Genomic DNA, 71,333 nt, shown 5'->3' with positions numbered 1-71,333 from the left:
CGGGGTAACCAATTCTTAGAGATCGCCAAGGATTCCATCAGGAGGATGCCTTTTATGTGCAAACCAGTGAATCCAGAGACCATACCCACTACTACATATTGGGGTTGGCCAAAAAGTTCATTGCGGTTTCTCTATAAATTGCTATAGAAAGGGACATCCCTGGTGGTCCAGTGGTTAAGATTACCAGCTTCCACTGCAAATGGTGTGGGTTCGATCCCTGGTCAGAGAACTAGGATCCTGCCTGCTGTGTGGTGCAGCCAAGCATAAATGAACTTTAAAAAAGAAGCTATAGAGAAACCTGGACAAACTTTTTGGCCAATCCAATATTTTATCTAATTTTCACACACCAAACCAATACTTCCCTGCCTTGGGTCAGCTAACCTGGCAACTAAAAACCACCCCTATAGTCACGGTTGTTGTTCGTCGTTGAGTTGCCAAGTCCGACCCTTTCGACCCCATGGACTGCAGCATGCCAGGCTCCTCTGTCCTTCACCATCTCTCAGAGCTTGCTCAAACTCATGTCCATTGAATCGGTGATGCCATCCAACCATCTCATCCTTTGTAGTCCGCTTCTCCTCCTGCCTTCAATTTTTCCCAGCGTCAGAGTCTTTTCAAATGAGTTGGTTCTTCACATCAGGTGACCAAAGTATTGGAATTTCAGCTTCAGCATCAGTCCTTTCAGTGAATATTCAGGACTGATCTCCTTTAGGATAGACTAGTTGGATCTCCTTGCAGGCCAAGAGACTCTCTTCTCCAACACCACAGTTCAAAAGCATCAATTCTTTGGCACTCAGCTTTCTTTATAGTCCAACTCTCACATCCATACATGACTACTGGAAACTCTAGTAAAGGCTCTTAAACTCCCCACATCCTTGCTTCTGCCTTCTAACCACCCAGATGTCTTTCTCATGTGCCCATGAGTGGTGTAGGATGCCTCCTTCCCTTGAAACGTGTTAAGTCATCAATTCTTTTTTCAATGACTTTAGACTCTCTGAATCATCCCTCGGTCACCTCTATATCTGTGAGTATAATCATTGAGATAGAGACATTGGTCAGGGAGGGGCATCCAGAGATCTTCAAGGTAATGGTAAAATTCTGTTTCTTAAATGGACTGGTGGGCTCAACGACATCATCATTGTTCTTCAAACTGTACATACATGCCTTTGTAATTATGGTATAGTCCACTATAAAAATGAAGAAAATCCATAAGCATTTTATTTACTACAAAAGTAGCGTATCATTGTACCAACATTAATTTCTCTTTTTTAAAACATTTTTAAAAAGTATTTACTTATTGGCTACACGAGGTCTTAGCTGCAGCATGACAGCTCTTATTTGCAGCACTTGGGATCCAGTTCCCTGACCAGGGATTGAACCTGGGCCCCCTGCATTAGGAGAACGGAGTCTTAGCCACTGGGCCACCAGGGGAGTTCCCAACATTAATTTCTTAGTTTTGTTGTTTTCTTTTTAATTTTTTTGGCTGCACACATGGCATGTGGGATCTTAGTTTCCCAACTAGGGATCAAACCTGCACCCCCTGCAGTGGAAGCACAGAGTCTTAACCACTGGACAGCGAGGGAGTTTTGATAAAGTACTATGATGATGTAAGATGGTAACATTAGGGGAACCTTGGTGAAGGATATGTTAAAATTCTTCATATTGTCTTTGCCACTCTCCTGCAAACCAAAAATTATTTCAAAACAAGAAAAAGGTTTTAAAAAGTACTGCAGAAGCCAAACTGTGCAGGATCCTCCTTGGAGGCCACTCTGGAGTGTTTGGATTCTGTCCTCTGAACAATGGGGCGTCACTGGAGGGTTTTCAAAAGGTGGGGCGAAGCCCAATCACGTGAAAAGACAACACACAGCTTCTCATTAAAAGATTTTTAAAAAACCAAAAACACAGCTTCTTAAGAATTCCAAAATTGTCATAGATGTGGAGGCCATCTTCCCTGTGGCCAGATGCAGATGGCCATGACTGACCCTGGGCCGTGAGGTCCTTGCGACAGTGGACACGTGGGGGGTGGGGGGTGCGCTGGAGAGAACACAGCATCCATTGATGAACAGTGGTGGGAGGGAGTGTCATAGGAGGGTCCTGGGGGAGACGGGAGGAAATGAGAAGGACAGAGGCTGCAGGGCTTGGTGGGGGATTGGCAGGGAGGCCTGTGAACAGAGAGGGCTGCGGAGACCCCACCTTCAAGCTTCCCATGTCCCTCAGCCAAGCTCTCAGCCTCCTCCTCACACCACCCTTCAGCTCCATCAATAGGCCTCCTCCTTCCCCTCCTGTCCTCCCGTCCCCCACACTTATGCATATTCCCCGCCTCTTCGACCCATCCCTTCTTCCTCGAAGCTCCCAGAAAAGGCCCAGCTCACCACCTGGGGTCTGCCCTCTTCCTTGAATTTTTTTTTAGTCTTCTCAGCTCACAAAATACTTCCTCATAAAGATTAGATAAAACTTCCCTTTGATCCCAGGCCTCCCTCCAGCTATCATCCTCTACGCCTTCCTCAGCCAAACCTCCTCAAAGGCCCGATTGTCTCCTTGGCCCAGACTCCCACTTCCTGCCCGCAGGCCACCCCTCCCCACTCAGCCCCAGGAACCTTTCCTCCTCTGTGTGAGACCCCACAGCTTTGACCTCATCCTCGAGTCCTGCGAGTCTCTCTCCCTCACACACCTCACCTCCTAAGGTAGCATATGCTTATTTGTTTATCGTCTGTCTCTCTCAATAGGTTTCATAAGGTGATGTTATGAGCTGAACAGTGTTAAAAGTGTTAGTTGCTCAGCTGTGTTCGACTCTTTGTGACCCCATGGACTGTAGCCCACCAGGCTCCTCTGTCCATGGGAGTTTCCAGACAAGAATACTGGAGTGGGTTGCCATTTCCTTCTCCAGGGCATCTTCCTGACCCAGGGATCAAACTTGAATCTCCTGTGTTTTTATGTAGAGTCCTTCCCTCAATGGTCATGAACCAGCTCAAATGACCAATGGGTCCAGGCTCTCTGCAGCCCCTCATTATGCTACCAACCCCCTCCCAGCCACCCTCATCTCAGACCGCATCTCAGAGCCTCTCTGAAGCTCCAGATCGTCATCCCCTTGGACAGGGGCATCCCACAGGAACCCCAGGCTTGCCTGTGCATCCTGGTCCAAGGATGCCTCTAAGAGATGGCCCTGTCTCCCACCTGTAACCTGATGCCCTCCTGGATGGCTCATTTCTCTGCCAACAATAGCAACCAGTCCAGCCTTGTGGATGTTGCTTCTGGAGAGTAAGTTTAGCATTTTTTTTTTCTCCTCCTCCTCATCACTACCACCCCGGACTCCCGGCCACCATCTCCTCCCACCTGGACCACCATAGCAGCTTCCTCACTGGTTTTCCTTGCTGTCTGCTCTGTTGTCTAAATGGTAGCCAGGAGGACTTTTAAAATCTACACTAGGGACTTCCCTGGTGGTCCAGTGGTTGAGAAGTTGCCTGCCAATGAAGGAGACATAGGTTCGATCCCTGTTTGGGCAAGATACCACAAGCTGTGGGGTAACTTAGCCGGTGCCCCACAACTACTGAGCCTGCAGTCTAAACTCCACACGCGCTCTGGAGCCCACGTGCTGCTCCCCCATACTGACTCTATATGCCTGGAACCCATGCTCTGCAACGAGAAGTCAACTGAATGAGAAGTCTGCACACCACAACTGGAGAGTAGCCCTCGCTCTTGGAAACTAGAGAAAGCCAGCATGCAGCAGTGAAGACTCAACACAGCCAAAAAAAAAAAAAAAACCACCTACATTTAAGCTCCTTCCTTTATTTAAATCTTTTGCTGATTTACACTTTTACATTATAAAAGAAAAACAAAATTCTTAGCATGCTTCATAAGTTCCTCCTTGATTTGGTTCCTGCCAGGCTTTCTCCATCTCACTTGAGCCTCAGGACCTTTGCACTTGCTATTCCCTCTTCCCAGAGCACATTCCACGCAGATTCTTTATGACTCACTGCCTTGCTTCTTTTAAATCTCCACTAATGACTGTTTTTCTTTAAGAGGACTTCTAATCTGCCCCTCATGAACTAGGCACCCTCAGCCTCTCACCTTGCTTTCTATTCCTTCTCAGCATTTATCGCCTCATGCATGTTATGTGCTTGTTTGCTTACCAGTTTGTGTTTTTCTCTCCTTCCTACTAGAATGTGAGGCCCAGGAAGGCAGGGATTTCATCTGCTTTGTTATCTACACCCAAACCCAGCACCTGAAAAAGGTCCAGCATACAGTAAGCACTCAACAGATAAAACCAGTGAGTGAAATTTCTAATTCCTCCTGCCTCAGATTTCGGGCTTCAGCAACACTGAGCTATTTTTGGCTGCCCATACACATCACTGGAGAAGGAAATGGCAACCCGCTCCAGTATTCTCGTCGGGAGAACTCCGGGGACAGAAGAGCCTGGCAGGCTACAGTCCATGGGGTCACAAAGAGTCGGATGCGACTGAGCGACTAACGCTACTACACATCATGCTGTTTATCACCTCCAAGCCTTTGCTCAAGCTGATCTACCTTCCTGGAGGGCCCTTCCTCCGCTAACGGTGATATTCCATAGACTCTTCCTTGAAGAGTCTGCTTGGGTTATCACCTCTTTCAGGCAGCCTTTCCTGATTACTGCTCCACTGCCTGGTTAAGTAGCCTTTGCAGGGCTCCTGCAGTACTTTGGATGTCTCAGAGGTCAGATTTATCACTGTGCTTTTGAAGGACCTATTTATTGCTCATTTGCTTATTGTGAGCATCTTGTTAGCAAACCTTTCTGGTAAATCCTTAACATATAGCCTGATAGAGTCAGTGCTGAGTGAATGCTTTCATGACTGAATGAATGAATGAGTTGGCTTGGGTCTAGCCATAAAAATTGCTCTGAGTTGGCTTGGGTCTAGCCATAAAAATTGCTCTGTGACTCCGAGCAAGACCACAGCTCTCTCTGGACCCCAGTTTTTCTCAGTCTGTGTAACCAGGTGTCTTACAACCAGCTGTGTTTATGAAAATATACAATTTCCAGGCCCAGCCTTGGAGGTTCTGATTCCAGAGAAGAAGAGAGTGTCTGGATATAATGCACCCCTTTGGGTCATTCTGATGTGCCGACAGCTGGACACCATGGCTAGGCCCCCTGCTCACTGTGCAGACCTGAGATTCTGCCTTGAAGAGAAACCAGAAGGGGAAAGTAGCACTTGATGGCCCTTGGAGGACAGTCCTGGGGGATCCCCTGGGGCTGGGGGGTGGAGTGCATGCAGGAAGAAAGCGACCTTCCGCCCCACCGACTTCCCCATCCCCTGTCAGGGCTGCAGACTGAAGGGGGGGCAGCGGGGACAAGCACAGCTGCACAGGACAATTTGGCCCTTTCATTAGGAGCTTAGTTCTTGGCTCGCTGGTGGGGAAAGGCCGCAGTGTGACCCCAGCCCCATGGCCCCAGCTCCATCTGCCCAGTTTTTTCTTGCTGCTCAGGCCTTTTCACCCCAAGGAGTCCCTGGGTGTCCTTGGGTGGCCTAAGGGCCTTGCAGTGGGGCCACAGAGGAGAAGGGGCCATTCTCAGGAGAAAAGAGGGAGAAGGAGCTAGAATTTGGGGGACAGAAACATTTTAGTGCTGAGAATTCCAGGGATGAAGATCAATCAGGCTAAAGCTGCGGCTGTTGAGGGCATACATGACTTGGGGAAGCCCATTTCCTACTTTTTTGCAACTCTGCCATTCCAAGGTGATGTGGAAGAAATTCCACCAACCCTTCGAGCCCCACTTACCTCCTCTATGAAATGAGTGTTCTATGGTAGCAGCTCTGATAATACTGTAAACAGACCTTTTAGGAGCTTCCCATTTCTAGCACTCTGAAATTTAAGGGTAGATCCCTGGGCTAACAGTCAGGAGAGTAGGTTTGAATCCTGATTCTGCCATAGACACGCTGTGTGGCCTTGGGGAAAACTATTGGACTCTCCGGGCATCTTTGCAAAGTAAGTGGGAGTAAAGTGCAGTATGTCTAAGATAGTTTGTAACTTAACTTCATTACCTTATCCTTGTACATATCGAGAGCATTTACTACCAAGAGGGTTTATCACTGTTGATGTTGACCTTGATCAATCAGCTGAGGTAGTGTTTTCCAGGTTTCTCCATATAAATTTACTTTTTTTTTCCTTTCCATACTGAGCTCTTTGAAACAAAATCCCTATGTGCAGCCCACACTTTGGTGAGAAAGTAAAAGTTAGTCATTCAGTCGTGTCCAGCCCTTTGCGACCCCGTAGACTGTAGCCCATGAGGCTCCTCTGTCCATGGAATTTTCCGGGCAAGAATACTGAAGTGAGTTGCCATTTCCTTCTCCAGGGACACTTTAGTGAGAAACTATGCTCTATCTCCTTGAAGGTGACGTATCTACATAAATTATTTGGAATTATTCTGCAAGAATATTTATCTGTTCTCTCCCACTTATTTATTTATATAAATATAATGCTTTATTTTCTTGCTCAAATTATTCCAGCTTTGGTCTTTAAAAGCTCTTTCAGTTGGATCCTGTGTCCCTTTGACATGCTGCCATCATTGTGGATTTTTATTTTAGTGCTTCCTTACTTGCTTGGGCTTCCCTAGTGGCTCAGTTGGTAAAGAATCTGCCTGAAATTCAGAAGACCCAGGTTCGATCCCCAGGTCGGGAAGATCCCATGGGGAAGGAAATGGCAACCCAATCCAGTACTGTTGCCTGGAGAATTCCATGGACAGAGGAGCGGGACAGACTGCAGTCTATGGACTTGCCAAGAGTTGGACATGACTGTGCGAATAACTTTCCCTTTCACTTACTTGCTGGCACTGCAACATGATCCAGGCTTATCTTGTGTATTCCTATCCTGGTCCTGGAAGAATCATTTCTCCAAAGAGCCCTGGTTCTTTTATTGGAGAATGGCATTAGAAACCAAGATGTGGATATGAGGTGTGCTCATTGCTACTGGGGTGTTTTTGCTTCAAACCCTCTCAGCTGATGGAGCAAGGAAATACATGTGTATAGGCTAACTTCTATGTATACACATATCCATAAAGATTTCTATCTGTATCTATCAATCTACCAGCTATCTATATCTGTATCTATATTAAGCTACGTATGAGTTCATACTGTCTCCAGCCCTAAACTATTACCATCTGGATCATTCTAGTCCCTTGCTGGTCTGTAACTTCTCATTCCAATAGTGAGAAACCTGCACCATTCTCCTTTTGATGATCGAATTGTCTGAACTCTGACTAGTTGAATTCCCTTTAAGTTGGCTCCTTTCACTTGACTTCACCATTTTTTGAGGGCTTTCTTGCTTCCCGACATGAGATATTTCACGTTCACCTTGCACTTTCTCTGAACAATCCAGGAATCAGCCATTTCTCTAGGGATGTGAGTCTCTTTTACTGGGGAATGGTATTTAGGGACCAAGATCTGGGTACTAGATGTGCTAATTGCTATGGGATTGTTATGGTTCCTTAGCCTACTCAACGGGCAGAGCTAGAGAATATATGTGTGTGTATGTGCGTGAAGCATGAGCTCACACTGATGTCTCCGACTGAACTCATAGCCACAGATCCTTCTTCTGTGCTATGTTTTTAATTTTCATTTCCATAGTGAGAACCCAGGTTCCCAAGTCATTAATATATCTATTCATTTCTTCAATCAGACAACAGAAATAGTAGTTTCAGAATTACAGCACCAATACCCTTGCCAAGTATGGTTAATTTAAGTCCGAGACTTCTTTGTGGTTCTCTTTATTCTTAGAATATATCCTATTAAGAGGCTAGGAGTCAGAGTCCTGTGGTCAAACTTGCTTAAATTAATTGTTTTCCTTGTGTGGTTATATTATAAACTTGACATGCAATTAAGCTCATTTTCGCCCCTTTTGTTTTCAAGTTTAGGATTTAGGTTTTCATCTTTTATTTTATTTTTGAAAATGTAAAATGTTTACATGGTTAAAAAGTCAAAACTGTATAAAAATATACTCAGAGAAATATTACTCCCATCTTTTTCTTCTCTACTGCATTACCGCCAGTTCCTTATGAGAAACTGTTTTTAATAGGTTTCTGATTTATCCTTCCTTGGTTTCTTTTGCATAATCAAATAAATAACTATATGTAGAATAAATAATTTAATTTTTTTTTTACATGAAAGGTAGCATACTATGCACAATCCTCTACATTTTGTTTAACAATGTGTGTTTTAAATCACTCCATACAGGTTCATCGAGTTCTTCCTCCTAGCTTTTACGGCAGCATAATAATCATTGCGTGTCTGTGTGTGTGTGCCCAGCTGTGTCTGACTCTTTGCGACCCCGTGGACTGTAGCCCATCAGGATCCTCTGTCCATGGAATTTTCTAGGCAAGAATACTGAAGCAGGTTGCCATTTCCTACTCTAGGGCATCTTCCTGAACCCAGATTGAACCCTGGGTTCTTATTCATTGGCAAGTGGATTCATTACCACTGTGCCATCTGGGAGGCCCCAAACATTTGTTATATAGAAACAAAGTTCATTTTGTTATTACAAATAACAATGAAAAATCTTGTATGGAGATTTTTAAGTATTTGTGTAATTATGTCTTTACTATAAACCCTAGAAGAATCCTGAGTCAGAGGGTGCAGCCTATGTCATTCTTCTAGATATTACTGAATTCCCACCAATGATGTGTAAGAGTGCCTGTGGGCTCCAAGGCTATCAGCATGTGTCGTCACGCTTTTGAACTTTCGCCTAATTGATGGATGAGAAATGGCACTTCAGGGCAGTCTGATCTGCATTAAAACTTAGTTCCATCTGTATATACATTTCCTCAGCAGTGCTGGGCCATTTCAAACCACCTGGGTAGACTGGACTTCAGGGTTGTCCCAACCTCATGTTTGGTTGGCGGCTGTGGCTCCCATCACGCCCAGGGGCCAGTGGGATCTCCACAGAGAATCGCAGCTCCTCACCCCCCATCTCTGGTTCCCCAAGGCCACTGACCCTCCTCCCCTCGGCCCCACACTGGGCAAGGCAGCGACTGCTTCCTCCACACAAAGAAGACTCTGAGTGAGGAGGATGACTTGGCCTCTGAGAAATGCTGAAGTCTTGACCTCCTCCACAGCTCAGAGCGCCAGCTGGGGCTGAGGAATGATGAAGCCAGGACCTCAGGGTGCGAAGGACTGGGCCGGGACTGCTCTTTGAGGACACTGGATTGGAGACACAGGGCACCTAATCTCCCTAGAATGCCTGACACAGCCTCTTACTTACCTCTTAGACCTAAAGCTCTTCACTCCATCCTCTCCTACCTGACCGCCTATGGACATGCCTAAAACTTAGAGGTGACAATCTGCGTGCTAAGTCGCTTCAGTCATGTCCAACTCTTTGCGACGCTATGGACTGTAGCCCGCCAGTCTTCTCTGTCCATGGAATTCTCTAGGCAAAATACAGGAGTGGATTGCCATGCCCTCCTCCAGGGGATCTTCGCGAGCCAGGGATCAAACCCAGGTCTCCTGCGTTGGCAGGCGGGTTCTGGTTCTTTACCACTAGCTTCACCTGGGAAGCCCAGAGGTGACCTTGGTACTCCTGTAGTACAAGCTTCTTTGGTTTTCTAGTTCAGATCTGATCTCTACTCGATTTCTGAATGAAATCTCCCTCTCTACCTATGGATGTCAAGGTGGAAGCTACAATGTCTTTTATGACCTAGTCTCAAAAGTCACACATATAACTTCGTCTACATTTGATTCCTTCCAGGTGAGTCTAGATCCAGCACACACTGAAGGGGGCTCCACTTTGGGAAGGGAGGAGTGTTAAGAAATTTGTGGGCATGTTTTAGAATCACCATGCTATCCATCCACCTAGCCAATGAACATTAACTGAGCACCTGTTACACACCTGGCCTTGTGAGCAACTCACAGTCTAGAACCTTGAAAAGAGTGTCATCTGGACCATGAGTGCAAACTCAGTCGTCCCCAGGGTCCAGGAAATACCATGAACAAGTGAACCAAATGGAGACTCGGGAGAGCTGGCTACCCTTGATGAAGGGAGAGGTTGCTGGCCAGCTTCAGAAGCTTATGTAAAGCCTCCTTCTTTTTAGACATTGACAACAAATTCAGGTTTGTTTTTTTTTGTTTTTTTTTTTTTAAAGAAACTTTCTGTCTGTCTGGTTTGGTCCATATGCCGCTAGTTTGCAGCCACACTGAATTTCTCAGTGTTCTTCTCAAACATTCATTTATTCATTTAACAAACTTCTGTATGCATGGGGCCCCTCTCACACATTAAAGAAATGACCTGCAATCAGCCCCTGCACACCCCATTTTCTTGGCCTGGAGTATCTTCTCAACTTTCCCCCTACATTGAACTCCTATTACTCCTTCACAACCCAGGTGCCAGTGTCCCTCCTCTGGGAAACCTCCTGGACCCCACCTCTAGTGGGTGTTACTGATTCTTTCCTGTAGGCTCCTAACATATTTTCGTCCACAGCTCCATTATAGCACTTTTCTGCTTCTTTCGCCAGACAGTGAGCTCCTGAGGGTTGAGTGGAAAGACAGGTGTTGCTGAGCAGAAGGTGGAAGATCACCTGGGGCCACTGGGCAGGGCTCCCCAGAGGAGGTGGTCCTGGGAGGATGAACAGGACTTGCAGAAAGGGGATCCCCTGGTGAGCGCAAGAGGATGAGCAAAACCACAGAGGCAGGAAGGCGTGGGTCGTGCCTGAGGCTGGCAGAGGCCCAGCTCCTTCCTCCTTGGACCTCCCTGCAGCTGGCGGGCTCTTGGCTGCCTCCCCAGATGGTGATGGGTGAGGTCTGCAGGCCCCGAGAAGCTCCAAGTAGCCGGGGAAGGGGAGACGGCTGGAACAAGAAACCCAACTCCTAGATGAGTCATCTGTGGAGTCAGTCCTACAATAACAAGAGAGGGAGGGCTGGACTAGGAGGGAAAGAGAGGGGGGCAAGGGGCTAAGGGATGGACTGAGGGAAGCAGGAAGGCCCTTAGTGTCCCCGCCTTAGGGTCTCCAACCCCAGGTTCCCCTGGGACTGTGGCTGCTGGTTTCCACTGCCCTTGGAGCTAGACTCTTCTCCAGCTCTCTGTAGCCTCCTTGCTGGTGGGTCTCCCTGCAACCCCTGCCTTCTTTTTGCTGTATCCTCCATCCTGTAGCTAGGAAAATCTTGAAAAAAAAATTTGATCACATTACTCCCTCTTAATTCCCTCCATGGCTTTTCATGGCTCTAAGGAGACAACTCCCATTCTCTGTGACCTGCAGACCTTGCCCACCTCGCCCGCCTCTGGTCACATCCCTGCCCCTTCATGCGGTCTCTAACGTGCCTCCAGTCCACTCTCCTGCCACAGGACTGTTGCATGTGCTGTTCCCGCTGACTGTAACGCTCTTCCCTGACTTCTTTCACTAGTTCATGCTTCCTCTCTTGTCAGAGCTCAGCTTAAGCCTTCAGAGCAGCCCTCCCAGACCTAGAAGCCACTGGGTTCCTTTGATGTGGATTCTTGTTTCCTTTGAACAACCGTACCTGCACATGTACCGTGCAGTCATTACTAAGATGTGATCTCTTACCATACTGTGAGCTATATAAGGGTTGGGACTGTCTGTTGTGTTCACCCTGCCACCCCAGCACACACATTGTCCCTGGAATAGAGCGGGTGATCAATCAGTGCATCTCAGAACCGCTATCCCCTGCAGGGCATGACAAAGGCACATGGGTGTTGCCTCACAGCAGTCAGAGGAGGGAGCTAAAGCAGAGGTTATCGGTTCCATTGTACAGCTGAGAAAACTGAGGTTCGGAGAAGTTGGACAAACCCTCATGACCCGGCAGGGAGGTAGTGGAAAGGCAGGAAATTGAACCCAGGGCCCTTACTCATGTATCATGGGCTCCCCTACCATGACGCAGTTTTGTTTTGTTTTGTTTTTTTTCAATAATGATTGACTGACTGACTGATTTGGCTGCTTCAGGTCTTAGTTGCAGCATGCAGGATCTTTTGTTGTGGTGCACGGGTTCTCTAGTTGTGGCTTGCAGACTTAGTTGCTCTGTGGCATATGGATCTTAGCTCCCAGACCAGGGATTGAACCTGCATCCCCTGCATTGCAGGCAGATTTTTAACCACTGGACCACCAGGAAAGTTCCCATGAAGCAGTTTTAAGAGCAGACCTGGTAGTTGTCCTAGCTGGGAAGTGTGACACTGCGTGAGTCAACCCCTCTCTGGGTGGATCTCCCTGCTGTAAATTAGGACAATTAAACAAGTGAAGTTTTAAGTCTCAGGGCCACTGAGACATTTTATTCTCAAATATTTCTTTCCCTGTCCCTGCCACCAGATTGTGGGCATCCTAGGAGAAGGTGGGACAGTGTCTGGGGTGCCTGTGGAGGATAGGAGTCCTCCACTCTGATCCCAAGATCTGGTATCAGAGAGTTCAGTTAAACATCACATTTCCCCCCTGTAAGAAAAGAAGGTCATAGAGGGAGAATACAATGTCTTTTTTCTTCCTAGTGTTTATGAAGTGGGCAATGATCATCAAAGCTTTTGTTGACTTAACCTGTTTCCATCTCCATCCTTCTGGTTTCTTTAAGAAGTTCTCCCCACTACATGCAGTCCTGATAGACCTGTCCTCATGTGTTCCCACTGAGGGGTGAGCGTAGGATCTGTTCTGGCCAATCAGAATAGCCTTATTACTCTGGCCATAGTGATTGGTTCAGGAATAGACATGTGACCTAAGCAAGGCCAATCAGGGTCTTCCTTAGAGTTAGTAGTATATAGAGGCAGGGGAAAAAATGTTGTCATTGTACTAGGACTGCTGAGCTGAGACCATGTAACCCTGAAGTTCCAGGTCCAGGGAGAACTTCTTCCCTGACCACGGGAGAGAAACCACCTGAAGGATGATGACAAAGCTCTGGCACCAGTTCTCACTTTTAAGACTCTAAAGTCCCTTTCCTCACTTTTAAGCCAGGTTGAATTGAACTTCTGTCATTTACCATCAATAGTCTTTGATGGGTCAGGTCAGTTTCATCCGGGAGAGGCCAGGGGTGATGTTCTGTGTGCCCTTCAGCCTCCCTGTTCTGAGTCACTCTTGGCCCCCAGCCCTCACAAGCATTTCTGTGCCACCCCCTACAGACACCACCAGAGGAGAGGAGCAAACCACTCCTTTTCAACCCAGGCTTTTACAGTTCAGTGCTGTGTTAGTTGCAGCCTCTGAGAAACAGAAACCAAAGACAGAGTTAGAAGTGCAAGAGATTCACTGGGGTGATGCCTGTAAGGATAAAGGGGAGAGGGAGCCGGGAGAGACGAGGACTGTGCAAAAGGAAGCGGGGAGGAAAGGAGGGCTGGGCAGAAAGAATTTCAGTCTGTGGCACAGCACTGAGGAAGTCTCACCCAGCCCAGTGGGGAGCTCTGGCGTGGTAAGTCCCCTACTCGTTTTAATAAAGATGTATAGGGGGGCAAGATTAAAACCCAGGCCTTCTGCATCCAGAGCCTATGTCTTCTCCAGTGTCAATCTTCCTTATACATGAGGGACCACAGGTGGTAAATAAGCTTCGTCTCTAATGCCAGCTCATATTGATTGGAAGCAGTTACCTGGCATCTGTGTTGAAGAGAATTCTGAGGCTGCTTCTAGGTTCAGCAGGAAGTTCCATGATTGATTCATGATGTCTGCAGTGGGGAGGAAGGGGGTGAATGTATGCATGTGTGCCAAGTACTTCTGCTGATAGTAGGAACAAATAAATATTTACTGAATAAATAAATTCTGAATCCCATGACTTAAAAAAAAAAATTAAGCAAGTGAGACTGCTCCCTGATGAGATGTCCTGGCACCTGGCCCTGGGAATCTCAGAAACACAGATACAGCTGCCATTTGCTGGAAACCTATTACATGCCAGGCACTGTGTGAAGTCCTCTTGATGCATTATCTCATTGATTCTCACAAAAGTCTCATGAGGAAAAGATTATAACCTGTGCTTTATGCTGTGGATACTGTGGCCTCAATCTGTGCAAGGCTGCACAGCACATCAGAGCAGATCCCATCTGCACATCCCTCCCCGGTTTACTCTACTCCACCGTATGTAAGAATGGTGATGAATTTTGTTATTTCTCCAAATTTAGTGGAGCAATTGGAGCAAGATTCAGTTATTCATTTACCAAAAAGAGAGGAAATGAATACTTGAACAGTTCTTGGAAAATCCTCTGGAAAGTTCCTGGGAGATGAACCAAATCCAATGCAGCATTTAAGCCCGTGTATTTAGAGGTTGATTTCACAACCATTGGTCCCTAACATAAACAACACCATTTTAGTGTTGAAATATATTAATTCTGCCATGTACCAGACACAGTGCAAAGCACCTTACACTCATTAACTTATTTAATCCCCACCATAGCTCTGTGAGGAAGTAAATATTATTCTCTCTGGCTTACAGAGGATAAAGCTGAGGCACAGGAAGGTGAACTTGCTTGAGGTCACACACAACCTGAGGCCAAGGCTGTATGGGTATGTGTGTGTACGTTTTTGGTTGCATGTGGAATTGAACCATAAAGTCGAAAGTATTTTTGGAAGAATATGGGATGGGAATAAAGTTGCCAAGGATGTCAATGGAGCCAAGCAATGGACTTTATAAAGAGCATACTTGTGGTTTATATGCCATTTCAGATCCCTTCCCACCCTTTGTATGCAACTTAATTTTCCTTTGGGTGACCAACTGATCTGAGATGTTCGGGGTTGGTGGGACCTTGGGCACTCGGCCCAATGATAACCTCTCTTTTAAGTCTTTGAAACTGTCAAGGAGAGATACACAGCTTGGGATTCACTGTGGTAGCAAAAAGGAGGTAGTTTATACCATTATTTCTAGAAATGGACAGCCTTGTCCAATTTTGGCTTCCCATGTAGGGCAGTGGTAAAGAATCCACCTACCAATGCAGGAGATGCAAGAGACACAGGTTTGATCCCTGGGTCGGGAAGGTCCCCTGCAGTAGGAAATGGCTACTTATTCCAGTATTCTTGCCTGGAAAATCCCATGGACAGAGGAGCCTGGTGGTCTACAGTCCATGGGGTCACAAAGAATTGGACACAATTGAGCACGTCCAATTTTGGTTTCCACAGTTAACTCCTATCCAACTTTGAACAAACTTCATAGCCTCTCATTATCTCAGGTTTTTTTCACCTGTAAAATGAGGACAATAATAGAATTTACATCGTAATTCTTACACACTTTCTACCTGACACACGGAAGGCTCTACTTTGGTGTGTTTGTCTGTCTTGATATAATTCCATCGGTCATCAAGAGTTTACAACTCACTCCTGCCAGGACCATCCCACTTACCTTGTATGTTTCAGAGGATGGACCCTAGCCTTCTCACTGATTCTGTGAGCACCCTATACTCCACTAATCCTTCTTCTTCTTCTTTTTTTTTTTGCCTAACTCACAATCAGTCTTCATTGCCTGCAAATCCTGAACACTAGATGTCAATTCTGTTTCCCTGCAAAGCTGGAACTCTAGAATTTCCAGCAGAATCCTGCCACCTGACATCAACAAGTCTGTTCTCTCCAAAGCTCAAGTCTGAAGTAATGATACCAAAACCATCCAGACCAGCTCCTGCAGGTTGGAGAGGATTTGATTGCTGAATACATACCATCCTTCTCCAGAGTGTCTTCCCGACCCAGGGATCGAACCTGTGTCTCCCACATTGCAGGCAGACGCTTTACTGTCTGAGCCACCAGGGAAGCCAGAGATCCCCTAGGCTGGAGCTATTAGAAATAGGGCATTCTTAGTCCCAAATTAACAATGAGCAAACAGAGGTCCAGGGATGTAAAGGGACTTGTAAAAGTTATACAAACAGGATGAGATGGCTCCTAGCTTGGGTACTTTCTGCAAAAAGACTGGTTGACCTGTGTGGGTTGGGAGATGGGCTGTGAATGATGCTTGGACTTTGAACTTAAACCCTTACTTGCTTGGACTTTGAACTTAAACCCTTACTACTATACTCGTCCGTTTTCAGTTCTTTGCTTAGTCCCAACTTCTTTAAGCTTAATATTACCTCAGGGCCTTTGTACCTGCTGTTCCTTTTGCCTGGAAATCTGATTCTCCCACTCCATCCCCACTCTTCACCTAATTTCTTCCCCTCTTTCAGATCTAAGCTTCTCTCCCCCTTCCTAAACCACCAGCTCTAGGCTGATCCCCCTACTGTGCCCAGCATTAACATTTGTCTGTTTCCTTCTTAGCAGTTCATACACTCAGGTATTACTTTTTTGTGTTTTACGCCTATCTTTCGCACTAGATTGTACATTACCCAAGGACAAGGGCTCTGTCTTGTTATGGCTCAGTGCATGGTACAACGTTTGATAAAGGAGTGGATGAATCCCAGAGTCACCCAACAAGAATAACTAGCTATCATCTAGTTTCCCAGTCTCCTTCCAAAACTGAAGCTTAGCTGGGAACAGCGGTTTGGCCACAGTCACACAACCGGTCACTATTTGAGAGAAATAAGACTAGTACTCACAACCGCCATCTCCTCTAAGCCTTGAGTTGGGTGATCCTGGTGAAGCATGAGTGGGCTTCACAGGAGGCGTTGGGACATATGCTTAATTCTTGCTGCCAAATCTAAGAGGCAGGTACTATCGTCACCATTGTCACCATTACCATCACTACCACCATCATCATCCCCATCTTACAGATGAGGAAACTGATTTAGGAGAGTTCCTGACTTGCTGGAATCCCCCAACTGGCAAGTAGACGAGGAAGAGGTTCACTTCACCGAGCGTCAGGACTGCGCCAGAGCCTCGTTCTGTCAGTCTGTACAATGGGCGCTTCCTGGGGTTGGCGGGGTGCAAGATGACTGAGGCAGGAGCTCGGCGGCGGGAGGAGTGAGGAACAGGGCCAGATCAAATTCCCCTTGGCAGCCCGCGGCCCTGCGCCGGGAGCGGGGCGTCTGGTTCTCATCACAGGCGGCGGCGGGCGGGGTGGGGGCAAGGCGCCGGCTCCGAGGGGCCGCCGCCGGCCGCCGGGTCCCACGCGGGGAGCAGCCTCCGCCCCGCCCGCCCCGCCCCTGCGGCCGCCCTCGGTGGGCCCGGCCCTCTCCGCCCGCGGCTCTCCCCTTCTGTCTCTGTCTCCAGTCTCAATCACCTTGCGTCTCTCTTGCATCCCCTCTGTCTTTCTGCCCGAATCCCCGGCTCCCCTCGCAGATGAGGCGGGGTCGGCGGCGCCCCGGGGCCAGCCCGCTCCGCCCGCTCCAGGGCTAGGCGGAGGGTCTGAGGCTGCATCCGACAGACGGAGGCACCGACGCGCGGACCGGACCCTCTGAGAGTCACCCGGGAGAGGAGCAGCCGTCGCTTGTACCCCGTCACCATGGTAACGCCTGCCAAGGCCTGGACCACCTTTCTCTGTCCCCTGTTGAAGGGCAGAGCCCTAGAGGGGGTGTCCAAGGCAGACTCCTTTTACGTTGAGACCACCTTCAGTTCCTGGCCAGGGGTCTGTGCTTAACTGTCCCCACCAGCAGGGGTGGGGTGGAGGGTGCAGGAACCCGTCTCTGGCGATGGCTTCCTCCCTCCTCTCTGGACCTGCTTCTGTCCTTGTGTGAAGTGGATGCATTAAGATTGGATGTTTGGTAAACTCTGATACTGCACCATCCCATTGCACAGATCAGAGCTGAAACCTAGCTCTGAACCTTGGACAAACTTGGGGTGGTGTTACATTTCAGAGCTGAGGCTGAGGGTCAGATATGTGCATTGTTGTCACCGTATTTGGATGGGGAAAGGGTTCAAGTCCCCTCTTAGCCCAGTCGGGCGCCACAGGGCAAAGTGGGTTAGGGTACCGAGGGGAGAGGAGGGACTTGATCACCCAGACTTGGCCTGGTGTTGCTGCTTTCGACTCAGAGAAGCAAAGTCAGGTCTGCTCATTGGTCCAAGAGGAAGTGCTCCCATGGGAACCGGGTGGAAAGGTAGGCCTAGGGGAGTGGGAGAGAGAGAAGGGAGGGTTGTATCCCCACGCCATGTCTTTCTGAGCTGGCACCTTGAGAAGGCTGGGGTGCTGTGTGTGTGTGTGTGTTTGTGCCAATATCTGGAAACAGAATGAAAGAAAAGCTTGTTTTCAAGGAATCTCAGCCCAGTTTCAGCCAGGAGCCCCGGGCTGGTTCACAGAAGTGGTGGGGATTTGGAAAAGGGCTCCGGACACAGGCCACAACTTTAATCCCTGACTGTGATGAATGAGGTTGAATCTGTGTCAGTTGAATTTGTGCACATGCAGACTTCTATACAGACAGGTTAACACATACACACACAGAGCATCCAAACATTCTCACACCGCTGAACACACATGCCCTCTCGGACCCGAGCCTTATATGGCTGCTCCCTGAGATTGCTAGAATATGAGCATAATCACCTGCATATACACCACAGACACACTGTAAAACCAGACTCCTAAATCCACGTACCACAGGGCAGGTGTACACACACGTCGCTCTTGGAGCTGTTTGACAATAGTCATCATAAGTTAATGGATCTTCACCTCTCACCACAGGCAAGGCTCTGAGCTGGGCAATTAACATACAGGAGATCATGTAACTCACACCTCCTCTAATAGTAAACCTGCTATATCTCCACCCCACAGATGGAGACCCAAAGCTCTGGGAACTTAAGTGACTGCCCAAGGTCACTCTATCAGGAAGTGGCGATTAGGACACCCTGACTTCTGAACTTGCACTGGGTGGTCTTGGCCACCCCAGAGCCACTTTTTCTGGCTTCAGACTTAATGTAGTTATTCGTTTTAGAATCCAGATGCCCTGCTGAGCCGCAGACAACTCAGATCAAGGCTCAGACACTGAGTGGCTCCTCTCAAAGGGTGAACAATTCTTTCCTGAATGGGAGTGAGGGATGGATTTTCCTCTTATCTCTGTCTTTAAATATTAAAGTTTGCCACTTGCCCATCTTTTCTGGAGTCAGAGTGCTCCAGCCGCTCTGACTTTGGTTCCGAGTTTTCATATTTCATGCTCTCTTCTGCCACAGGGCCTTTGCACAGCTGTTCCTGCTAGGTGGAACACCTTCCTCTAAATGAATTCCTATTCATCCTGTGTGTCTCCACCCAATGTCACTTCCTCAGGAAAGTCCCGATTCCTCTGCCTTTCACTCAAGCATGCTATGTATCTCTACTTTGTGGAACCCATCACAGCTGTAATGTTTGTGGGGTGATTTGATTAATCGCTGTTTAGTGTTCTGGGCAGCCCAAGGTCACAGCATCTTATGACAGGGGCTTAGGGCTTATCTAGTCCCACATTTCTGAAATTTCCATATCATTATAATAAGTTTTGCTTAACTACTTACTGGATAAGGTCTAAAGAAATTGTAAAATATACTACTTATTATTTACTTAATATTTTCTTGAAATCAACTACTTTGTAAGTTTAAAAATATATTTAAATAAGAAATCTTATGCCCATGAAAAATCAGTATTCATTATTATTAATAGAAAATAACTGTACAAATAAATGCAATGAAAGTGAATATATATTAGAAAATTGTGGCTGGATCAAGTTGGATGTAGATGATTCTAAGCCCAGGACTATTTTCTTTCTATTAAAAGAAGTAGTAGCTAAGTGTCTGAGAGGTGTTCCAGGTATATTGGCACTGAGCTTTCTCTTTGGTCTCATAAAGGACTGGGAGAGAATTAGAATAACTTTCTTACTGTGATTTCACATCAAGTTCATATCCTCCCCAAATCATCCCATGGGCCACCTGTGATCCCATCCCATGCTTTGAAAAACGCTGGTTGAGTCCAATTCAATTCATTCAACATCGCGAAGTACCTATCTTTGCAATGGTAGGTGGTCCTCCAAAGCACCTACTGTGTGCCAGGCCCTGTGTAAGGATCAGGGCCTGGAGATGAGTCAGCCCTGGTCCCTGCCTGGGGGGCTTGCAGTCACTGGGGAAGGCAGACCACTCCCTGGGAATTCTGTGTTGAATGATGAGCAGTGGAGTCCATTACTTTGCTTGGAACCACACATATCATGAAAAAATTAAAGATATGGGTCGAGGGAGTTCTTTGGTGGTCCAGTGGTTAGTACTCAGGGTTTTCAGTGCCCTGGGTTCAATTGTTGGTCAAGGAACTAAGATTTCCACAAGCAGCTAAAAAAAAAAAAGAGATGCAGGTGGAGCAGGGCTCTGAAGGGTGGGGAAGAGCTCACCCAGTCTGGGAGGAGCTCTGGGAGTTCAGGATGTGTTTCCCAAAGTGGGGACCCCACAAAGGGTCCTGGAAGGGGAGACTTTGATGGCACTTAGAGGAACATTTCTCATTTTACAGCTTTTCATCTTAATGAGTGTTAGGAAGTGATTTAAACAGCAGGAACACATGATAATAAATATAAATAAATTCAAGTTGAGAATGAATTGACAGAAAGATGAATAGGAAGTATTGGGCTGGCCAAAATGTTTGGGAAAAACCCAAACAAACTTTTTGGCCAACCCCATAAATAATGGATATTAAAAAACAATAAATTAGGCTAGGTGAACAGTAAGAAAAACTCATGAATGAGATACATGGGTCATTGGGAAGCCCTGAGCTAGGGTGTATTGTGTATTAGACATAGGAAGGGGATTCTGGGGAGATTAATGGGCCACTAATGCCAGGCTGAGCTGCTCAAGCAATGGGGAGCCTCTCAAGATAGTTGAGCAGTGGAAGGTTACAGTTGGGTCTGTGTGTTAGAAAGACCATCGTGGCCAAAGGGGAGCCTAGCCAGGTGTCAGGGAGCCTGGGGAAGAGGCAGAAGAACTAGTAGTTATGTGGGCAGGTTCATATGCTGGCTGTACCATTGACTTGGGCTCAGTTTCTTAATCTGTAAAATGGGAATAAATATACCCATCCCATAGAACTGTTGAGAAGATGAGATAAAAGAATGTATGGAAATTTTTTAACATAAGACATGCCACAGAAGCCTTGCTCAGTAGGAAAAAGCTCTAGTTATAATAGTTATTAACCTTATGTGGTTTGGGTGGGAGATGAACCCCAGGGCAGAGGCAAAAGGGCCAGGAGGGAAAGGAACAAACATAGAACTAAGGCCCAGAGAGGTGAACCAAATTGCTCAAGATCACACAGATGATACACAACAAAGCTAGACTGAAAGTGGGTCTGCTGACTCCCACTTGCTTTTTAGTTCACTGCATCTGAGTTGTTTTTCCAGTTTCTGAAAGTTGTGTTTTTTTTTTTTTTAATAAGGAGCCAATTCTCACTCATACTTCCACCCACACGAAACTAAAAAGGATTCAAAGCAGGAGAAGCTTTAGATGGATGTGAGCAATAACTTCCTGGCACCCAGAGCAACAGAACACTGGTTAGATTTTCCTGCCTGGAGGAGTTCAAGGGGAGGGTCCCAGGTAGTTGAGCCTGGTGGTCACAGCTTGATACCTACCAGGCTGCATCAGGCTCACAGATGTATTTGGTTTGGCCAAATTTTAAAATATTGGGAAGTTTTACTAAAATGTCAGTGGACCTGGCAATGCTGGGCAAAGGCAGCACTGGGCTGGAGCTGACAAAATGGGGCATTTGCCCCAGGAGCCACAGCTCCCTGCTGCTTCCCTGATCCTGAGGCCCACTATAACGGGTCACTCGCCAAAGGGCTAGAGGGGTTATTTTCTCACACAGAGGCCAATTCCGTCTTCCATGTCAACTCTCAGGCCTCTGTAGGTATTTGCATCTGTGGCTGCTGGTTTAGACCTTCCCTGGACCTGAGTAGGAAAATGGATGAGACAGACCCTTGTAAACTTTCTCACTACCTGTGGGCTAACTGATCTCATTGGGGAACCACATCCTTCCTGGATCTGATTATACCTCGAATTCTAGAGAGGCCCCACTTGGAATGGCCTTGGAGATAGATAAGCCCAATGCCTCCCATTTACAGATGGGGAAACTGAAGCCAAGATAACTCAGTGAGTTAACGGTGGAACCTCATCTTTCCTTGGCATTTCTGCCACAGAGGAGAGTAGGGGTTGAAGGTCGCAGCCTGAGGATACTGCTTACCTCAGCTTTCCTCCATCCTCTCTTTTCCCAAGCTTGGAGGTGTCGACACTAGGTGATGCTAAAATCTGTGCCTGTTGGAGCAAATGGATAAAGCTGGACCTTTAAGAGTTCAGCCCACCTCTCAAAAGGCCCAGCTAACCACATCTGGTGAGACCATTTAAAAAGGGAACCAGACTTAAAAACACACACACAATCACACTTTTATACCCCCAGCCCCCAATTATAAAATCTCTAGAAGCTGGTTACAGAGTGTTAGGAAAATCCAGCGGCTGAGGAGGAAAATTAAAACTGCGACTTTCAAGCCCCTGCCCCTCACAGCCCTCGGGGGTAACTACAGTTAACACTTTATTTCATGGCCTCTCAGCTTACACACATTTTTACACAGTGGAGATCACACTGCATGGGAATTTTTCTTTAAAAAAATTCCAATAGTCACAAGAGTACTTACCACTGGAATGGGAGAGTGGTCTGGGTGGGGGCTTCTTTCTTGCAGGGAGGGGCGTGGAAATCTTGACTTTTTGATTCGGGTAGTGGTTCCAGGGGCATGTACAGAGCTAAAAATGCGTCAACCTGTTCCCTTTATGTTGTGTTAATCGTTCAGTCATTTGCGACTCTTGGTGACCCAGCAGGCTCCATTGTCCATGGAATTCTCCAGGCAAGCGTACTGGAGTGGGTTGCCATTCCCTTCTCCAGGGGATCTTCCCAACTGAGGAATCGAACCCAGATCTCCTTCATTGTGGGCAGATTCTTTACTGTCCGAGCCACCAGGGAAGCCCGTGCACTTTCTATTTGCTTATTTTACTTGATAAAGACAAGACTTAAGATTACAATAATAATAGAGGCTCTTTGCAAAGACATTAATCAGAAATTTACAAACACCCATACTTCCTCTCCTCTCGTGCTCAGACAAGACTGCTGGGAACAGACACTCTCCTCTGTCCTTTGGCATCATACAAGGTACCGTGGGTCATTTCAGAAGGTCTGTGAGCATCATACAGGTGCCAGCCTTGCGGGCCGATCCGGCCAGCCCCACTGGTGTTTCCATCTCTGGCACTGGGTCACAGGGGAGGGGGCTGGAGGGCTACAGATGGGCTCTGGGCTGTGACACCCTCTTCTTTCTCAGCTTCAGGCTGTCTCCTGCCTCAGATTCTGTCGAGGAGCAGTTAAAGGCGCAGCCGGGCTGTGCTCGCAGGGGAGGAATGGAAACATGTTGATTAAGTTTCACGGAAATCATTTCGAGGGGCCCACGTCTGGCCGACGGTGTTTGGGTTCCTGTGGTCCCAGGCTGGGCTGCTCAGTTGATTTTGAGTGGAGAGTGGCCAGCTTTCCTCTCTGCAGCCGCCTGGGCCCCGTCACCGTGTGCTTCCCCCAATACTTGGACAGCTTATGAGCCCCTGGGGTTCAGGCCTGTAGCAGGTAATGCTCTGGCCAAGAGCTCATGTTAACTTGGAACATTCTTCCTTTTTACTGGCTGCTCCTTATATGGTTAGAGTGTGCGGCCAGCTGAGCCAATGTGTGAAAGCCAAGGCGTCCCAGGCTACAAGCCTCTGACCGTGAGAGGTAAACAGAGTCTTTAGGCCCCACTCGAAACAGGGCAGGACAGACAGCTGGGAAGGGAGCCCCCAAGTCTGGTGGCTGTTGGGGGCCCCAAGGCAGACTCCCAGTGATGAGGCAGAGGGTGAACTTGACCCTCCCAGACCTGGGTTGGATCCTGGCTTTTTCTCCCCTTCTCTGTGACCTTGGGTCAGATCAACCTCAGTTTCTTTATCTGCAAAATGGGATGTTTCTATTTTGCCCTTAGGATGGTTGTGTGTGGCCAAGCAATGTGAGTAGAGAGTGTGGTTCACAGCAGGTGCCTGGAAACTGTTAGTATGAGGGTGACCCTTGTGGATTCGGGAAGGGACCAAATGTCTTCATATAGAGGCCAGGACTTGAGCTTTGTTCAACAGGATGAGTAAAAATAAATAACAATTAATAACAGTAACAACAACAGCAACAACTTTTACTTTTCTTATGACTTCCTACATCCCTTATCTCCTTCTATGTCCAGAATAGTCATCTGAGCAAGACAGGCAGGGGACTAGAATTCTTATTTACAGATGGGGAACTGAGGCTCATCATTTTTTTTTTCCCCCAGACATTGGGAAGCAGACTGTAGTTGAGACACAGGTGGTCCCAGACTGAAACTAAATAACATGAAATCGTGTGGTTAGAGTCTGTCTCTTACAAACTCTCCTCTGATCTGAGCATCCAGGGAGTAAGCCTCCCTCTGTGAAAAGGTGTCTTTAACATCTTTCTAGAGTGTGGTGATCTCCTTTGGGAAGAAAGAGAGACGTCCTGACTTCAGGAGGTCACCAAATGTCCCTAGAATTTAATGGCAGTATTTCTTTTCATTGTTTACTGTTTGTTTTCAATATTTTTTAAAAATATAGTTGACTTACAATGTTATGTTAATTTCTGCTGTACAGCAGGGTGATTCAGTTATACATATATACACACTTTTATATTATTTTCCATTATGATTTACCAGAGGATATTTTTTAAAGCAAACACTGCTTTCTTAGAAATTTATTTACTATTTTTATTTTTGGTTGTGCTGGGTCTTTGTTGCTATGCACAGCCTTTCTCTAGTTGTGTAAGCAGGGAAGGAGCTACTGTTTGGTTGTGGCTTCTCATTGTCATGCCTACAGGCTCTAGGGCACAGGGGCTTCAGTAGTTGAGGTGCAGAGGCTTAATTGCCTCATGGCATGTGGGATCTTCCTGGACCAGGGATTGAACCCATGTCTTCTGGGTTGGCAGGTGGATTCTTAACCACTGAACCACCAGGGAAGTCCTATCATAGGCTATTGAATGTGGGTCTCTGTGCTATACAGCAGGCCCTTGATGTTTATCCATTGCCTTTTGTTTTTTTAATTGAATTTTACTGACGTATAGTTGCTTTGCAAATCCATTACTCTTTCTTTTAAACATAGTTTATATTTATGGAAATTGAATAATAAAAATAGATTTTGTATAATAAATGTGTAATTATTTTATAGCTATATATTAAATTATTTGCATAAATATACACTTACAGAGGGCCTTCTCCAATGGTTCAGTTGTAAAGAATCTACCTGCAATGCAGGAGACATGGGTTTGAGGTCTCAGTCCCTGGGTTGAGAAGATTCCCTGGAGGAGGGCATGGCAACCCACTCCAGTAGTCTTGCCTGGACAATCACATGGACAGAGGAGCCCGGCAGTCTACAGTCCATAGGTCACAAAGAGCTGGATATGACCGAAGCAACTGAGCATGCAGTTACATGAGATATACATATATATAGCTATTATAATAATACATGTAAATATACTTATGAATAAATATATTTAAATACATTAAAAAAATAAGTATCAGTTCAGTTCAGTTCAGTCGCTAAGTCGTGTCCAACTCTTTGTGACCCCATGAATCGCAGCATGCCAGGCCTTCCTGTCCATCACCAACTCCCAGAGTTTACCCAAACTCATGTCCATCGAGTCGGTGATACCATCCAGCCATCTTATCCTCTGTCATCCCCTTCTCCTCCTGCCCCCAATCCCACCCATCAATAAAATAATATAAAAACTACCCAATGCATCTTTGGTGTATTTTTGGAGTTACATTCTAGTTAGGCCAATTTATATTGATTTTTTCCATTTAAAGTAGTGATATAATAATAATTGTAACCTGACTACAAAAAAAACAGTGATGGCTGTTGTTTAAAGCACTTACTAAGTGCTAGACTTTGGCAGAGAATCTCTGTGTACTCTCTCACTCAACCTGTCTCAGCTCTTTAAGGCAGGTAGGATGACAGTCTCCAGCTTTAAAGATGAGGAAATTGAAGCAAAGAGAGTTAAGTAACTTGCCAGGTCACATGACCAATAAATGGCAGAGCTAGAATTTGAATTCAAGCAATCTGGTTGAAGCCTTATAACCAGTATGGTGACATAGAGTCTCATTTAAGATGCAATTATGGGGCTAGTTTCAATCCCTGACCCAGGAAGATCCCACGTGCCACAGAGCCACTACGCCCATGCGCCACCACTGCTGATCCTGCACACCCCAAGTACTGAAGCCACAAACCAACAAGGGTCCAGCACAGCTGAAAATAATAAATAAGTTTTTTAAAAAGATGCACTATGTATGTATGCTTTTAAAAAGTAATAAGCGGAGGGACTTCCCTGGTGGTCCAGTGGTTAAGCCTTTACTCTTCCACGGCAGGGAGTGTGCGTTTCTTCCCTTGTCTGGGAGCTAGAATCCTGAAGCGTGACCAAGAGATTAAAAAAAAAGTGAGTGGATTTGAAGAAAAGTAGTAAATGATGATAGTACAAAAGGTATTAAAAAGAAAAGGTATTCAGATATGCTAACATTCATGAAGGTGACAATAAATGATTACATTTCCAAAAACAAATCATAACATAGCTAGCCCAACTCCATGTGCCCATGAGGAACGAGGCCCAGCAAGGGAAGTGCCTACTCCAGACAGCACAGTGGAGTAGGACCTAGGAGAGGGGAGGGATGGGTGGCAGCCTAGCTTAGGGTGTCTGTGTGTTCATGGGTGTCAGACAGGGTCCCCCAACTTCCTGTCCCCACTGCTGGCATCAGTATTAGATGGCCAGGGAGGAGAGGTGGTATTGGGATTACTGGGGGCTGGCCAGGGGAGGCATTGAGAGAGGTCACCAGGCCAGATGAACTTTTCCTTGTTCTTTGAAATCAAACCCCATTCCCATGTTAGTGTGAAAACAGCCCCTCCTGGGCTTGTGCACTGCTGTGCGTGGGTGTGTGTCCCCTCGGAGTTTCCTGATGTCATGCCAGGACCCTCTTTCCTTCAGAATGGGGGCTGTAGACATTCTTCCGTTTGTTCTACATTCGTTCTCCCTTGTGCTCAGCTCTGTGGGTGCTGGGGACCCAGCAGCGACCCTGACACTTGTCTAAATGCCCTGGGCTAGCATCCCTTGCTTTATAGCCTCCTGGCATTGGAATCTTTCTAGGGTGGAGAAATGCATTCTTCCTTCTTCCTTCTCCTCAAAGTCTCTATTTTATTTCCCTATCTCCAGGGACCTCATTTAGAAAAATGATTTTTCTGCCCTAGATAGGCCCTCTTTATGTTGCAGTCTTATTTATTCTCATCTTCCTTTACATCCCTCAGCAATAGACGGACTCATAACGGCCACCCAATCTGGGGCAACCAGAAGGGCTTTCATCAGGCTTTTTAAGAGCTGAAAATCACAACCCATGGATCCTCTTATCATACCTGGCTGGGAACTTCTGGCCTTGTCCCACTTGCCCATTTTACAGGTGGAAAAGCTGTGATTCAGAGAGGGACACTTTATTCATCCCTCCACATTTACTGAGCACCTATTTTATGCCAGGAACGAAGACCCTAGATGAATAGGAGCCAGTGCTGGCTGTGTTAGTTTCTGTTGCTGCTGAAATAAATGACCACAAGTCTAGTAGCTTACAGCAGCATGAATTTGTTATCTTGCATCTCTATAGATTGGCAGATACAACTCACTGGGCTCACATCAAGGTGTTGATAGGCTGCATTCTTTTCTGGAGACTCTCAGCGATAATCTGTTTGCCTTTCCCAGCTTCTTGGAGCCGCCCACATTCCTTGGCTCTGCCTCCATTTTCAAAGCCAGCAGCATGTCCTCTCTCGGATGCTTCTTCCGCAATCACACTTCCTCCTGACTTTTGCCTCTTCTGCATTCTCTTCTACTTTTCAGGATGCTTGTTACTGGATTGGGCCCACTTGAATAATCCAGAATAATCTCCCTATTTTATGCCTGCAATTTTATATCTGCAATTTTAGTTCCTCTTTGCCACGTATGGGGATTTAGTGACAGGTCCCACAGATTAGAATGTGGGCATTTGGCGGATCGGGGGGCAATATTCTGAATACCACTCCTGTCCTCAGGGAGCCTGGAGTCCACCAAGGGAGACAAAATCAGTGTGGCATTCACCATGGAAGCTGAGAAAAGGGGACACTTGACCCAGCTGGGATGGGAGCGGGAGATCAGAGAAAGTCTGGAAGGGATGATGGACTGGCTGGAATGTTGCATATGAGAAGGAGTTAGTTTAGTGGGCATGGAGGTGGGCGACATCCCTGGAGGAAGAAACAGCATGTGCGAAGCCTGGAAGTGAGGAGGAGAGTGCTGTGTCCTTGTGGCAGAAGCCTGGGGAGAATAGTGAGGCTGGAGGCCAGGCTGGCTGCTTTCTGAAGGCAATGAGAAACCTGGGAGCAGGTTTTGAGCGGGAGACTTGCAAGGCCAGGTTTGCATTAAAAAAAAAAGTATTTCTTTGGCTGTGCTGGGTCTTAATCATGGCACATGGGATCTTCAATCATCATTGTGGCATGCAAGATCATTGTTGGTGGTGCTGGTCACTCAGACGTGTCCAGCTCTTTACGACCCCATGGACTGTAGGCCCCCAGGCTCCTCTGTCCATGGAATTCTGCAGGCAAGAATACTGGAGTAAGTTGTCATGCCCTTCTCCAGGGGATCTTCCTGACCCAGGGAGCCAACCCAGGTCTCCCTCATTACAGGCAGACTCTTTACTGTTTGAGCTACCTGGGAAGCGAGATTGTTAGTTGCAGCGTGTAGGATCTAGTTCCCTGATCAAGGATCAAACCCAGTTCCCTTGCATTGGGAGTGTGGAATCTTAGCCACTGGACCACCAGGAAAATCCCCCAGGTTTGCATTTGAGAAAGATCACCCTGGGGTCCTGTTGGAGAAATGGCTGGGAGGGAGACTAGAGATGGGAAACCAGTGACAATGTGATTCAGTAGAAGAAGTGATGGGGACCTGGATCAAGGCAAGGAAGGGGAACAGAGCAGAGGGGGTGGGTTGGTGAGCTGTTGGAGATGAGAAGACTATAGGATACAGTTGACAGTTGCTTGTGGGCAGGAGAGGCAGGAGGAAGGGGCGAGATGATGAGCAGATTTCTGGTTTAGGAGTCTGACTGGATGAAGGGGCCAATCACTAAGGTAGGGTTGTGGAGAAGGAGTAGGCTTAGGAGGGTATGTGTTGGTGGTCTGTTCCCAATAAACACCTAGGGAAGGCATCCTCAATATATGAACATGGGCGCTTGTATCAATCATACCAACTTGTATCAGTTGGTTATAGCGGTGTAACAAACCACCCCAAACAAGTAGTATAAAACAGCAACCACTTATTGTTGCTTATGTGTCTGCATATGGCTGGGGCTTGCCTGATCCAGGCTGGGCTTTGCTGGTGGCTCACCTTCAAACTGTAGGCCTGCAGTTAGCTAAGTGGCCAGATTTGGGATTGCTGACCATCCTTTTCCTTCTGGCCCTGACCTGAATGCCTTCCCTTGTTCTTCTACTCTACCTTGGACCAGCAGACGACAACCGAGCAAAGAGCTGCAGGAGGTGAGGGAATCAGGATGTCTTGAGGAGCATTCTAGGCAGAGGCAACAGCCAGTGCAAAGGCCCTGAGGTGAGATTTTGCCTAGTGTTTGAAGAACAGGAAGAAAAGCAGTGTGACTGGAGGGGGTGTGCGAGCGGGAAGAGGTAGCAGAGGAAGTCAGAGTTAGCCAGGACCTTAGTCACATGGGGCCAGGAAGTTCCTGGGAAGTGGCCACTACTCTTCTTATTATTGCTGCTATCACTTTTCATCCTCTTCTGTCCCCCACAGGACCCCCCATCCCTGGATGCAGCCATCCAGCATGCGCTGGCGGGCCTCTATCCTCCTTTTGAGGCAACAGCACCTACCATCCTGGGTCAGGTGTTCCGTCTCCTGGATTCTGACTTCCGGGGCGATGGACTGAACTTCCTCCTGGATTTCCTGATCCCTGCCAAGCGCCTGTGTGAACAAGTGCGTGAAGCAGCCTGTGTAAGTTGAAAGGGACATGGGGTCAGGGTACAAGCTCTCCCAGAAAGGCTGGAGGTGAGCAGAGAAGGAAATGGGCTGGTGTGTGTCTTGTTGAAGAGCATGAACTGAGGATGTGGGATGGTTTTCGGGTGTTAACTGCTTGCCCCCCCAAAAGACTTAAGCCTCATAGATGGACAGGAAGGTCCCTTAGGCCTTTACCCTCTGACATCTAGGAGTCAATCACATTTGCACTTTAAATAACAAGGAGGGAAGCCTGGGTAAAGCATCCATGTGGATTCTCTGGCCCCCAGGAATTGATACTGTGGACATCATCTGGCTATCTTGACTGAAGTGGGAAAGCTTCAGTGGAAATAGTAGAGAATGTCCCAGACCTTCCCTGGAGCCCTTGTGGCATCAGAACTCTTGCTTTCCTCCCTGGATGATGAAAGAATGAATACCAACTTTGATCGATTAATAGGGACTGCCTAGAGCACCTGGTTGGCCCAGTAAGAAGGAATTTTATGAATGGTTAGTTATGTCATCCATGTTTAAGGATGCAATAGAGATACTAGTGCTTGTCTGACTCTTTGTGACCCCATGGACTGTAGCCTGCCAGGCTCCTCTATCCATGGGGTTCTCCAGGGAAGAATACTGGAGTGGGTTGTCATTTCCTCCTCCAGGGGCTCTTCCTGACCTAGGAATTGAACCCACACCTCCTGCACTGGCAGGCAGACTCTCTACCACTGAGCCACCTGGAAAGTCAATGAGACTCCTTCGAACCCAGATCTCAGGGAGCCCTCTCCTGAGGCAAAGTGGAAAGAAAAGTGTTTTAGGCAGAACTCATTGGCTGCAAATGACAGATCCTTACTTAGGTCAGGGCAAAGGGATCCCGACATGAGTCTGAGGTGATCCACTAATCAGACCCCTTCGGGACTCTGTCTCTTGTCTCTGCTTCTACTGCTTGTCAGGATCATTCTTACAAGCGAGGTGTTTCCTCAAGGGTGGAGCCCAGGGCAGCACCAGGATCAAATCCTACTTTAAAGAAGAAAATGAACTCTTCCCCATTAGTTGCAGATAGAAAATCACAAGGGAGGATCCTGATTGGCTGGGCTTGAGTCTTGCATCCGTGCTTGGACCAATCATTGAGGCAAGGGGAATGAGGCACCAGGATTGGCCAGGTTTGGATCCTGTGTCTATTCTTGGACCAATTATTGCAGCCAGAGGAATGGATAAGAGGACTTTGCAGACTTGAATCCTATACCTCCCTCTGTGCTCAGAGGGTGGAGATTGTTTTAAGAAAAGGGTGGGGAGAAGGCCTTTGGAGACCAAAGCTTCAGATGCCTACTCATGGAACTTACTCACGTCCTTCAGAGTTGCTGATTCTGCTCTGCCCTTCTGTTATTCAATCCCCACCCCTAACTGCTCCAACTTCAAGAATTGCTAAGAGCATCTTAGGTCCTACTAGCCTTTCCTGAGTTGCTCATATCTGTCAGGGACCTGGCATATCAGGAATAGAAATAAATGGAGGAATTATGTGCATCATTTCAGTGATAGAAAAAAACTGAATGCAGCAGCTAAAAGTTCAGGCTTAGGAGGCTAGAATAAGAGATGGTTGGAACTGGAAGGAAATAGGTCACTTCATTCTAGGTGCTTAGCACGGTGCCTAGCGCGTAGAAATAGCTCCATACACATTCACTGTTCTTGGATGAGAAGAAAGAGTCTCGCTGAAACATTGCAGCCAATTTCCACATATCTGTGTTGACATTATTTAAGCTGTATCCTTCCCATCCTTCCCTCATGGCTCAATAGTAAAGAATCCGCCTGCCAGTGTAGGAGACACAGGTTCGATCCTTGGGTCGGGAAGCTCTCTTGGAGGAGGAAAAGGCAACCCACTCCAGTATTCTTGCCTGAAAAATCTCATGGGCAGAGGAGCCTGGTGGGCTACAATCCATGGGTTGCAAAAAGTCGGATACTACTGAGCCACTGATCACGCGCACAGTGGCTCCCCATCTTTATTTCTTCTCCCTAACAAGCTATACATCTACCTGCTTCTTTCATTTGGCCATGAAAACTGCATTTGCACTGTTCCTTTCCCCATTTCTTCTGGGGACAAAGATCACAAGTTAGATTTTTTATATTTTAAATTATGGATGACTTTAATTATAATTACAGGTGAATTTGTGTCACCTCAGAGCAGGGAGGGGTGGCATGGAATTAATGTATGCCCCCAGGGGTCAGGTGCCCCAGGTTCAAATCCAGTCTTCATCACTGTGGAGTTGGGGGATCCATGTCCCCTCTCTGAACTTCAGTTTCCTTATGAGGAAAGCAGGAATGTTAATAACACAGGATGTATGTACCTCGCTGAGATGATACACACAGCTTAGCACAGAACCTGGCATGAGGAAATTGCTCAGTAGCTGCTGGCTTTTACTTTACCACTGTCTCCTTTCTTCCTATGAAATAAGAATGCTCCGGCCTCAAAGTCTTTCTTTATAACCACCAGCGCCCAGACAGCCAGCCACAATCAACGCAGTCTAGGGAGACTGGAGACAAACATATGGCTGATTCTAAATGTGAGCACAAGTCCTCCTTTTGCTGCTCTTCAGCTGTGATGACGAGGCATTTTTTTTTTACCATCTCTCTGAGCCTTGGTTTTCTCATCTGTAAAGTGGGAATGATAGTTCCCGAACTGCCTGCACCCCTGAATTACTGTGAGTCAAATGAGATGATCATAGCAGTCATTTCTATGGTGATTTGCTATTTGCAAAATACCACTCGGCTGTTTCATCTCATTCACTGAGAAGTGGAGGGAGGGGGAAAGATGCTGTAAACAGCAGAGGACTATATGAAGAGGGTGAAATAACACACAGACTTGTGGTTTATGGATAGAAAGTTTCTTGGAGACAGCCAAATCTGCAGTGTGACCGAAATGAGCTGGCTTAACAACAAGGCAGGTACAGATGTGGTCAGATCTCATCATTCCCCTGATTCATAATTCCAGAAAACACCTGCTTGATTCAGAGGGAGTCCAGTGTCATCCTCGGCAGGTCTCCCGTACACTCATCCAAATCACATGAGAGTATTGTGGCTTGTTTGATCTGCAGGAATCAGACTCTTTTCCAAAAGTCAGGAAGGGAAAGAACTGTTTTCAGTTTGGTGGAGCTGTTGTTTCTGCTGATGCCACTTGGTGTCACTGTTGAACACTGGGCCCGCACAGCACCAACTAAGTAACTGAGCATGCACGAACATCTACTTATTATATTTTATGCATTGCATTGGTTTTTAACAAACATACATGTATTTATGATCTCACTTAATCCTCACACCAACCCAATAATACCAATGTGTGTATTGGTATCTGAGCTGTCACTCAGTTGTGTCTGATTCTTTGTGACTCCCTGGATTGCAGCCAGCCAAGCTACTCCATCCATGAGATTTTTCCAGGCAAGAGTGCCTGAGTGGGTTGCCATTTCCTCCTCCAGGGGATCTTCCTAACCCAGGAATTGAACCTGCATCTCCTGCATTGGCAGGAGGATTCTTTACCACATGGGAAAGTCCTAATAATACCAATATGTATCATTATTCCTATTTGCAAATAGGGAAGCTGAGGCTCAAAGAAATTATGTCATTTGCACAAGTTAGCAGTTCAAACCCTGGAACCCACGTCTCTCTGGCCCTAAGTGGAGCATTCGTCTTGAACTGGGTTGAGAGGCGTTTTGATGGTTGGAGAGGAGAAGGCAGCTGGCAGGACAATCCTCATGGAAAAGGCTTTTCCTACTGGTGCCTGGTGCTCAGAGCTTTTCTCCCTTGGCCCAGTAGGTGAGCAAGTATTGATATTTTCAAGGTCAGGTCCAGGACTAGGGGGAGCAAGTGGCATGGAGGGTCCAACGTTTAAGGAGGCGCTCCCTCTTGGGGCTGAGTGACTTGCAGGATGCTGAGAGTGGGGCCTCCTTGGATGCTGTGTCCTAGGCACCTTTCTTGCCTCACCTGAGCCCTCGACCTGTTCACTGTTCCTTCTGGGAGAGGGAAGGAAGAAACTCCTGGGCGGGGCTTTCAGAGCCCGATTCCCTGATGCTGTCCCCTCCTCTTTGCAGGCCCCCTACTCACACCGCCTCTTCCTGCACGAGGGCTGGCCGCTGTGCATGCGGGATGAGGTTGTGGTCCACCTGGCACCCCTCAATCCCCTCTTACTGCGCCAGGGTGACTTCTACCTCCAAGTCGAGCCCCGGGAGGAACAGTCCGTCTGCCTCACGATCAAGTGCCTCTCTGTGGACCTCCGCACAGTGGAAATGAAGCCTGTCCCTGAGTCATCCTATCCTATACTTTTCACCCAAGCCTGGCTAGAGGTCATCAACAGTGACTCTGAGGGCAGTCCCCTACACAACTGCCTGGTAGCTTCAGAAGATGGCATGGCCCCTGTGCCCTGGACCAGGATAACCAGCCCAGAGTTTGTGGATGACAGACCCCCAGCAGTGAATCTCCTCTCCCCAGCCTGGGCGTCCCTTCAGTTAGAGGCACTGGATTTGAGCAGCTCTCAAGAGCTGCACCAGGCCAGGTGCCCAGACAGGCAGGTGCTGCTTGTCCGGAGTTTGGACAAGGGCAGGACACACAGGAACAAGTACCCAGGACTCATCAAGGTGGAGCAAGCTGGACCTGGGGAGGTGGGCTTCAGGGTGGACAGCGTGGATAGCCAGGACCTGGAGGGAGAGTATGTGGCTCTTCTGGACTTTTCCCAAGAGAGCAGAGAAGGGTCTCCCAGTAAGGAGGTGGCGGCACCCAGTGGGTGTCCTTTGGGGGCACCAGAAGAGCTATCTGGAACCAAGGAAATCCCTTTCTCTCAAAGGACGCTTCCTCTGTCAGGGGCCAATGGAGAGCCTTCCTTGGAAAAATGGGCTTGTGAGAAGCCTGAAAGCTTGAGGGAGAAACCCTGTGTTTGGGGCTTGAGGAGAAAGGCTAATGATAAAGTCCCTACCCAAGACTCAGAACACCAGCCCCGAGAGCCATACCTCAGCATCTTTGTAAACCCACTGCATTGTGCGTCTGGCCTCGGGACAGGTGCCTCAGAAGAGCCACCTACCTCCAAGACACAGGGCATTCTGGGAAACTCAGAGAGCATGGTCCAGCTCAAGCCAGGACCAAAACAAGCATCCTCTCCCCGGCTCTGCCCAGCTTCTCCTCTTGCTGCTCCAGCCTCCAAAACCAAGATGGAAGAGAGGACCAAACAGGGCAATGGGAGACTTGCCAAGCCTGTGACCAACCCCAGTCGAAACACTTCCTCTTCCGGGTCGCCCACTCCTGGGCTCAAATTCTCATTCTTAAAGGGGCAGAGGCAAGCCCCTGCAGCCCCAGAGAAAGCCTCGCTCCAGCATGACGGGCCCTGGAAAGTCTTGTGTTCACTCTACTCACCCAAACCCAACCGAGCCAAGTGCTTAGGGAAAGGTAAGATGCCCGCATGCTCAACTGGAGAGGGCAACTGTTCTCTGGATGTGATCAGGTGACAAGGTGGTATAGGATGTCAGGGACGAGATTCATTTGGGCTGGGTCTGTCTCAGGGGTTTAGAGCACGGGGTGGCATGTCAAGAAGCTTAAGGTCTCTTGAGGCTGTAATTGAGCAAGATTCTGTGGTTGTGTTGAGACAGCCTGAGTCTATACCCCAGCTTGGCCATAAACCGTCTGGGTGACCATGATCAAAGACTTAACCTCTGTAAGGCCAGGTCTGCCTCTCTGTGCAGCGAGGATCTCATCTGCCTCCTCGAGTTGTTTTGAGGTTCAAAGACAACACCAGTAGTAAGGAGCTTAGCACAATGCCTGCCACATAGAAGGAGATCGATATTGTAAGCGTTTATCGTTAGGCAGAATGTGAGAAAACATTTTCCCTGGGAAAATCCATCTTCTGCAATATTCTTTGTTGTTTATCCGCAGCTGGAACAACTCAGACCAAAACATCTGGCCTAGACGCTGACTCAGACCCAGTGACCGAGGAAAAGGCTGACTTCCCAGAAGCTTCTGCAGGCCCTCCAGAAAAAAGCCCCGCTCTGGACGAGGACCCCCCAGGGCTTGAGCCCAGGATTGGGGCCCTGAGCGTGGAGATCTTCCATTCCAGGATAGCATGCCTGCCAGGTCCTCAGGGGCTGTAGGGGCGAGTGGAGGTGAAGGGGAGGGAGCAGTGGGGGTGGGGATAGGGGTGGCTGAGAATCTTCCGATGCTGGTGGGTGTGGGGGAGGCAGGGAAGGTCCTAGACGCCTGTGTTCTGGACCAGGCCTCCCTGGGACTCAGATTTTTCATCTTTCCAATGAAGGAGGTTAAAGCAATTTCTAGGTATTCATTCATCCATCTATCCATTCCTCCCTCCTTCCATCCATCCATCCATCTGTCTTACTTCCAGTGAGGCCATCAAGGTGAATGTCTTAGGTCAGGTTCCCTAGAAGCAAAGCTTAAGACAGGGATCCCTTGGGGTAGTGATTTATTTTCCTGAAGGTTGCTTTCAGGGGAAGGGGAGTGAGAGAGGCACGCAAGGCAGGGGAGAAGCTAAGCCAGGATGTGACCTGATTCTCTGGGGGTGGGGCAGCTCTGGAGCGTGAATTACATCACAGAGATTGTTCTATCTTAAGGTTCAGGGCCTGACCTGTTGTACACCTGGATCTGTGAGTCATCAGCTGCAGGCTGATCCTGGGATGAGGATGCAAGTGACCCCGTGACCCAGTTCAGCGGAGGGCAACTCTTCAGACAAGGGGACATCTCTGGGCCAATGTACAGCCTGTAACTACAGTCTCTGGGGGATGAGTGCTCTGACCTGATAATGGGGGTCTGATTGGGGTGTCAACGTCATCCAGTACTGAGAGTGTTATCACTCTTGTTTAACATTTTTTCATCTTTGCAATAAAGATTTATTGAGCACCTACTGTGTGTCAGACCCTGGGCTTAGCACTGAGGCTTCAGCAGAGAACCAAGCCTGCTCTCAGGAAGCATATTCTGGGAGTAAATTCAACAGGTTATTACAGTAGATTATTATAATTCACTGTAAAATGTGACTATGTGGCATTACAGGGGGCTTTGGGTGGAGCGGTGAGGCCCCTGGGGTGCTTGGGGTAGAGGAGAGGCCAGGCAAGACTTCCTGAAGGAAGTGATGTGAAACTCAGTTCTGTAGTATGAGTAGGTGTCATCTGTGTAACATGGTGGGGATGGTGTTCCAGGCAGAGAGAAGAGCGTGTGCAGAGTTCTCCAAGCAAGAGAAACCACAGTGCTTTCTGGGAACTGTCTTGCAAGTCTGTTTTATTTCAGAGGCATCTAAATTTCTGCGGACATGTCCGGGGGGACACCGATCTGTCATTTTGTTTTCCTTTTTGAAAATATGTGTTTATTTATTTGGCTGCCTTGAGTCTTAGCTCTGGTGTGTGGGTTCTTTGTTGTGGGCTTCTCTCTAGTTGCAGCACGTGGGCTCAGTAGCTTGCAGTGCTGGGGCTTAGCTGCCCGTGGCATGTGTGATCTTAGTTCCCCAACCAGGGATCGAGCCCCTGTCCCCTGCATTGGAAGGCGGATTCTTAACCACTGGACCACCAGGGCAATTCCTGCTCTGTCATTTTAAAACTCCCGGAGGACATTGTCTGTCTTCTTGGTCATCTTTGTTGAAGCTCAGGCTGTTTGTTGCTATATTCGTGCTAAGTTGCTTCAGTCCTGTCTGACTCTTTGCGACGCCATGGACTGCAGCCCGCCAGGCCCCTCTGTCCATGGAATTCTCCAGGAAGAATACTGGAGTGGGTTGCCATGCCCTCCTCCAAGGGTCTTCCCTACCTGGGGAGTGCGTCTCTTATGTTTCCTGCATTAGCAGGTGGGTTCTTTACCACTAGCACCATCTGGGAAGCCCTGTCCCCATGTTAATTGTTCACAAAGTCTCACAATCCTTCTGTGTTCTAGATGGTTGCACTCGTGTGTAAGGCAACACTTGCGAAGGTGGTTAAGTTTGTGGAAGGCTTCATGAGCTACAAAGGGTCTCCCACACTTCCACACTGTGGAGGGTTGTACCTGCACGGAGTCGACAGTGCTCGCTGAAGGGTGGCCTTGAGTGAGGTGACTCTGGGGGTCAGGGCTGTGAGTCCAGAGTGCAGGACAGGCCCAGTTTCCAGTGGCCAGGGCCTCTTTCCCCCTGCTATATTCTCCCTTCCCCACAGTGTAGACAGACTGTGCTGACCCCCTGGGCCTCAGACTCTTGACCCTTATGGAGAGCATGGGGCACACTGTCTGGATTCCTGGGACAGGAAATAGTCTGTGGAGAACTCATGGTTAGATGTCTGCAAGAATAAGTAGTGGGACTTCCCTTATAGTCAAAACTCTGCGTGCAGGGGGCACTGGTTCAATCCCTGGTCAGGGAAGATCCCGCATGCCACGTGGTATGGCCAAAAAAAAAAAAAAAGAGTTAGCTTTGGAATGCACACTCACCACATGGGGGCTGAGATGAGGACAGAGATAATGACTATTACAACAACTGCTGTTTATGAGGCCCTTGCCCTGTGTTAAATGTTTCTCAGGAACTGTTTCATTTAGTCTTTGAAATAACCTAATCTGCTCAGTATTGTATTCTCCCCATTTAACAGATGAGGAAACTGAGGCTCAGAGACACACTGACTTGTCTAAGGACACAGAACAAGTCAGTGCAGAACTGGAACTTCAATTCCTGTCTGTGTGACCCCAAAGCTCATTCTTTGAGCTCTATTCTGCCCAAGGTGCCCAGGGCAAGGGGTGCCCAGAGGAGGGTGAGGCTGCCTACACATGGAGGATGGCTTTGGGGATGACTTTTCTGAAGAAGTAGCTTTTGAACTGGGTCTTGAGGGATGAATGGGAGTTCAGATGGAGAAGAGAAAGGGGATTCCAGACAGAGGGACCAGTACAGGCAAAGCCTAGAGGCCACAGAGCAGGTTCCTATAGAAGGGGCTCCACCAAAGTGCTCACTGCTCATGTGTGTGCTTTCTCTTCCAGGCGGTCGGGACAGGGCGGGGCGGCCCCTGCTTCTGGTGTCGACCACCAAGGGCCCCTGGGAGGCGCCATGGTGCACGGCCTCGGAGGTCACCAAGCTGTTTTCTTACCTGTGTGCCATCCCCAGGTAAGGGGCTGGGCCAGCCTGACCACTCCATGCCTCTTCAGCCTCTCAGCCCAGAGCCCAGCACCAGGTACCGTATGAAGAGACGTCACATCCTCTCGGTCCTGAGCCAGATGCTGGGAAGAAAGCAGGACAGACTGAAAAAGCAGGATAGTCCCTGCCACTGGGGCGTTCCCAGGCTGGCGGGGGAGATGGATGGTGTGCAAGGAACCAGCCATGGACCAGCAGCTCTCAGGAGTGTTAGTGTGGTGAAGAAAACAGGGATATCATAGATCAGTGCGGTGCTCAAACTCAACAGGCATCAGAACCATCTGGAGGGCTGTTAAAACAGATGGTTGGGCCCCACCTCCAGCGTTTCTGGTTCAGTCGACCGGTCTGCATAAGACCTGACGAGGTGTATTTCTAACAAGTTTCCCGGTGATACTGATATGGGTGGGCTGCAAACACATTTTGAGAGCCTCCATCGTAAAATGAAGGGCGAGGGGCGGTTAGTTTCCATTGAGAAATCAGGGAAGGCTTCCCTGAGGAAGTGATAATTGAGTTGGTGATGTACAGGGAAGCTGGGCATGCTGCAGTCCATAGGGTCACAAAGAGTCAGACAGACTGAGCAACTGAACTGAACTGATCTGAATTATAGATATTTGTTGAACAAATAAAGGAAAGGGTGAATGGGTGAAGGAATGAATAAGTGAGAGAGCAAAAGAATGAGTGAGTGATGAGGCTCACTCATCCCTGATGATGAGTGATGACCAGGCTTATTTCTACCACCGTCCCTTCCCTCCACCTCCCATAAGACTTCAGGCTGGACTGCCTGGGGAAAAGATACCCTCTTTCCTCTGAGTTGCAGCGCCCAGGCAGAGGTGGGTGGGTGGGGGGACTCATGGGACCCTTTGGAACCTCCTCCTCCAACTCCACCTTGTGGGAGCCAACACTGCCACCTGCTGGCCACTGAGATTTTTCTACCTTTTGTCCAAAGAGGAGTGGTTTTTCTGGTCTGAAGGGGAGATGGAATCCACCCCCGCCCACCACCAATCTGCTGTGTGACCTGGGAGTGGTAACTTGGCCTCTCTGAAATGCCCCCTGAAAAAGGGAGATGACCAAGTGGGCTGTGAGACCAAGTATGATCACAAAAAGGGAAGTGAGGTGCAGTGTGTTTTTCAGTCGCTCAGTCGTGTCCGACTCTTTTCAATCCCATGGACTGCAGCACGCCAGGCTTCCCTGTCCTTCGCCATCTCCCGGAGTTTGCTTAAATTCATGTCCGTTGAGTTGGTGATGCCATCCAACCATCCCATCCTCTGTCCTCCCCTTCTCCTCCTGCCTTCAAGCTTTCCCAGTATCAAGGTCTTTTCTAATGAGTCGGCTCTTCGCATCAGGGGGCCAAAGCACTGGAGCTTCAGCTTCAGCATCAGTGCTTCTAGTGAATATTCAGGACTGATTTCCTTTAGGGTTGCACCTGGGGATTTCTTTTAGAACTGCGCATGGGGTTCTCATATGCTGGGCTTGCCTCTCCATTCCTGTTGTAAACCACCATTGCTGGGCACCTCCCCTGAGACAGGCTTCATGCTGGGCCATGCTGGGGACCCCGATCCTCCTATATTGGGCCTTGACCTCTATGGGTGTCCAGGCTGGCTGTGGAGGCAGGGGTGGAAATGAACTTCCCTCCCAGTATGGGCACAGCCAGAAGCAGGTGAGGACATGAAGTCAGAGCCCTGGCCTCACCTCCGGGAGCCTGCTTTCACTGTCTGCTATGCCACTGCCCAGCACCTCAGTTTCCCCTCTCAGGACAGTGATAACAGCAGACATTGACATCCCTGTTTCTAATCCATCAGTCCTCACCACAGCCCCCGGAAGCCTACACTGTCATTAGCCAGCCCCACTTACAGCTGGGAAACTGATTTCCAGAGAGGTGAAACAACATGCCCAGGTGACTGCCGCAGCTCCACATCCCACACTGGCCACCTCTGGCTTTGGTCTGTGACTTGGGTGGTTGTAAGACTTGAAGGCAGTTGCAGGCTACTTTCCCAGTCTGATTGAATGGCCAGGGTACTTGGAACCGCAGACTGCCTGGCTCCACCTCCTACCCATTGGACACATTTCTTGGGTTACAGAGCAAGGGTGGAGGTGAAGTATCCTTATTTTAACAAGTTTTGACAATTGAAACTGTTTGGAAAATCCCAAGGTAATCACTGAAAAGTGCACTGTAAACTGGTGAGGATGTTTGGGCTGCAAGTAACAAATGTATCAGTCTTTGTCTCTGCCTTATAGCTCTTTGTAAGAACATTTTAAAGGAGAAAATGTCTTTCCCAGAAGTCCCCAACAAACATCTCCTCACATCTCATTGGCTAGAAAATGTCACACGGTCCCTATCTAAACCAATCATTAGCCAGGGGAATTGGGTCAGCTGTTGGCCTCAACCAATCAGAATCCAGCCCCTGGGGGAGGAAGGGATGTGGTTATAGTAAGAAAGTTGGATTCTTGAACAAAATGAGTCTTCTCCCCCAACAAAAAGGGTGAATGAAGGTTGGGTGACTCACCTACTGCAGCTAGGATAGTAGCATATAGTTTATGATTATTAGAGTGTCTGAGAGGGCTGTGTGAGGTACTGTAGGAGCCCTGAAGAGAGAGCAATAAGCTCTGCCTGGAGAAGAATCATTGAGGGCTCCCTGGAAGTGGTGTGTGTTGGGGGCTTGGGGAGGCCCTGTAAATTTGTCTTGTAGGATGAAGAGTTCAGTAGTATCCAGGTTTATAGCACCCAATTTCCCTCACCTTCCCTCACTGGGTCCTTCCCCTTCGAGGGCCCTGATTCAACCAATAAGACTGCCAATTCTGTTTACCACCCACAGGCCTGAAGATAAAACTAAGGGGTTGGCAGTTGTGATTGATGCTAGGAAACAGCCCCCACATCCCAGTCTGGTCAGTGCCCTGCAGGCCACCCAGGTGAGTGGAAGTGGACAGCCTCAGCCTACCAAGTTTTAGAAGCACTGGAGGCCTTTGGATATTCACAGATCCTGGGGATGCTCAGAGCTAGGACCAGGACCCCAGGCAGGGAACCTTAGTTGCAGATGATAGAAACCCCAGCCCAGGGGATTTCCCTGGTGGTCCAGTGGATAAGACTCTGTACTTCCACTGCAGAGGGCTTGGGTTCATTTCCTGTTTGGGGAACTAAGATCCCACATGCCGTGCAGCGAAAGAAACCCCAGCCCAAACACGCTTAAAGACAAAGGTCATTCATTGGTTGATGTGACTCAGTCTGGAAATTAAATCCAGCTTCAAGTATGACTTGATTTGGGGGCTCAGATATTATCACCAGGGTCTGGTTTCTCTCCCCATTTCTGGCTCCATTCCTCTGGGAGAGTGCCATTATCAGGCAGGTCCCACTCTTTGTGGCAGTGTGGTCCCTACCATCTTTAATTTCATATGGTCTGTCATTTAAGCCCAATAGAAAAGAGCAATTCTTTTCCCAGAAGTCCCAGTAAAAGCTTTTTCGAGGACCTTCTTAGCGCCCATTGGCTCAGGTGTCTGTCCATCAGTCAACCTCTGTGGTCAGGGGACTGTGGCACACTGATTGGCTTAGGTTTAGCTCACATAAATACCAACTGAGAATGGGGCAGGGAGGAGATTCATAACTCACCAGTACAGGCAGCAGCATAAACGGAAGTTTGGGATAAGCTCACCTTGTGGTCTGACCTCCACCCCATCTCCTACTTCTCCCTTTATGGATGGGGAAACTGAGACCCAGAGGGGGCAGGGCACCCAAAAAGTTTGCAAACCAGCTTGAACCTGCTGTTCCTTTGACTTCTGATGACTCCCAATAAATCATTTGACTCATCCTCCAAATAAGGATCCCAGCCCTCCCTTCCATGTGGATCCCAGCCATAGGGAACCCTTACCCCTGTCCCTGTGGCCCATTTGTCTACATCTTAGAGGGGAGGCTTGGTGAGGGCCTAGGCAGATCAGCTCTGAAATGGTTCTGTCTGACAGGCGCTGGTCCCAGCCTCCATCCGTGCCATGCTCTTCCTGGGGGAGAAGGAGGCAGCTCTCCAGCTGGAGGCATTACCTGACATCCAGGTAAGGGGAAGGCAGCATCGACTGAGGTGCAGAGGAGTTGGGCTTGAGCTGAGCTGGGGTGAGGAATGGTGGCCCTGGAATAATAGAGTGCAGGTCAATTAGATACGAGGCCTGGATGCTACAAGTCTCCTGCCCAGCCCCCATGGTGTGCAGGCGTGCTCAGTCACGTCTGATTCTTTGCGACCTCATGGACTGTAGCCTGTCAGGCTCCTCTGTCCATGGAATTCTCCAGGCAAGAATACTGGAGTGGGCTGCCATTTCCTCCTCCAGGGGATCTTCCCGACCCAGGGATTGAACCTGTGTGCCCTACACTGGCAGGCAGATTCTTTACCACTCAAACACCAGGGGTGCCTACAGATTTCTTGGGGAATCACTGGTTCCCCAAGTACTGATTAAGTGGTTCTGGGTTTGGCCTGGGATTCTGCATTCTAGCATGTTCCTAAAGTGCTGCTGGGACTGCTGGTCCGTGGAGCACACTTGAAAAACCAGGGATGAAAAGTGGGCTCCAGAACCCCACAGAATTCTCCCCATCCCAAGCTTAGGTATCTGGAGCTGTTTGTACCATAAGCCTCAAGCTTCACCACCTGGGAGAATCAGTCAACTAGTCCCTTCTCCACATCTTAGTGGGTACCGTTAAGATTTGGCAACCTTTCTCAACATCCCCAAGAACATCTTCATGGGTCTCCAGAAAATGGTACAAGGACAGCAGAGAAGTTGCATGACAAGGGCCAGCTTTAATCGGTTCATGTGATTGCCTGGACAACTGTGCTGGAAAGAGCCCAGCTCAGAGGGAAGGAGCGCCGTGATCAATTAATGATGTCTGCCTCCATCACAGGCTAGGAGAGTGGCAGCATGAGCGCTGCTTGTTTGCAATTCCTTACACAGGGTCTGGCTCTCAACTTTGATTTATCAGAGTTTCCAGAGAAAATTCCTTGCCCAGAAAGTAACTCTTCAAGCCAGGGGCAGTCTTACCCATGGGAGGTGGAGAAATGCTGGGGCATGGATCTGGGCAGGACCTTCTGAGACATTGGTCTCTACATTGAGTTCCCTGGTCAGAATGAATTTGTGTGTGTGTGTGTCTGCAGGTAGAGGTGCTGACCTCACTGAAGGCCCTGAGCCACCACGTGGACCCCAGCCAGCTCCCTACGGCCCTGGAAGGCCCCTTCCCCTACTGTCATGGCGAGTGGGTGCAATTCTTCCAGGTGTCTATCATCACAGCCTTCACCCCGCACCCTCATCCCTTCTCTTTCTCTACTCTCTATCCTGTTCCATGGACCCACCTGGACTTATCTGGTTCAAAAACAGTCATTCAACAAACACTGATAATGAGGGTGCAGAGTGGAGTGAAGAAGAGCTCAGGCTCTGGGGCCCAACGGCCTGGCTCCCACCCCCAGCTCTGGTGTGTGACCTTGGGGAAGTTATGCACCTTCTCTGAGCCCTTTTCCTCAGTAACAGAATGGGGGTTAAGAAGAGTACCTCCTCCTGGGGCTAGTGTGAGACTTGGGGTAAAGAGCTTAGAAGAAAGAGTGTCTGCCGCATGCAAAGAGTGATGGGAGTGTTTCCCACAAACACATTTACAGGCATCTGCTTTGTGGACGCACAAATCTCGGGGAACTTGGGGTCTGGTGGGGGAGGCAGGCGTGCTCCCTCCTGTAAGAGAGAGGAACTAAGGAAACTGCCAGGGGTCTGCTGCTTTCCCATGTGACCTCAGTCCCTACTCACCCCAACCCTGCAAGGGGGCATCTCCTGCCCGGTTTAGCACATGAGGAAGCACAGGATGGGCACGACTTCTGCAGCAGCACACAGGTGCTTATGCGCTTAAACCTCCCGAGAACCAGTGCTGAGAGCTGGGCCCGGGGCAGCTCGACTTCAGCACTATTCCTATTTGGAGCTGGATAATTCATTTTGGGGGTGAGCTGTTTGCACACTGTCAAGAGATTAGTACCAGCCCTGGACCCTACCCACTCTGACAGTAGCTTCCTCCAAATGATGACAACCGAAGCTGTCTCCAGACATTACCAGGTGTCCCCTGGCGTGGGAGACCATCCCCACTGAGAACCACCAGTCTCTAGTCTCACATGGCTGTTTGCTTGTTTGGTTTTGGCCCGCGCTCTTCTTTTTAATAGGATCTATTTTCAAACAGACCATACATTCAAAATTCAATTAGTACAGAAGGGTATAAACTGAAAAATCTCTTACCCTACTCGCCCCACAGGCCCCCAGTTCCCCTCTCCAGAGATCTCCAGTTCCTCCAGGGGCTTTTAAACTATATTTTTGCTTTAATGCCTTCCCTTTAAATAGAATCTTACCTATAGACCCAGCCTATAGAGGCTTCCCTGGTCGCTCAGATGGTAAAGAATCTGCCTGCAATGCAGGAGACCTGGGTTCGATCCCTGGGTCAGGAAGATCCCCTGGAGAAGGGAATGGCCTTCAGTATTCTTGCCTGGAGAATCCCAAAGAGCGAGGAGCCTGGTGGGCTACAGTCCATGGGGTCGCAAAGGGTTGTACACAACTGAGCGATTAGCTTTTTCACTTTCATAAAGCTGATAATGAAGATGACTAAGGATGCTATTCTAAGTGCCTGGCACAAATAAACCCATTTAGTCTTCACACAAGCCTCTAGGGCAGGAACTACTGTGCTCCCATTTTATAGAGGAAGTGGAGGCACAGAAAGGTTAAGAAACTTGCCCAAGGCCTCATAGCTAGCAAGTGGTAAAGCCAGGCTGAAGTGGGACCCAGAGAAGATGGCCTCCAACCTTGCCATCTCACCCCTCCTACTGTTCCCTCCCCCACTATACCCCAGTGGCCTGGGAGTAGGTCAGACCTGTCCTCTGTCTTTTTCCCTCTCATTTCCAGCATGAGTGGTTCTCAAACTGTGTTCCCTGGACCAGCAGCATCAGCCTCACCTGGGAACCTGGTAGAAATGTGCACTCTCAGGACCCACCCCAGAGAAACTAAACCAGAAACTTGGGGGGAGGGCTCAACCGCCTGGATTTAAAAAACAATAATTCTTCTGATGTGGACCATTTTAAGATTCTTTATTGAATTTGTTACAGTATTTCTTCTAGTTTACGTTTTGGTTTTTTGGCCGAGAGGCATGTAGAATCTTAACTCCTCGACCAAGGATCAGACAGACCTGCATCCCCTGCATTGGAAGGCAAAGTCTTAACCACTGGCCCACCAGGAAAGTCCTGCAGCCTGGATTTTAACTGGCTTTCCAGGTGATTCTGATGCAGCTAACGTTTGAGAACCACCAGCCTGCATGTCCTCCTGGTGGGTGGAGGGGAGCGGTGTCCTCTTCGCAGGCTGACACCCCTACTCTGGACCTCCTGTCCTGCAGAAGCTGGATCCTTTCCTTGTTGACCTTCGTCAGGCCTCCTGCCTGCTAAAGGCTTCCATCGAGGAGTTTGAGAAGGGTGAGCCCCCTGAAGGAGTGCAGGTAAGCCAGGGGCCAGAAGTGGGGAAACCACAACACACCCCCGATTCCATGGACCAAGGGCTCAGTGAAGGGGCTTTGTTTTCATTCATTCATTCAGCTGATATTTACTGGACAGTTACTATGTGTCATGCCCTGGAGACCCAGCCTGGGGCAGATCGACTTGTCCCTGCCTTCATGGAGCTCATGGTGCAGTGTGAGAGGTCATTTAAAAAAAAAAAAAAAGTAAATAGAAATGGACATTTCACTACAAGTGATGCTAAAGGCTGTGAAAGTAAGATTGAGAGTAATGGGGAAGGAGGGTATTGAAGCTGAGCCTTGAAGGATGAGATGGAACCCTGGGAACAGGAACGGGACTGTGCTCCAGGTGGAGGGCAATCATGTTCAAAGCCCTGAGACGGGGCTGTGCTTGGCATATTTGAGCAAGGAGGCCAGTGTAGAACAAAGTAGGGGAAAAGGAGGAGACCTGCTAGGTCCACAGCTGTATCAGGGAGAAGCTGAGTTGGGATTTGATTCTAAATGGAAAGGGAAGCCGCTGGACAGTTCTAAGCAGCAGTGGGATGATCAAATGGGCCCTTTGAGATCTGTCTGGTTGCCATACAGAGAACAGACTGCAGGGGGAGCTAGGGTGCTATGGGGAAATCAGCGGAGCCCTGGGATGGATGTCCCAGAAAGAGATGATGGTGCTTGGACCAGTGAGGTTGCCATGGTGATGAGAGGAAGCTTGGTTTGAGGAGATGTTTTAGAGATAGAAAGGGTGGACTTTCCATAAGACCTTGAATACCAGTTGGGTATTCAAGGGGAGTCAGGCAGAATCAGGGAGTGGGGAGCCCTAGAAGGTTATAGGAGAGTGGGAACTGAGCCTCAGGCTACTTCCCTACCCTGGCAGGAGGCCTCCAGGTGTCTGAACAAGTCCAAGGAGCTGATGGAGGCCGTGCTAAGGGACCCAGGCTTGATGAGCCTCCAGCGGGAGGGCGGAGCCACCCTGGCCAGGCTGAGACAGGAGGGCAGCAGGCTGAACTTCAACCCGGACGTCAGGTATGGGCACCAGGCTTTTCCTCCCCTACCCCATCCTGTTCCCCGGGCTGGGACCCAGAGCTGGGGCCACTTTGCTGAGGGGACACATAGGGTGGGCTCTGAGGATGTCTGGGATGGGGTGTTTGCAGTGCCCACACCCCTAGCTGAGGCTTCTACCTTGGCAAGTCCCTTCTCTGTGGCCCTCCTAAACCCAGACATTGGAGGAAGCTCCCCCACTTCTGGTGACCATCATCAACCAAGCACCATCTTTGACCCAAACCCTGGGCTGAGGGCCTTCAAGAGCTTGTCTCTTATTCCTCATAAGATTACATGAGGCCCACATCCTCCTATTTGGCTGATGGATGCTGAGGCTGAGCGAAGGGAAGTAAGAGCCAGGCTTTGTGAACACTAACCCCTGAACTGCCCTGCCTTCCCTGGCAGGGGCCTGAGAGAACTTCACGGTCTCAGAACCACAGAGCGAACAGTGCACATTCCTAGAAACTACCAATTTTCTTAAAGTTAGGGATGGGGTGGGGTGCAAATCAGCAATTAAATCAGCCAGCAATTGTAAAAATTTTGTCTCTGTTAGAATGAGCACAATTACAAAGTTTGCATAATCTTCCAAGAACGTTTTGGTTATTTAACCAACCCCAAATAGCACTTAGTATGAGCACAGCATTGTTCTACGGACCTCAAGAATGTCAACATGTTTAATTCCCACCCACAAAGTGGATCCTAGTACCGTCCTCATTTTACAGTGGAAGAGCCTGAAGCTCGGAGAGAGGATAAGTGACTTGTCCAAGGTCACGCAGCCAGGACTTAAACCCAGGCAGCCTGGCCCAGAATCTTGAACACACCACCCTGAACTGTGCCCACAGACAGATTCATGCAGATGTGAGCGCTGGACAGCAGCTCCTGGAGGTGGAGTCATCTCCCTGCCCCTCACATGGCCTGGTGGGGCTGGCACTGCCTTTCCCAGGACGCCCCTGCCTGACTGGTTGGGCTCTGGGGCCCCTTTGTTTCGCCATAGGCCCGTCCAGACCGCTGGCCACCAGCAGTTCCACGAGGGGGCGCTGTGGTCCCATGTGAGCCGCTCTGCGTGTTGGTTCTGCAGCTCCTGCCTGTCCCCAACTTCCTCTCGCCCTTTGCCAGACAGCCTGGCATTTTCCATCCTGTTCACTCAGCCGGGGCGCTCACCCATTCCCTGGAAAGGCAGTGACCCGTGGGAAGGTGCGGTCAGATGAGGCTCCCTCCAGGAAAATGTACTCTCCTTCCCTCTCCTCTTTTACCTTTTCCTTCTAAAGGATCGCTAGGGCAGAGGAGGGTGCAACCACCTTGCGAAGTGGGTTCTGTTACAGAAACGGAGATGCGGAAAGGGTGAGGAATTTGCATAAGCTCCTCTTACTGGAAGGTAGCAGGCCTGGGGTGTGAACCCAGAGGCTCCTACCTTCCTAGGGAAAGACAGGGTCATTTGGTTTCCTGCTGTGGCCTCTGGTCCTCCCAGTCCCCCGGAAGGCCGAGGCTGAGGCCCACAGAGGTGTGGGGACCTGCCCAAGGTCACACAGCAAGTCAGCAGCTGAAGCACCCAGGCCAAGGCCACAGAGCTGGAGGGAGTTAGGGAGGCAGGCCTATGCTGGGCAGGAGTGCAGGGAGTGGGGGCCAAGGGATCAACATCTTGGGTTTTTCTCACCCTCCGTGGCCTCCCAGGAGCCATCTGGCCGAAGCTGCCGCCCTCTACAGCCTTGTGGATGAGCAGCTGCACGTCCTGGCCACTGTGTCCAACCACCTCCTAAGAAGGCTGGAGCTCCGTGTCCGTCTGGGCCGCCTGGAAGCTGCCATCCACCAGGTGAGAGAGGGGAAGGAGGAGGCTGGCCCAGGGACCTGAGGGTGGAAGTGGGGCTCCTGCCGCTCCAGGCCCCGCCCCAGCCAGGCGCTCTGCTCTGGTATAAAGATACCAGGTTGGCACTTCTTTGAGAGCCAGGTAGGGGTTCTTGGAGCACACGACATGCACTCCGTAAGGGTGCTTGGTGACTGAGGACATAGCTCGAGACGCTACTTTTTTTTTTATGTATATAATTTTGTATATTTATTTCTCGCTGTGCTAGGTCTTCACTGCTGCATGGGTTTTTCTCCAGTTGCGGCGAGCGGGAGCTACTCTAGTTACAATGCACAGGCGTCTCATGATGGTGGCTTCTCCTATTGCTGGTTCTAGATTTGCTGGGCTCAGTAGTTGCAGCTTCTGGGCTCTAAAGCACAGGCTCATTAGTTGTGATGCACAGGCTTCGTTGCTCCGAAGCACATGGGATCTTCCCCAACCAGGGATCAAACCTGTGTCTCCTGCATTGGCAGGCAGTTTCTTTACCAGTGAGCCATCAGGGAAACCCCCCAGAAGCTGCATTTCTTAAATACCAGCTTTGCCCCAAGCTCTGGGCTGGAGCCTTTGTGACCATCACCACTTTTCAACCTCATCCCTTACCAGCGACATAGGCAAGACTTTAGGATTTCGCCTACTCACTGATGAGGAAACGGAGTCTGGGAGACGTTATGTCACCTGCCCTTGTTGCACACCTGGGGGTGTGATCCTGGAGCCCACACCGGGCACCATCCTGTCCAAACGCCGGTGCCTAGAGCCACCACCTCCCTGCATGCTCGGGGTCGTGGAGCACAGGGTGCCTGGAGCCAGACGGCTTGGGTTCCAGTACCGGCTCCAGCACTTACTAGTGGTGTGATCTAGACAAGGTACTTAATTATTCAGTGCCTAGGTTTCCTCATCTGTTAAATGGGGGATAAAATTAGTGGCCACATGGGACTTTGTGAGGATAAAGTAGGTGAGTTATGTACCCTTTAGGACACCCCAGAATATAAAGAGGACTCGTGGGATCGAGAGCCATTTTACCCCATCTGTCCCTCATTGAATCCTCATGTCTCCAGAATTATAGGGGGGTGTTTCAGGCCAGGTCAGTGGGCCCCCAAATGACTGAGGATAAGACCTCAGCCTCTCACGAAAGCAGGAGGCTGGCCAAGGGATGTTTCCTCAGCAGTCCCTCACATCCAAACCTCCCTCCCTGCTCCAGGTCAGCCACTGGATGGAGCAGGAAGGAAGCCAGTGCCTGCAAGTGCTGACCCCCAAGGACGGAAGCTTGGAGACAGTGGAGAGAGCCCACGCAGAGTTTGAGGACTTCTTCCTTCAGGCTGCGGTGAGTTCCTGAGACTGAGGGACAGGATGGGAGCAGATGGAGAGGACCAGAGCAGGGTGGGGGTGGCACTGCTGGGAAAAGGTGCGAAGGTGGAGAAGTACTGGAAAGCTGCTCGAGACAGTGGGGGAAGCAGCTTGGATCACAAAGGGTTCGGCTTAGATACTGTCTCCTCCAGGAAGCCTTCCCTGACTACCCAGTCCAAAGATAACCAGTCTCAGAATCCCTGATGGATTTCTTAAAATACAGATTCCAGAGTCCTACTCTAGTCCTACTGAATCAGCCTGGGAGGCGGGGGGAGTCTGCCTCTTCGGTGTGCTGGGCCCTGGGGCCCAGGGCAATTCAGCCCCTGTTTTAAACTTCAGGGAACTTCCAGGCCAGTTTTTTTTTTTTTCTTTTTTTCTTTTTTTTCAGAGGGTTGGTTGGAGGGGCAACAGGGAAATAGTCAGAAAGGGAACACCGTGGTGACTTAGATGAGAAGCCTCTAACTCAGACTCTGGGGTCAGGGAATTTTTCCAGAAGAAGGTGACACTAAGTAGAGTCTCAGTGGGCAAAGTGAACCCCGGGTTCCCATTTTATAGATGAGGAAACTGAGACTCAGGAAGTCTCATATCTTGGTAGAGAGGCTGGAGCTGAGTGGACACCCTCCCCTCCCCACTCAGGCCCAGTACCGCCGCGGCCTGGAGCTGTGCAAGCAGGCGGCCCAGCTGGCAGCAGCAGCCAGGGCTGGGGAGGCAGGAGGGACCGAGCTTCCGGAGCTGGCAGCCTTTGCCTTCACCCAGCGGGCCTTCCAGGCAAAGCTGACCCACTTCTACATGGCGGCCGAGCGGCAACGCACAGACCTGGAGACACTGCTCCACCTGCACCACTTCTGCAAGAAGGTGAGCCTTCCAGCATAGGCTTCCCACCCCTGCCCCCAGCGCCTGGAAGGAAGGGTGGGGCAGGAGCGGCTGGACACAGCGCTAGGCTCTCTTCATTCCACAGTCACTTCCATAGGAAAGAGAATCAGCTGCATTTTCTGAAAGGGAAGCAAGGTTTGCAAGATGAAGTTACCCTCCTAAACCAGATCCAGCTGATCTCTGAACCCGGTTTGTCCCACTACACAGGAGCCTCCCAGGGACACGAACTCTCAGAGGACCCTCAGAAAACATCTGCTTCTTAAGTGATGGGTTTAGGGGCAGGTTGTTGTCGTTCAGTTGCTCAGTCATGTCAGACTCTTTGTGACCTCATGGACTGCAGCACGCCAGGCTTCCCTGTCCTTCGCCATCTCCCAGAGTTTGCTCAAACTCAGGTCCATCAAGTCGGTGATGCCATCCAACCATCTCATCCTCTATGCCCCTTTGTCCTCCTGCCCTTGATCTTTCCCAGCATCAGGGTCTTTTCCAGTCTGTCGGCTCTTTGCATCAGGTGGTCAAAGTATTGGAGCTTCAGCTTCGGCATCAGTCCTTCCAATGAATATTCAGGGTTGATTTCCTTTAGCATTGACTGGTTTGATTTCCTTACTATCCAAGGGACTCTCAAAAGTCTTCTCCAGCACCACAGTTCAAAAGCATCAATTCTTCAGCATTCAGCCTTCTTTATGGTCCAACTCTCACATCCATACCTGACTACTGGAAAAACCATAGCTTTGACTATATTGACCTTTGTCAGCAAAATGATGTCTCTGCTTTTTAATATGCTGTCTACGTCTGTCATTGCTTTTTGCAGCCTGGGGATTTCTGAGAATCCAATCAAAGTCATAGACTTGCCCTCCATACGTAGACCTTTGCAGGCAACTTCATGGGGTGAGAACCAGGCTGAGAACCTTGATCTCGTCCCACCTCTCTGTTGCAGAGTTGGGGCAACAGGAGGAAGAGGGGTAATGCCTCATGGGTTAAGGGTATCTGGAAGCTTCTCTCCCTTGTTTACTAAATTTAGCCAGTTTCAGCCCCATCAACCTTCTCTGGAGGAAGCAAACTAGCTCCAACACAGAGGCCTTCGCACTGGCTGTTCTCTCAGGCTGGAAAACTTTTCCCCTTGATGGGCTGGCTTCTTGCCTTTGGTAAGTCTCAGCTCATATGTCCCTTCCTCACAGAGGCCCTGCCTGAGGCCCAGCCCCTGCCCCACCCGCCCCGTTCGCTCTCATCACCCTGTGCTGATGACTTCATGGAGCTCTTTGCAATCTGAGCTTATCCTGTGGCTCCATCACCTGCTCACCTCCCCCTTATCTGTCACTGTGAGCTGGGCTCCCCGAGCAGGGACCAGGTCCAACTGGGTCCTGGTTCTATCACGGTGCCCACGGCAGGATCAGCACCCAGAGGAGGCTCAGAAATTGGTCGCGTGAATGGAGGAAGAGTGGAGTCTGGTGGAGGGCGAAGGGCTGGGAGGCATGCAGGAGCCCAGAGTCTTTCAGAGGTCGTACAGGACAGGAGGGGATGGCCTTAACCTTCATTCCCACCTGTCCTGTCTCTTGGTGTTCAGCCTGGGTGGGCCCTGTTCTCCTCTCTGGCTTTGAATTTTAATCCGTACAATAAGCAGTGGGGCAAGATGGTTTCTGAGGTGCTGTCCACCTCTGTCTGGCTTGGCCTGGAATATCTGGTCCCAGACAGACAGACAGCTGGACGGCTCAGTGCTGGGCTCAGCCCCAGATGGAGAGCGTGCAGGCGGCAGCTTTGGCACTAAATAATAATAACACGATTGTACCGCTAAGGGAGATTTATGGAGCCCTTTCCCAGCCATGAGCTCAGTGTGCTTCCGCGAATATGAAGCCATTTATCTACAGACAAGTTCCTTTAATCCGCGGAAGGATGGTTTCCTCGGAGAAAATGGTTCTCCAGTCCCCACCGCCTAACGACTCGCTGTCGGCTTCTAAATTAATGGAGAGAAAGATTATGTTTTTCACGAGCTGCTGGAAATGTGTTGGCTCCTTTGCGGCCTGCAGACATTTTGTGGGTGACGTGGGGACGAGCAGAATCCCCAAAAGGGGCCTGACCGGACTGAGGGGGCTTCCAGGCCAGGTCTGGCTGACAGTCTCCCTGTGGAACTGCCTGGGCCAGTTTCTCCTGTGCAAGGAGGTGCTTGCAAGATACCCTCTTGAGGCAGGACAATTGAGTTCAAATCCCAGCTTCTCCCTGACCTGAGGCAAGTGACTTCATATCTCTGAGCCTCAGTTTCCTCCTCTGTAAAATGGGCCACTGGCTCAGTGAGATCCTACATGAGATGCACAGAGGCTGGCAGACGGTCGGTGGTTCAATCAATATTAGCCAGTCTCCTCCCTCAGCACCACTTATTAGGGGTTCATACCGTCCGAGAATCCACATTTTTCAGCTCCCCAGTTTTCATGATTATCTACCACAACCTCCACTTTACAGAGGGCGAATCTGAGCCCTAGAGAGGGTTGAGTCCTTACTGGTCCCTAAGTTTGGAAGACTGGCCTAAAGATCTCAAGGGTGCTGGGGATTGTTTCTGGTGGGTCCTTGGGCAAGAAAGAGGAATATTGTCATCATCAGCAGCAGCAGAGAGAACCACAGCCATGCTGGGTGGGGAGGGGCCTAACATGGATTGGGCATTTTTATTAATTCTCTCTAGCTAGAGTCATTCTTGAAGCCTCCTCTCTGCTCAGAGGGAGCACATCCCTATCTTCACGGAGCCCCCACCCCCCTCTTCTGTTGTCTCCCAGGTGACCTGGTTCCACATGGACTGTCAGGACCTGATGGCCCAGCTCAGGCTGGGCAAGGCCCAGAGGACCAGCCCTGGGGACCAGCGCCGTCTCCACCGCTACCTGCAGCGCCTGGCTTCCGAGTTTCCTGCTGAGAAGCTCACAGCCATGGGGTTGCAGGTGGCCTCATTGAGCCAGGAGGGCCTGGGCCGGGACCTGTGGGAGGAGGCCCAGGCGAGACACGAGGACATCCAGATGCTCCTGAAGAAGGCGCTGGCCCACTGTCCGTGCCCGGCAGGTTCCCCGGCCCACCCCATGTGCCCAGAACTCAGAGGGGCGGCCGCCAAGGACCAGGGCCTGAATGGGGAGGTCACTTCCAAGGGCAGATGGGACCTGCCCCTCCAGGACTCACTGGGTTCAGATCGTTCGCCCAAATCCCGTTGGCCTCCTTGGGCCCTCAGGCGCGGACAGAACAGAAATTTCCAAGCGGCCTCTCCGACCCAAGAAGCTGGCCAGGCTGTTGAGGTTGATGAAGGCAGAAGCTCCCGTGGGCCCTTGGACCCCGCTCCTGAGCGTTTCCTCACCACCCTCTTCTCCTGGCAGCGACTCCCCAGGCAGACTCAGATCCCCCAGCCTGCTGGGGACAGCTTCTCCTCGGAGGGGACAGGCTCACAGACATCTCTGGAGGACTCGCCCCACACGAGTCCCCCTGCTTCCCTCTAGCTGGGAGTTCCCATCAATCACACCAGGCTCCCGAGGGCGAGGGGAGGGGGTGCCTGGGGTGGAGCCCAGCAACAGATGGGGAGCCCGGGACTATCCCTCAGAACGTGGCTACTGAGTTTGGCCCGTGCTTGGAGGATGAGAACCCGGCACCTGCTCCTGGCCCCAGGTAGCTCTGGGAAGCCCGACTCTCACATTCAGAATAGTGAGAGCGTAGGGCAGGGCAGGGCAGGGCAGGGCAGGGCAGGGCAGGGCAGGGCAGGACATGGGGGAGTGTGGCATTGGCTCCAAAACCCCAGAGCCTCATCGTGGAAAGAGCTGACGGTACAGACCTTTCCAGAGGTCTCTGACCTAGGCAGGCCAGATGCCCACCTGGAGTTCTGGGGTATGCCAGCTTCCCCTTGGAACACAAGAGGCAGAGCTGCCCTCATGATGGAACCCAGGGCGGGGAGATTGGGGAGTGGTTTCTTGTCTTAGGGGCCCACAAGGAAACAGACCCTACGCAGGGATTCAAGTGCACATTTCTTTGGCTTTGATCCCAGGAACTACTGGCAAAGGAGCAGGGGGAGTGAGTCTGGGAAGGGAATAAAGGGTGTGCTGTCAAGGGAACTATTGCGTGTAATTTATTCGCTGGCACTGCTGGCCTCAAGCAAAGAGAATCACCTGCTGGAGGCCAGTTAGTGCACAAAAGAGGGGTAGGGAGGTGGACTGTCTGCCGCATCTCTGTCACTTGGCTCCTCCAACAGACATGAGCATCAGTCTGAAGTTCAAGGAACCCCAGAGAGGACTCCTTCCTTCTCCTGTATCTCTGTCTTCTTCCCCTCCCCAGCACAGGTCCTCAGACCCTACCATCTGCTCTCCCCACCCCCAAGCCCCACTTCTCTTTAGGCACAGCCTCTGGTGTCCAGTGCCCTCAGGTTTTGCTGTGGTAGGGAGCCACGTCCCCAGCCAGCAGGTGGTGCGAGGAGACAGTGGGAAGAGACCCAAGAGGCTCTGAGATCAGAGCATCCAGAAGAAAGCGAGCCTTTCACAATGCCCGGAGTGACCCCGGCTGGCGCCTCCCCTGAATGTCATTATCCCAAGAGCGTGCGCCCATCTGTCCTAGGATGCCTCACCAAGGTGGCCTCTGGTAGCTTAGCCCTGGAATTTTCCTGGCTCCGGGATGAGGGTGGGGCACACGTCCTCCCACAAGATGAGGCTCTAGAACGGGCGGGGGAGGCAGGATCAGAGAACAAACAGGGTTTCTCAAGAGCTGTCTCAGTAGAGAGAGTCACACAAACCTCAAGGCCCAAAATGTCTCTGGGCATCTTCCGGGACTCAAGATTCCATCAAGAGTGGTCTGAGGCCTCTCTGCCTGAGAACCACAAGCAGAGCTGATCGAAGGCAGCTTCCTAGGGGATCCCACCCCAGAAAATCAAAACCAGACCCCGTGGGGCGGGATGGCTGGAACTTGCATTTGTAACCAACTGCTCAGGCAACACAGTGAAGTGTGGGTGCTGTTGGGAAACACTTGGGGCTGAGACCTGAGCCGGTCCCCCGACCCCAACCCCAAGCCAGCTCTGATCTTTCATTCCAATCTCCTGCCTTCTGTCCAGACAGGCCTGAGGATGCAGGAGGCATTTGATTGCCCATCTCCATCTATGCCTGTTGCCTCAGAGGGGGGCTGAAGGCTCTTAAAATGCTGTTGCCATAGCAACAGCATCCAGCCAGTGGGGACCACAGGCAGGGAGCCAGGGTACCTGGGGTGTAAGGATGAAAACTGAGTTCTGAGAGGCTACAGCTACTGCTAGGGCTGAGGGGGGCTGAGGAGGGGTATGGATAATTCAGGAATCCTTGGGAGAGAGGGTCTCCAAAGCCATCTCGTACATCCCTTTGTCTCCAAAAAGAACCGAACCCCAACAACTTGTTTATTCACAGCAGCCCAAAGGAGAGAAGGAGGTGCAGAAATGAAATACAGTAATTAATAATAGTAGGGCTTTCTGGTGGCTTGGTAGTAAAGAATGCCAGCCGATGCAAGAGACACAGGTTCGACCCCTGGTCTGGGAGGATCCCACATGCCAAGAAGCAGCTAAACCGGTGCACCACAACGCTGTAGAGCCTGAGAACTGCAACTACGGAGCCCTCGTGTTACAACTGCTGAAGTCCATGTGTTCTAGAGCTCATGATCAGCAACAAGAGAAGCCACCACAGTGAGAAGCCCAAGGGCCACAGAGACAATCCTGCATGCAACAACAAAGACCCCAGCACAGATAAAAAGTAAATAAAATTTAAAAATGATTAATAATAATATTAATAGTTAACATTTATTCTGTGTTTTCTTTGTGCCTGGCTTGGTGCTAAGCCCTTTAAAAGCTTTGCCGGCCTTGTTGACTTTTTCGCAACAATCCTACGAAGCCTATACTGATTTCACCCCATTTTACTGAGGAGGAAACTGAGACTCAGAGAGGTTTGGTGATGCCTTGCCCAGTGTCACATCGTGAGTGGCAGAACTGGGACTCGACACAGACTGATGCTTCAGACTCACCCTCGGACAAGCTGGGCTGGTTGCTAATTCTGCAGTGACCATGGGCTTTGTCTCTTCGGCAGTCATGCTGTGCCCGGACACTGCCACGCAGCCAGGGGCTTTGGCTGGGCGGGACCTGGCCCTTTAGGCAGCACTTTCTCTGGTCTCTAAAAGCATCCAAGGTAGCGTGGCTTGGTGGTCTGTCACATGGATGGACTGGGGTCCTGCCCAGGCTCCATAAATCACAAGCTTTGGCCAGATTATGCCATCTTTATGTGCTTTGATGTCCTCATCCTTAAAATGAGAACCACCAGACCTCAGGGGCTTGCTGTGAGTATTAAATGAGTTACTATATGGAAGGTCCTTAGAAAGGCTCCTTAGTAAGTGTTCATTAAGTGATGTGTAGTGTTATACTCTGGCACCAAGCCAGCCCAGCCCCTGATTTCATTACCCAACAAATCAGGGAAGAAATTCCCCCAGAGGACGTCAACGGATTCCCAAAGAGTCTTTAGCTCTTTGAATCATGTGGACTCCCTGATTAGTATTCTGGATCCCCAGCTGTCTCCTGAAAGCCAAAGAGAGCTGATTGATTGACTTTGCCCTGATCTGCCCATGGAGGAGGCATGGTATGCCCCTCCACCCCAAAAGATTCTCTACTAATCCCCAAATTCTGTTCTGAGGCTGAGGAGGGGCAATGTCTCTCTGTTGGATCTCTTAAGAAAGTTTGCAGCCTGTTCTGGTAGGAAGAAAATGGAGCTGAGGAGGAACCCCAAGTCTGCCAGTGATTTGACTGTGATTATCCCAATGTGTTGGGAAACCTGTTGCAAGCCCCAGGAGTGGTGGGCAAGGGCTGGTAGGAGCACAGCCTGGGAGTCAGGGACCTCACATGACCCTTCCGCCCTGCTGCCTGTTGGCTGCCTGCATGACCCCAGGCAGGTTGCTTTCCCTTTTTGGTCCTAAGTTTACCCCATCTGTCCCATTGGGTCACTGAATGGATAAGGAACTTTCTCTTCTTTTGATCAGAGAGCCCAGCCTTTGAATTCAGGCTTAACTGTCTGGTGACTCTGAGCGGATGGCTGCCTCTCAGTTTTCCCCATCTGTCCAGTGGGTGTGTCAAGCCTGCTGGGCCAGGATAATAAGATCGCTGGATCCTTGAGCTCCACATTACGTCTTTTCCTCCCCGGAGGGCTGAGAAATCCAGACTGTGAAGTCTGAGAAATCCACTGGGCAGTGGCTGGAGGCAGAGGTTGGACTGAGCCCAAACAGAAGTTCAGGCACTTTACAGTTTACAATGTGGTGGGTTTTTGGTTGTTTTTTTTTTTGTCCATCCATTCTGCATCCGATATTCCCTACCACCCTGAGTGCACGAAATTCACAGTCTAGGATGTATCCATTTTACAGATGAGAAGACTGAAGACTGGAGAGGAGAGGTGACTGGCCCAAGGTCACACAGCAAGAGAAAAGAAGGACCATAGAAGGGGAACCACAGAATCTGGATTGAGCTCTGGTACATGCTCACTCCAGGAGAGCAGATGCTCAGCCACTCTGAGGTGGGCACCCCACACCCTCAGGTCTTCAAGTTACCCACATTAGACCAAGACAGGGCAGCTGGCAGCACAAGCCGCCCTCTGGGTACAGCAATGTTCTGTTCTCTGTGAGCTTCGAACTGGCTTTCAGCCCAGGACAAACCCATCAGGCCCAAAACCCCACCCTCTTCCAGCTGCAAAATAGCTCCCTGAGGCCAGAACCTGTGGGCTCCCTGGAGAATAAACAACTCCATTGGCCAGGTAACAGGACCCCTGGATTCCATCCCCTGAAGTCTAGGGCATGATGGGTATCTGGGTGAACTGCTGCACTTCCTCAGGCCTTATTGTTTCCATCTGTGAAATGGGGGGATTGGCCAAGACCAGAGATGGCAAGAGGATGTCATCTGGCCTGTGGAACCCTCCCAAGTCTGCCTCCTTCTCTGAGTACCATCCATTCAGGCACCCTGGCTGGAAACCGCGAGTTGTCCTTGAACTGCCCCAGAACCCCCAGATCCACCCTCCTCATCTCTCTCTAATCTACTTCTTTCTCTTTCCATCCTCCCATCCTCATCCCAGCCTTCATCTTCTTTCCCCTGGACAGTTGTAACAGTATCCTCAATGGTCCTCCTGCAGCCTCTTGGGCCCTTTGATCTGCCCTCTGCACAGAAGTTAGAGGGACCTTTGCAAAATGTAAACTAACGCTAGTCCCCACTTAACACAGCCCAGCAGCATCCCAAGGCACTCCAGGTAACCCCCACTCTGCCCATCACTGTGATCTACAAAGTTCTGTGTGGTCAGGCCTCTGCCCATCACTCTAGCCTTACCTCACTCCCCTATCCCCATGCTCTCTGAGTTCCAACAGCACTACCTTCCTCTTAGTTCCTGAGCTGTTCCAAGCTCTTTCAAGTTCCCCTGGAAGCAGACCTGGCCACAAGGACTAAGATACTGGTGATTTGCTGAAGAGGAGATCATGAAATCATGGAAAGGGCAAATAGGACAGAGAAGGGAAGCAAGCCAAGGTACAATTTCAGATCTAGCCACAGCCTCTGCCTAATCACATGGAGATTGCTGGAGGGTATTTTCCCACTGCAGGCCTCTGCAAAAGCCTGCTGCACAAAGCAAGGCCCAGGAACCCTAGAGCAGTGCTTGCTTGGAAGGTTAAAAGTGTGGGCCCATAGAAGATAATATTCTGTATTATAATACATAGCAAGTTCTCACCACTAAATTATAAATTTTTTAAAATTCAACTGAAAAATAGGGAAAGGAGGGACTTCCCTGGTGGCCCAGTGGGTAACACTCTGAGCTCCCAATGCAGGGGGCCTGGGGTCTGATCCGTGGTCAGTGCACCAGCACACGCCACAACTATGACCTGGTGAGGCCAAACAAATAAATAAACATATTAGAAAAATGGGTAAAGGATCTGAATAGGTATTTCTCTAGATAAGATACACAAAATTTCAATAAGGGCATGGAAAAAATTCTCAAAATCATTAGTCATCGAGGAAATGCAAATCAAAGCCACCATGAGATATCATTTTACATTTACTAGGCTGGCTAGAATTTTAAAGTCCAGTAATGTTGGCTGGATGTGGAGAAATTGGAACCTTCATACATTGCTGGTGGGAAATATAAAATAATGCAGATGCTTCGGGGAAAGATCTTATTTAAATAGTTAAACATTAAGTTATCATATGACCCAGCAATTTCCTTCCTAGGAATTTTACACCCAAAAGAAATGAAATCATATGTCCACACAAAAATTTCTGCATGAAGGTTTAGAGCAGAATTATTCATCATTGTTAAAAGGCAGAAGCAATCCAAATTTGGTCAACCAACAAATGGATAAACAAAATGTAGTATATTCATACCATGAGATATTATTCAGCCATAAAAAGGAATGAAGTCACTTCTGAACTTATTCTATGAAGCAAGTGTTATCTTGATACTGAAGCCAGATACATATATCACAAGAAATGAAAATTACAGTTCAATATTACCTTATGAATATAGATATAAAAATCCTCAACAAGATACTAGCAAACCAAGGAAAATAGCACATTAAAAGAATTATACAGTGTGATCAAGGGGGATTTATCCCAGGAATGCAAGGGTAGTTAAAGATAAAAGAAAATCAATCAATAAAATATACCACATCAACAGAATAAAGGGAGAAAAATCATGATCATCTCAATTGTCTCATTTGACAAAATCCAACAGCCTTTCATGATTAAAAACAAAATAAAATAAAAACAAGAACAAAAAGAAAAAATACTACTCCGAAAATAAAAGGGAAATTATTTAACATGATAAATGAAATTCATGAAAACACAACAACTAAGATCAAATCAGTGGTGAAAGACTGAAAGCTCTCTCCCTAAGGTCAGGAGCAAAACAGGATGCCCGTTTTCACCACTGCTATTCAATATCGTACTGGCAGTTCTGGACAAGAAGATTAGATAAGAAAAACATATAAAAGGAATTCAATTAGACCGTAAAAAGAGCAATTAAACCTCCAAAAGAAAAAAAAAAGGCTTCCAAACTGAAAAGAGATGAGTAAAATTGTTTTTATTCACAGATGGCATGATTCTGTGTATAGGAAATACTAAATAATCCACAAGGAAGCTACTAGAGCTAATAAACAAATTTAGCGAAGTTGTGGGTTACAAGAACAACACACAAAGATCTGTATTTCTACACACCAGCAATGAGCAATCTGAAAAGGAAATTAAGAAAGCAATTTCATTTCCAAAAGCATCTGAAAGAATAAAATACTTAGAAATAAATTTAGCCAGGGAGATGAAAGACATCATATTCATGGGTAGGAAGGCTTAACATTGTTAAAATGTCAATACTATCCAAAGGGATCTGCAGATTCAACATAATCCCTATCAAAATTCCAACAGACTTTTTTTGGGCAGAAACAGAAAAACTGATCCTCAAATTCATGTAAAATAGCAAGTGGCCCCCAGGTAGACAAAACAACTTGAAAAAGAAGAACAAGCTAGGGAGACTCTCAGTTTCCAATTTCAAAACTTACTACAAACCTACAGTAACCAAAAGAGTGTGGTACTACCATAAGGATGGACATCTAGACAGAGGGAATCAAAATAAACCCATACATCTACAGTCAATTGCTTTTCAGCAAAGCTGCCAAGTCTATTCAATGGGGAAAGAATGAGCTCTTAAACAAATGGTGCTGGAACAACAGCATTTCTTCTTGTAAAAGAATGAAATTGAACCTCTTTATTTGTATAAGCTTCACAGCATATACAAAAATTAACTCAAAATGGATCAACAACTTAGACTGTAGAGGATAAAGCTATAAATCTCTTAGGAGAAAACATAAGGATAAGTCTTCATGAGCTTGGATTTGACAATGAGTTCTTAGCTATGACACCAAAGGCATGAGCAGCAAAAGTAAAAGTTGATAAACTGGATTTCATAAAAATAAAAACCTGTACATCAAAGCATATTATCAAAAAACTGAAAAGGCAACCTACAGAATGGGAAAAAATATTGGCACATTTTATATATGATGAGGGTTTAGTATCCAGAATATATAAAACACTCTTACAACTCAGCAAGAAAAAGACAAGTAACCCAATTTAAAAACAGGTAAGGAACTTTAATGAGACATTGCCCCAAAGAAGATATATAAATGGCTAACAGGTACATAAAAAGATGCTCAACATAATTAGTCATTAGGGAAATGCAAGTCAAAACCACAAACAGATACCACGTCACACTACCAAGATGCATATAATTGGAAAAGCAGAAAATGAATATTGGTGAGGACATAGAGAAATTGGAACACTTGCACATTGCTGGTGGGAATGCAGAATGGTGCAGCCCCTGTGGAAACCATTTCGGTGGTTCCTCAAAAAGGTAAACGTAGAATGACTCAGCAATTCCACTCCTAGGTATATATCCAAAAGAATTGAAAACAGGGACTCAAACAGGTACTTGTACACCAATGGTCACAGCAGCATCATTCAGAATAGCCAGACGGTGGAAATGATCCAAGTGCCCATCAAACTGTGGTATATATGTACAATGGAATAGTATCCATCTATAAAAAATTGTTCTGATACATGCTACAGTAGGGATGATCTTTGAAAACATTTTGCTAAATGGAACAAATCAGGGAAAAAAAGAACCAATATTGCACGATTTCATGAAATACCTAGAGTAGGCAAATTCACAGAGGCATAAAGTAGGTCACAGTTTATCAGGGGCTTGGAGGAAGGAGGAATAAAGAATTATTGTTTAATTGGTCCAGAACTGGCAAATCTATAGAAACAGAAAGTAGATTAGTGGTTGCTTAGGATTGGGAGTGTGGGGTGAGAGGACATGAATCCTTAAAGAGCAAAGTGTTTTGGGGTTTTTTGAGGTCATAAAAATGTTCTGAAATTGACTATGATAATGGTTGCAGGTATCTGTGAATATACTAAAAACTATTGATTTGTATACTTTAAATGGGTGAATTGCATAGTATGTGAACTATATCTCAATAAAGTTTTTTTTTTCCTTTAAACAATCAAACAAACAAAAAAGCAGACAGAAGCCAAAGGAGGGATGCAGAGAAACAACGATCATAGGAAATCCGGATGTAGCACTGACAATTTCTGCTTACAATCTATTTCTTGTCTCAAGGCCTGGAATGTTCTTCCCCTATCTTTTCAATTAGCTAAGCCTTCTTTATCCTTCAGATATCAGCAACAGGGTCAGACTTTCCTGGGTACCCTTAACGAGTCAAAATCCCCCTTTATGCAGACCATGTAGTTCTTCTTCATATCACTAATCTCAGTTGCTATTTTGCAATATTTTATTAATGCTCATATCCCCCACTAAACTCTTGTGAGTTTCACAAGAACAGGAACTGAACCTGCCTGCTCAATGTACCCTAGGCACAGGGAAGAAAATCAACAAAATTTGTTAGATGAATGAATACCAACTTTGATTGATTAGTAGGGACTGCCTAGAGCACTTGGTTCTCTCGGTTAGAAGGACGTCTATGATTGATTAATGATGTCTGCCATGGATGAGTATGTGACGGAGATACTAGCGTTTGGTGCTCTGCTTAGTCATCTGACTCTTTGCGTCCTCATGAACTGTAGCCCGCCAGGCTCCTCCGTCCATGGAATTTTCCAGACAAGAATGCTGATGTGGATTGCCATTTCCTACTCCAAGAGCTCTTTTGGACTCAGGGACTGAACCCGCGTCTCCTGTGTCTGCTGCCTTAGCAGGTAGATTCTTTACAACTGATGCGTCCCCAAATTGCCATCCCTGAGCTACAAAGGGCCATCCCTCAGGGTCTCCCATCAGAGGGCGCTCTAGAAACAGTCTCATCTCCCTCAGCTCCCAGGAGGAGAGTGCAGTTGTCATCCCAGCTGGCCTTGATAATCAATCACACAACCATGCGATGCCATTAGGATTTGTCACTGAGTCACATCCAGGTGCACCAGGCAGGAGCAAGCGGCCTCATTTGCATCTCATCTGCATGGAAATTTGCATACACCTCCACAGCTCTGTCTCCTTGCAATTTTCAAGTTAAAATGTCATTATCACTCCTGTGAAGCCTGTTAGTTCTTGATTTCATTTTCCCTGCTCCTCTACCCAGACTCCCTCCTAAGCTTCAGACATTCACGCCTGGGTTGGGAGAAGAAAATAGGTTGGTTCTGTTGCTGATTCACTTGTGATTTCCCTCTCCAGGCCATGTCTGTGCCACTCCTATGGGAGCTGCCTTTTAAACAGTCACAGGAGGGCTGCAAATTTAGCCACTAGGACTGTCCCTGTGAAGCCTCCAATTCCCCACCTTTAAAAGCCTTTGACCTTGTTGTGCCCTCCTCCTGGAAAAGCCTTCTCTGTTTTCTTCAGGGTGAATGTCCAGCATCCCACCCTTTAGTTCTCAGTTTATATTGTGCTGCAGCCCCTCAGTCATAAACTGATTGGCTGAAAAGACAGACATGTGACCCAAACTCACCCATAAGATTCCTTTCCCAGGATTTGGATTTGGGACTCAGAGATGCTAGGCAGTTTCTGAACTGAGCATGTGTAAAGTTGAGTTCAGAGGGCACTTGTGTCCAGCTGTGTCCACAGAAAGCAGAGAAGTAGTCCTGGGGAAGGAGAGGGAGACCAAAGCTGATGAGCCCAGAGCCAGCCTCGAGAGACCCAGAGTCAGCAAAGGACAAGGCTCCCAATCCAGTTCCCACCCCTAGGCCCCAACCCCTGAGGCTGGGCTGCCCTGCTCGCTACTGGTTCCACCCCGTGTCTCTTTTCATGCTTCAGCAAGATCTAGAGCCCCGTATTTCTTGCGACCCAGAGGAAACAATAAGGAGATGAAATGGAAGCTTGAGGACCCCAAAAGGAACTTTCGAGGGAAAAAAATCTGATACTTGACATCTCAAAAAGAGCACAGAAGCTGTTGCGAAAATAGAAAGCAGAATTTAAAATTAACTTTCTTTTTTGATGTTTATACTGAGAAAAGGGGGTATCATAAGTTCTTTAGAAACAGGAGCTATGACTTTCTCTTTCTCTTAAAAAAATTTGTATTGAGGTTGATTTACAATATTATATGTTTCAGGTATATGACATAGCAGTTCACAATTTTTAAAGATTATGCTCCATTGATGGTCATTTTAAAATATTGGCTATATTCCCTGTGCTGTATAGTGTATCCTTGTAGCTTATTTATTTTATACACTACGGTTTGTACCTCTTAATCTCCTACCCTTATCTTGCCTCCCCCCACTTTGCTCTCCTCACTGGTAACTGCTCGTTCTCTGTATCAGAGTCTATTTCTCTTTTTGTTACACTTGTTATATTTGGTTGTATTTTTTAGATTCCACTTATCAGTAATGTCATACAGTATTTATCCTCTGTCTGACTTAATTCACTTAGCATAATACCCTCCAAGTCAATCCATGATGTTGCAAATGGCAAGATTTCATTTTTAATGGCTGAATAGTATTCCATAATAAATACACATTTGTATGCATGTATAAATATAGACCACATTTTCTTTCTCTATCCATCTGTTAATGGACACTTGCATCACTTTCCTAGTTTGCCAATTGTAAATAATGCTACTGTGCCCATTGGGGTGAATGCATGTTTTTAAATTAATGTTTTCTTTTTTTTTTTTAAGAAATAGGAGCTATGACTTTAATCTTCCAAAAAGCTAAGATCATCACCCTGCCCAGAGGCTACCTCTTCCAGGAAGCCCACCCGGATGTCCCCAACCAAATCAGAAAGGCTCTCCTACATCTCTGAGCCTCTCAGTCCTTAGTTTACCCTTCATGCTGAGCACTCATCCCCTTAATCTGACCTTCATTCCCTTGGGACTGTGTATAACCAGAGGGCCCCATCTGAGGCCTGGAGGTCTGCCCCTCTCAGTACCTGACATTGTTTGTTACTACTAATAAAAACTAATACAAAATGACAATGGCCTTTTATTCATTGAACATCTATTCTGCGCCAGATTTGTTGCAGGTGATTTGCCTGAGTTATTTCATCATCACAGCAGGTCCATCAATTTTATAAAAGAGAAAATTAAGGAAGTTAACCCTAAATATTCATTGGAACGACTGATGCTGAAGCTGAAGCTCCAATACTTTGGCCATCTGATGCGAAGAACTGACTCATTGGGAAAAACCCTGATGCTGGAAAAGATTGAGGGCAAGAGGAGAAGGGGACGACAGAGGATGAGATGGTTGAATGGCATCACTGACTCAATGGACAAGAGTTTGAGCAAACTCAGGGAGCTAGTGATGAACAGAGAAGCCTGGTGTGCTACAGTTCATGAGTTCTCAAGAGTCGGACATGACTTAGTGACTGAACAACAAAGGGTCAGAGAGGTTAGGTAATACATCATAGCTCACACAGCCCCTAACTGGTAAAACCAGGATATGAACCCAGGAAGTCTCACTTCAGAATATGGACTCTGAACCTCCCCACATAGATTTGAATTCCCATGCCATCGGAGAAGGCAATGGCACCCCACTCCAGTACTCTTGCCTGGAAAATCCCATGGATGGAGGAGCCTGGTAGGCTGCAGTCCATGGGATCACAAAGACTCGGACACGACTGAGCGACTTCACCTTCACTTTTCACTTTCATGCATTGGAGAAGGAAATGGCAATCCACTCCAGTGTTCTTGCCTGGAGAATCCCAGGGACGGGGGAGCCTGGTGGGCTGCTGTCTATGGGGTCGCACAGAGTCGGACACGACTGAAGCGACTTAGCAGCAGCAGCAGCAGCCACTGGAGAAGGCAATGGTACCCCACTCCAGTACTCTTGCCTGGAAAATCCCTTGGGCGGAGGAGCCTGGTAGGCTGCAGTCCATGGGGTCGCTGAGAGTCAGACACGACTGAGCGACTTCACTTTCACTTTTCACTTTCATGCATTGGAGAAGGCAGTGGCACCCCACTCCAGTGTTCTTGCTGGAGAATCCCAGGGACGGGGGAGCCTGGTGGGCTTCTGTCTATGGCGTCGCAGAGTTGGACACGACTGAAGCGACTTAGCAGCAGCAGCAGGGATGCCCTATGACTTGAAGAGTTCTCAAAAATGTACCTGTTCCAGAAGCCTTCTGCCCTAGCTTGTGGCTGATGCCTCCATGTCTGACATTTATGCTTCTAATACTTTGAGTTAAGTAATGATCCAACCGTAGGGTAGCCAGACATTTGCCTGGGACAGCCTCAATTAGTTCCGACTGTCCCCACATAATTATTAATAGCTCTCCAAAGTGTTCCCATTTGGCCAATAAATTACATGGTCACCCTACCCATCTGGTGTATTTCAGTGAGAACAATGCCTCCCTAAGAACAGGGGGTGGGGATGGGCAGGTCTGGTGCCCCGCTCGCTGCTGGAGAGCAAGGCTGGGGCAGGGAGGTGGAGGCCAGGGGAGCCTCAACGCCACTGGGATGTGGGGATGAGTCATGGGGACTGTCTGCACAGCTGAAATCTGCAGGGAAGGAGCTGCTGGCTTGTCCTTGTTCCTCTATCATTCCCACGCATCCCATTCACCCTGGGGAAGGAGCTGTGGGCAGGATGTCAACTAGGGTCCAGCTGCAATTTCTGCTCTCCACCCTCAACTCCCCCCTGAAAAGGCGTGACCTGGTTTCTCCTCTGGAACTCAGTTTGCCCATTTCTTCAAATGGGAGCAATTACCCTGGTTCTAATGGCCAGGAAGCTGGAATAGGATAACTGGGGATGAGATGCCTGTAAGGACTGCCTGCTTTCACACACACCCCCACCCTGTGAACTCCTGTGGACACAGCCACATCTGGCTGGGACTCTTGGGATTTCCAGCTGCCAACGACCTGAGACAGGAAGCTTCAATGGGCCTGCGCAAGGGCTGGGAATATCCCAGCATCCCCAGTGCTCTCAGAGAGGGTCGCTTCCCTCCCCCTAAACGTGCACTTGAGCATTTAGGGTTTCATCTCACTCAATCATTTATTCTCTGTAAGTTATTTCCTCCTCTGGAAAGCGAGGATACCAGTAAGAGTCCATAGCCTTCAGGGCTGTCATAGGGTTGAAGGAGATGTATGTAATTCTCAGCCTTGGAGGGCCATGTGTGGGAGGTAGCGTCATTATTAATGACCTATTTACAAGGGATTCTGAACCCCAAGAAGCCTCTGCTGGGCCACCTCCGTGGAAGGAGATGGGGCCTCAGATTCCAGTCCCAGCTCGGCCATTGGTGAGACGCCAGGAAAGTCACTCCCTTCTGTAAGCCCTGGATTCTCCTCCAGTTGCTGGGGAAAGTATTGGATGGTGGAGGAGGTGGAAGTCTGGAATCATCTGGATCAGGGAGCCAGCGCTAATCTACCTGAATGCTGGCCTGCCTCTCATGTCTCCCTGCTAAATCTCAGCAGCCCTGATCTCAGTGATTCTTTGTCTGAAATCTGCTCATGACCCTGTGCCCCTGGGGTACCCTTGACCTCTTACAGGGGGCCTATTTCTACCATCTGCTCTCTGAGGGGCCCTATTCTCTGGGTCCAGGCCAGGATATCCCAGCTCCAGCCTTCAACCCTCAACACATAACCACGTCCTGCGGCTCAAGGAAGGATTTCGCAGCTGATTTTGTCTCAACGTTTCCCCATCTGCTTGGCCAACCATCTTGCAAAGCTGGGATCACTGGGGCCGTTGTGTGGGTGGGGGTTTTCTTGTTTCCTTCATTGTTTGTAGGAAAAAGGCTTAGCAACTCTGTTAATATGTTTCCACTGCAGGAAGGGCCCCAGGATTAGCTCTGCAAGGAGATCCAAGACTGAGCGTGAGCCGGATTTGACCAGAAAGCGCATGATTGGGTCTGAGGGAGGGATCCAAGCAGTGTGGGCTTCCAGTGACAGTGCCGACGCCGCCTTGACCCAGGAGATCCCAGGCCCAGACCCCACTCTGGGGCCCTTACAACATGTGTGTGGGGCAGACTGCATTTCCCAAAGGTGGCTGTGACAGCCCCTACCATCTCACTTGCTTTTCTTACCATGTGACCCTGACTCTTCTATTGAGCACAGATCAGAAAAAATGCAAATCTAGAGACTTCGCTGGTGGTCCAGTAGTTAAGAACCTGCCTTCCGATGCAGGGGAAGCAGGTTTGATCCCTGGTCAGGGAACTAAGATCCCACCTGCCGAGAAGCAGCTAAGCCCACGGACCACAGCTAGAGAAGTCAATGAGTGCCACAGATACTGAGCCTTTCTGGTCTAGAGCCCATGCTCAGCAACAAAAACCCAGGGCAGCCATTGTTAATGGATGCCATGGGTCTATCGCTTAGGGTGCTTAGCCAATGAACACACCAAGTACTTTCATTAAAGCAGAAGCATTTATTACTTGTGACAAGTAAGGGGACAAGGAATTAGCTCTCAAAGTACAATCTCCCAAAAAGCAAGATTCAGTTCAGTTTAGTTCAGTTCAGTCGCTCAGTCGTGTCCGACTCTTTGCGACCCCATGAATCGCAGCATGCCAGGCCTCCCTGTCCATCACCAACTCCTGGAGTTCACTCAGATTCACATCCATCAAGTCAGTGATGCCAACCAGCCATCTCATCCTCTGTCGTCCCCTTCTCCTCCTGCCCCCAATCCCTCCCAGCATCAGAGTCTTTTCCAATGAGTCAACTCTTCGCATGAGGTGGCCAAAGTACTGGAGTTTCAGCTTTAGCATCATTCCTTCCAAAGAAACCCCAGGGCTGATCTTCAGAATGGACTGGTTGGATCTCCTTGCAGTCCAAGGGACTCTCCAGAGTCTTCTCCAACACCACAGTTCAAAAGCATCAATTCTTTGGCAAAGTTTTAAGCTAAGGCTGCAAGCATATTCATGGAAGGGCAAGTGTGACCTTCCACATAGAGGTGGAGTTTGAGACCCGCTTGTGCGGTATGACAACATGCTCAAACACACACTGCGTGTTCAAAAAATGGTGGTAATCCCCACCCTTGGTCTGGAGAGTTTAGCATTAGAATGATGCAAATCTTACTCTAGGTTGTCAAAATCCACGCAGTTAGTTGAATGAAGTCACCAGGGTCAGCAAAAGTCAGTATCATCATTCCTTAGGCTCCGGTTAGTCTGGTGGATGAGTGCTCAAGGAGGGTTGGAGCCTGCAAAACAACTCAGAAATGTGCTTCAAGCTGATCTCTACCTTTGAAACAGAAACAGGAGTCTTTGTGATTGATTTTTTAAAAATGATGTTATTTCTTTATCTGGGGCTGTGCTGAGTCTTTATTGCTGCCCGGGCTTTTCTCTAGTTGCAATGTGTAGGCTTCTCTTGTTGCAGAGGGTGGGCTCGTGGGCTCAGTAGTTGTGGCTTCTGGGCTTTAGAGCACAGGCTCAATAGTTGTGGCCAATGGGCTTAGCTACTCTGAGGCATGTGGGATCTTCCTGGATCAGGGATGGAACCCGTGGCTCCTGCGCTGGCAGGCAGATTCTTTACCATTGAGTCACCAGGGAAACCCTATGATTGATTTTTTATCTTTGCTGAAGTTATTTCTTTTGCCTGATCACAGTTGTTTGTTCCTGCATTCTTCTTTTTTTTTTTTTTGCAGAAGATCGGGTTCAATCTCTAGGTTGGGAAAATCCCCTGGAGAAGGAAATGGCAAACCACTCCAGTGTTCTTGCTTGGGAAGTCCCATGGACAGAGGAGCCTGGTGGGCTACAGTCCTTGTGGTCACATAGAGTCAGACACAACTGAGCAACTAACTACTGAAACCTATTTTTTGTTTCCACGTGAAGACCTATAGGAGGCTATAGTTTACCTTTCTCACAATCATCAATAAAGAGAACACAGAGGGGTTCTGAAATTCACACTCTGGTTCTTGAGTTTATCCAGGGCATATTACACTTTCTCTCTCTCTCTTTTTTTGGTTAGATTTTT

At 48.7% G+C, this 71,333-nt stretch overlaps 1 protein-coding gene across 1 annotated transcript; it reads left to right on the top strand.

Annotated features, from left to right (window-relative positions):
• The first annotated feature begins 17,207 nt into the window (after positions 1-17,207).
• Positions 17,208-55,129, top strand: KIAA1755 (KIAA1755 ortholog). Its single transcript, XM_052651010.1, has 14 exons — positions 17,208-17,279; positions 29,604-29,801; positions 33,875-35,219; positions 35,703-35,900; positions 38,754-38,877; positions 41,718-41,811; positions 42,856-42,942; positions 44,028-44,144; positions 46,283-46,381; positions 47,268-47,416; positions 49,103-49,241; positions 50,470-50,592; positions 51,252-51,470; positions 54,248-55,129. Exons 1-14 carry the CDS (start codon positions 17,277-17,279, stop codon positions 54,947-54,949), a joined length of 3,597 nt encoding a protein of 1,198 aa, XP_052506970.1. The 5' UTR covers positions 17,208-17,276; the 3' UTR covers positions 54,950-55,129.
• Positions 55,130-71,333: the final 16,204 nt, after the last annotated feature.

This window comes from Budorcas taxicolor, chromosome 13 (assembly GCF_023091745.1).
Source record: "Budorcas taxicolor isolate Tak-1 chromosome 13, Takin1.1, whole genome shotgun sequence".
Classification (NCBI taxonomy): Eukaryota; Metazoa; Chordata; class Mammalia; order Artiodactyla; family Bovidae; genus Budorcas; species Budorcas taxicolor.
Note: the sequence above shows the minus strand (reverse complement) of the source record. Positions and strands in the feature narration are given on the sequence as shown.

Coding starts and splice junctions, on each gene's coding strand:
- KIAA1755 (XM_052651010.1), top strand. Junction 35,901..38,753: donor CAGGATAGCATGCCTGCCAG/GTCCTCAGGGGC, acceptor TTTCTCTTCCAG/GCGGTCGGGACAGGGCGGGG. Junction 46,382..47,267: donor AGCCCCCTGAAGGAGTGCAG/GTAAGCCAGGGG, acceptor CTACCCTGGCAG/GAGGCCTCCAGGTGTCTGAA.